The following is a 64864-nucleotide window of genomic DNA, read 5'->3' as shown; positions in this document are numbered from 1 at the left end:
TGCTCGTTCAAACGAATCTTAATAGGGCGAGCACTCCTGCCAATATATATCAAATCGCAGGGACATAGAATTGCATAAACCACATTACAACTATTGCAGTTAGTCATAGATGTACTTCTTATTATTTTCCCTTTCTGAGGTACTTGCCAGAAGTGGGCAGGGAATAGGCATGGAAGCATTATCCAGCTAGCGTGTTGATATTAGCGTGTGCTAACCTCCTGATTCCATAAAGGTCACCAAACATTGTGTGCGCAAATTTAGGTGTGCGCCCGATTTGCGTGTGCAATTTAATAGAATAACGAGCTAATTAGTGCCAATAATTGGCTTTTTAAGAAGCAATTATTGGCACTAATTAGATTTAATTGGGACTTACGTGTGTAAAGTTAGGTGCAGGATACGTGCCTGAAATTTACATGTGGCCCAAAAAAGGTGTGGAAATGGGAGGTCATGGGTGTTTTGAGACAGATCGGGGTTGTGGTTTTGAATTATACTTGTAGTTCTAGAAAAGCAGTGCTCTAAGTGTAAATTTAGGTGTGGGCATTTGCATCACATTTTCGCTGGTACAAATCAGGGGCGTAGCTACTATGGGGCCACGGGGGCCTGGGCCCCCGTAAATTTGGCCTTGGACCCCCCTGTCGACGACCCTCTCAAACCCCCCTCCCGCCGCCAACCCGCCGTCTGCTACCTTTGCTGGCGGGGGACCACAACCTCCGCCAGCCGAAGTCTTCGTCCTTCGTTTGGTTTCTGAGTCTGACGTCCTGCACGTTGTACGTGCAGGACGTCAGACTCAGAAACCAAACGAAGGAAGAAGACCGGCTGGCGGGGGTTGGGGGTCCCTCGCCAGCAAAGGTAGGTGACGGCGATAGCGGGGGTGGCCGGGGGGGGGGGGGGGGTCGACCCGGTCGAGAGGGTCGTCGGCGGGGGGGAGGGTCAAAGTTGGTGGTGGTGGTGCTGGCGGCGGCGGGAGGGTGTCGGCAATGGCCGGGGGGGGGGTCCTAAAATGTGCCCCTCACTTCGGGCTCTGGATCCCCCTCCCGCCGAAGTCTGGCTATGCCCCTGGTACAAATAGTAGCACCTAACTTTATGCATGACCTCTCCGCTTAAGCATTAATTCTATAAACCGTGCTAAACTTTTGGCCCAGCTTATAGAATACCGCTTAAGAATTTTTTTTCGGTGCTGATTCATTAAGTTCCAGATATAGAATCTAGCCCTAACTGGATAGTGCTGATATAACGTCAGAGCTCTTTTGTTAATATTTTTTTTTTTGCAGATCTCGCAGGCTAATGAAAAAAATTAGGGTGGGATCTGCAAAAAGAAATAAAAAGCCCTATTTTATGGGTGCTCTAGAAACGGGCTTAGGGACAAATTCTATATATTGCGCCTGAAAAATTAGCACCATTAAAGGCACATGATTCTATAAAGAGTGCGCACAACTTAATTGAACAAGCTAATCAGCACTGGTAATTGGGTGATAACAATCAATTATCAGCACTAAGTGGCAATAATTAGAATTCAGGCACATATCCGATTCTATAACATATTGCATCTAAATCCTATCACACATAACAATTTGGGGACGTGGTTAGGGGGTGTTCCTGGATATTATGCGTGTTAAAGAAAACAACAGGGCAGGCAATCTGCAAGCTCCAAGATTGAAAAACAACAAAGCAGATCAGTACAAAATAAACGTGAGTGGAGGAGTGGTCTAATGGTTAGGGTGGTGGACTTTGGTCCTGGGGAACTGAGGAACTGAGTTCCATTCCTACTTCAGGCACAGGCAGCTCCTTGTGACTCTGGGCAAGTCACTTAACCCTCCATTGCCGTACAAATAAGTACCTGTATATAATATGTAAGCCACATTGAACCTGCTATGAGTGGGAAAGCGCGGGGTACAAATGTAACAAAAATAAAATAGATACTATTGGAGATTCTACATGGAATGTTGCTACTATTGGAGATTCTACATGGAATGTTGCTATTCCACTAGCAACATTCCATGTAGAAGGCTGCGCAGGCTTCTGTTTCTGTGAGTCTGACGTCCTGCACGTGCAGGACGTCAGACTCACAGAAGCAGAAGCCTGCGCGGCCACATTGGTGATCTGCAAGGGCCGACTTCTACATGGAATGTTGCTAGTGGAATAGCAACATTCCATGTAGAATCTCAAATAGTAGCAACAGTGGAGGAGTGGCCTAGTGGTTAGGGTGGTGGACTTTGGTCCTGAGGAACTGAGTTTGATTCCCGGCACAGGCAGCTCTTTGTGACTCTGGGCAAGTCACTTAACCCTCCATTGCCCCAGGTACAAATAAGTACCTGTATATGTAAGCCGCATTGAGCCTGCCACGAGTGGGAAAGCGCAGGGTACAAATGTAAATTAAAAAAATATATATTCAGATCAGCCCGACACAGGCCGTGTTTCACCCAGCAGGTCTGCGTCAGGGGCTACAAAGTTTTCCTTTATGTCAAATGTATGGTAGTCTTCTAAAATATAACAACAACAAAAAAAACCCAGCACAACCGAATAATCAGAAGGGGTGACATGAGATCCGTTGGACACCCTCGTAACAGAGTTTTCATTAAATAAATTTATGTTTATTTTGTACTGATCTGCTTTGTTGTTTTTTCCATATTATGCGTGTTAATACAGAATCACTCCCAAGTGTACTTAACGGTAGGCACCAGTATTTAAGCAGGCCTAATTGCAGGTGCCTATCATTAAGTGCAGCTTAGTGCTAAGAGCGATTCTATATAAAGGTTGCGTACTCTTTATAGAATCGCACTAAGCGTGACTCGTTATCAGCACTGATTTTTAGGCACTACTTCTAGAATTTACCCCTTAGTGCGCGGGGAAAGTCCTGCGTTAAAACACACTTAATATATCTTGCTAAAAGGACCCCTATTTTACACAACTCTCTGCACAGTGTCAGGGGCCTGTGAATAACACTGGTACAGCTCTCACTGCTAAAAATCATACGTTAACTGAAGTTCTCTTCTTGCTCTTTCCCTGTGTCTCTCCGTTTCTGCTAAATTTGATTTGTGCAGACTATCCTTGTGGGAGACAGTGGCGTTGGGAAGACCTCACTTCTGGTTCAGTTTGACCAGGGCAAGTTCATCCCTGGTTCCTTCTCTGCTACAGTGGGCATCGGCTTCACGGTAAGGGGCTCATGCTTGTGTTTTAATGCCGTGTGTATGACTTTTCTAATTTGCTTATTTATGAATGCACTGAGTTCAATTCTCGGCACAGGCAGCTCCTTGTGACTCTGGGCAAGTCACTTAACCCTCCATTGCCCCGTGTAAGCCGCATTGAGCCTGCCATGAGTGGGAAAGCGCAGGGTACAAATGTAACAAAAATAAAATAGATACTATTGGAGATTCTACATGGAATGTTGCTACTATTGGAGATTCCACATGGAATGTTGCTATTCCACTAGCAACATTCCATGTAGAAGGCTGCGCAGGCTTCTGTTTCTGTGAGTCTGACGGCCTGCACGTACGTGCAGGACGTCAGACTCACAGAAGCAGAAGCCTGCACGGCCACATTGGTGATCTGCAAGGGCCGACTTCTACATGGAATGTTGGAATAGCAACATTCCATGTAGAATCTCAAATAGTAGCAACAGTGGAGGAGTGGCCTAGTGGTTAGGGTGGTGGACTTTGGTCCTGGGGAACTGAAGAACTGAGTTTGATTCCCACTTCAGGCACAGGCAGCTCCTTGTGACTCTGGGCAAGTCACTTAACCCTCCATTGTCCCATGTAAGCCGCATTGAGCCTGCCATGAGTGGGAAAGCGCAGGGTACAAATGTAACAAAAATAAAATAGCTACTATTGGAGATTCTACATGGAATGTTGCTACTATTGGAGATTCTACATGGAATGTTGCTATTCCACTAACAACATTCCATGTAGAGGACTGCGCAGGCTTCTGTTTCTGTGAGTCTGACGACATCAGACTCACAGAAGCAGAAGCCTGCACGGCCACATTGGTGATCTGCAAGGGCCGACTTCTACATGGAATGTTGGAATAGCAACATTCCATGTAGAATCTCAAATAGTAGCAACAGTGGAGGAGTGGCCTAGTGGTTAGGGTGGTGGACTTTGATCCTGGGGAACTGAGGAACTGAGTTTGATTCCCACTTCAGGCACAGGCAGCTCCTTGTGACTCTGGGCAAGTCACTTAACTCTCCATTGCCCCATGTAAGCCGCATTGAGTCTGCCATGAGTGGGAAAGCGCGGGGTACAAATGTAACAAAAACAAAACAAAACAAAAAAAAAAATAAGGCAGCCCGTGCACTAAGAAGAAACACTATACCAGCTCTGCCTCGCCACTGCAGTATTCACAGTGTTGAAGGCATGTGCCCTGTACACCTATAGCACTCTCATCCCTTCCAGTGTCTGTAGGTGTTTCCACTGCGGTAGGCTATCCTACAGTGCTGCCTCTCTTCCTAAGTAGTGGTACTTTATTAGATAAAGATCCATGACATTGTAATACACAACAGTTATGGAGAATAAAAGTAGATTACCAATAACCAATTCTGACCCACTGTAATGGCAAAAAATATGTGAAGATAAAGCACATTACACTATGAGGAAGGGAAAAGCCTAAAAAAGCTCCAGACCACCAGGAATAGCAGGCAAATAAATCTGCATAGAATGCTCAGAGGGCTTTAGCACAGGAAACAACGTGCATGGTAAAGATGGCCGCGAATTGTATTTAAATGTAGTCAAACATATGCTAATGACATCATTTGCTATACCTTCCCAATGCTCAGAGAACAGCACACAAACAAACCCTGCTCTTATCGCTGGATAAATAACACCAGCTTGCAGCTGGCAGTGGAAGGTTTGAAGACAGGATTTCTTTTGATTTCTAGTTTTGATTTCCTTTGTAGAGGAGTGTGGTAGCCGTGTTAGTCCACTCTTAAGTTTATCAATAGAAATCAAACAAAATAAAACATGGAAAAGAAAATAAGATGATACCTTTTTTTATTGGACATAACAATACATTTCTTGTTTAGCTTTCGAAGGTTGAAGGGCAACCTTCGAAAGCTAATCAAGAAATGTATTAAGTTATGTCCAATAAAAAAGGTATTACCTTATTTTCTTTTCCATGTTTTATTTTGTTTGATTTCTATTGATTTCCTTTGAAAACGGAAGAAAGCCCTTGGAAGCCTGTAGGCAGTGGTATTCTGGAGCCGGCTCACACGAGCCGGTTGTTAAAAGTTTTGGCATCTTGTGAGCTGGTTGTTCTGGGAGTGCAAGCTGGCTTGCCTTTCCTCCCCCCCCCCCCCCCACTCCCGAGCTGCAGGGTCATAGACTCCCAGCGCATACCTGAAGGCAGCGTCCCTGGTGGTCTGGTGGAGTCTTATGGGCAGGAAAGATCCCCAGTCTTTCCTGCCCACTACCGGCGCTGACCCTCCTGTACCGCATCGCTCTTTAAAAATGGCTGCCGAGACTTCGAGGGGCAGCCTCGCGAGACTTTCGCTGAAGTCTCACGAGGCCGCCCTTGTAAGTCTTGGCGTCCATTTTCAAGAAGATGCGGCTGCAGAAGGGAAGCGCAGGCAGCGGGCAGGAAAGACTGGGGATTTTTCCTGTCCCAAAGAATCCACTATACCACCAAGGACGCTGCCTTCAGGTATGCGCTGGGAGTGGGACCCTTCATCTCGGGGGAGAGGGGAGGAGGTCTATAATAGGTAGGTGGGGTGAGGTGAGGTGGGGACTGTAAAAAAGAAAAAGTTAAATTTTTAAAATGCCGTTGGCTTGTGCATAGGGATGTACACAGAGGAAGTATAATAACGGCATAACTTTTCATAGGTACAGTAGTAATTTGTTTATTATTTCGTAATCATTGTGTCATTTGGAGGGGCTGGTTATAGGGACACCTAACCCTGTTAATGTAAAAAGATTTTTTTTTTCTCCTGGTAAAGGGCTTCTAAAACAGACATCATGTTATGGGAATCAGGTGCTCAAACGTTCAGCGTTTCTATCTATTTATGGCATTTTTAAAAATCCCACATTAAACATGAATTAGATTGGAACCTGGAAGCATTTACATTTTTTTTCCCGGAGACAGTAATGCATTGCCCCCCCTCTGCTCTTTTCCCGGGTATAGCCAGCTCTGCAATTTTGGGGGGTGGGGCGCAGAGGTGGACGGGGGAAAGAGCCTGTTAAAAATTTACCAGCATACCACTGCTTGTAGGCGGCGGTACTGAGAAAGAACTGTGCATGAGTCCAGGCAAATTTGAAAGTAAAAGCACACACTGGCCCCTGTTTTCTGTGCTTAAATATAAGCCTTCCAAGTAAAAAAAAAAAATTGAAAAGCTTATATTTAAGGCGTAGAAGAGCGGCACCGATGTGCGCTGCACAGTTGGGTTTGCCTGGCGCATACGCACAAGAATTGCTCTTACCATGAAACTCTTCTGCACAAATGCCAAGCATGTTCCTCCCCCTTGCTTTCGCTTTTCCACAGCACATACAATTTGAATATCATTTCCTTTGAGCATTGGAGAGCTACTTTTTTGCGCTGTTTCAGCGGTATGGGGTGTGCACTGTTGGCTCTACCATGGGAGTTTTGACAATCGGTCTGCTGGTGTCTTAGTTTCTGCCACCCCCTCCTGTTCCTACCCCCGTTATAATCAACAGTCAGAAGAGGCTGAAGCCAGGTGCAACTCCGCGTTGGAAGCTCAGGTGTGGAGAATAAGCGTCACCCAGGGAAACTCAGGATCGGGTTTACCCTTCCCAAGGGTTCTCCAGTCTTTTTTTTCCAGATCACATTTCATTGCCGTGCACATACTTAATTCTTGAGCACTGATCATGGGCATTGGCTGCATGATTCATTTGAAGAATGGTTTTTCATATTTTTACTGTTTTAATGGAGCTCATTCCTGGTGTGAAACCCTTCTAGGCAGACAGTATTTCTCTGTCTTCCCGCATTATCTGATGACATGGATTTCAACAGCATTGTTTTCTGACAGATGAAAACCTGCCTTCTTGTCAGCACTGAATGTCATGAGAGATGTGCTTTAAATAACTTTAAGGGTTAGTAAGAAGTGTTATTTCTGCCTTTCTGTACTGCTGACAGTACATTAATGCCCTTCTGTGGCAGCAACTGGAAATACAATGCTTAAGAGCCACTCCCTGTCTCCCCTTCTCTCTTTTCTATGTCCTCCTTCCGCCTTCGTCTCTTGTTTTCCCTTCATTTCTCCCTCTCCCCTTCTGTCCTGACTGTTCCTACCTCTCATTTCACTGGCTTTCTTTTCCTCTTCCTGAAATTCTAATCGTTTTTCTTGCACTAAGACCAGGCTTTGGGGATTCTGATAAAGATGGCACGGTTGCTATACACCAATTGTCAAATCACACCCAGACCATCTCACCTGTAAACAAGTACATAAGTACATAAGTACATAAGTAGTGCCATACTGGGAAAGACCAAAGGTCCATCTAGCCCAGCATCCTGTCACCGACAGTGGCCAATCCAGGTCAAGGGCACCTGGCACGCTCCCCAAACGTAAAAACATTCCAGACAAGTTATACCTAAAAATGCGGAATTTTTCCAAGTCCATTTAATAGCGGTCTATGGACTTGTCCTTTAGGAATCTATCTAACCCCTTTTTAAACTCCGTCAAGCTAACCGCCCGTACCACGTTCTCCGGCAATGAATTCCAGAGTCTAATTACACGTTGGGTGAAGAAAAATTTTCTCCGATTCGTTTTAAATTTACCACACTGTAGCTTCAACTCATGCCCTCTAGTCCTAGTATTTTTGGATAGCGTGAACAGTCGCTTCACATCCACCCGATCCATTCCACTCATTATTTTATTACTTCTATCATATCTCCCCTCAGCCGTCTCTTCTCCAAGCTGAAAAGCCCTAGCCTTCTCAGCCTCTCTTCATAGGAAAGTCGTCCCATCCCCACTATCATTTTCGTCGCCCTTCGCTGTACCTTTTCCAATTCTACTATATCTTTTTTGAGATACGGAGACCAGTACTGAACACAATACTCCAGGTGCGGTCGCACCATGGAGCGATACAACGGCATTATAACATCCGCACACCTGGACTCCATACCCTTCCTAATAACACCCAACATTCTATTCGCTTTCCTAGCCGCAGCAGCACACTGAGCAGAAGGTTTCAGCGTATCATCGACGACGACACCCAGATCCCTTTCTTGATCCGTAACTCCTAACGCGAACCTTGCAAGACGTAGCTATAATTCGGGTTCCTCTTACCCACATGCATCACTTTGCACTTGTCAACATTGAACTTCATCTGCCACTTGCACGCCCATTCTCCCAGTCTCGCAAGGTCCTCCTGTAATCGTTCACATTCCTCCTGCGACTTGACGACCCTGAATAATTTTGTGTCATCGGCGAATTTAATTACCTCACTAGTTATTCCCATCTCTAGGTCATTTATAAATACATTAAAAAGCAACGGACCCAGCACAGACCCCTGCGGGACCCCACTAACTACCCTCCTCCACTGAGAATACTGGCCACGCAATCCTACTCTCTGCTTCCTATCTTTCAACCAGTTCTTAATCCATAATAATACCCTACCTCCGATTCCATGACTCTGCAATTTCTTCAGGAGTCTTTCGTGCGGCACTTTGTCAAACGCCTTCTGAAAATCCAGATATACAATATCAACCGGCTCCCCATTGTCCACATGTTTGCTTACCCCCTCAAAAAAATGCATTAGATTGGTGAGGCAAGACTTCCCTTCACTAAATCCGTGCTGACTTTGTCTCATCAGTCCATGTTTTTGTATATGCTCTGCAATTTTATTCTTAATAATAGCCTCCACCATCTTGCCCGGCACCGACGTCAGACTCACCGGTCTATAATTTCCCGGATCTCCTCTGGAACCCTTCTTAAAAATCGGAGTAACATTGGCTACCCTCCAGTCTTCCGGTACTACACTCGATTTTAGGGACAGATTGCATATTTCTAACAGTAGCTCCGCAAGTTCATTTTTTAGTTCTATTAATACTCTGGGATGAATACCATCAGGTCCCGGTGATTTACTACTCTTCAGCTTGCTGAACTGACCCATTACATCCTCCAAGGTTACAGAGAATTTGTTTAGTTTCTCCGACTCCCCCGCTTCAAATATTCTTTCCGGCACCGGTGTCCCCCCCAAATCCTCCTCGGTGAAGACCGAAGCAAAGAATTCATTTAATTTCTCCGCTACGGCTTTGTCCTCCTTGATCGCCCCTTTAACACCATTTTCGTCCAGCGGCCCAACCGACTCTTTGGCTGGTTTCCTGCTTTTAATGTATCTAAAAAAATTTTTACTATGTATTTTTGCTTCCAACGCTAATTTCTTCTCAAAGTCCTTTTTTGCCCTCCTTATCTCCGCTTTGCATTTGGCTTGGCATTCCTTATGATCTATCCTCAGTATTTCAGACACAGGATGTTCAGGCTGGAATTGCCCTGGTTTTGATCACTTAGAAGTACATAGTTTACAATCTCTCGGCCTCGTGCTTACAGCTGATCATGTAAGCAAGGTTGTTGTGCATAATTTGGAGGAGTGGCCTAGTGGTTAGGGTGGTGGACTTTGGTCCTGGGGAACTGAGGAACTGAGTTCGATTCCCGGCACAGGCAGCTCCTTGTGACTCTGGGCAAGTCACTTAACCCTCCATTGCCCCATGTAAGCCGCATTGAGCCTGCCATGAGTGGGAAAGCGCAGGGTACAAATGTAACAAAAATAAAATAGATACTATTGGAGATTCTACATGGAATGTTGCTACTATTGGAGATTCTACATGGAATGTTGCTATTCCACTAGCAACATTCCATGTAGAAGCCTGCGCGGCCACATTGGTGATCTGCAAGGGCCGACTTCTACATGGAATGTTGCTAGTGGAATAGCAACATTTCATGTAGAATCTCAAACAGTAGCAACAGTGGAGGAGTGGCCTAGTGGTTAGGGTGGTGGACTCTGGTCCTGGGGAACTGAGGAACTGAGTTCGATTCCCAGCACAGGCAGCTCCTTGTGATTCTGGGCAAGTCACTTAACCCTCCATTGCCCCATGTAAGCCGCATTGAGCCTGCCATGAGTGGGAAAAAGTGCGGGGTACAAATGTAACAAAAAAAAATAAAAATAAATAATCGCATATCTGTGCAAAAGGAAGGGGACGATAAGCTGTGTTAAAAGGGGTTTACTCAGATTTAGGCCCCATGAAAAAGGGAGTCTCTCCATTAATAAAGAAGCTGGTAGCCATCTTGGAGACTAATCAATTTATTGAAGTACTAGTAAAAAAAAAGGCCCGTTTCTGTTACAAATGAAACAGGCGCTAGCAAGGTTTCACCCCCCCCCCTTTGCCCATCACCTGACCCCCCCTACCCCGGCGCATCACCAAGCTCCTCCCCCCGTGCCTTCATGGACCCCCTCGCCACCCGCAACCGCGAACCCTAACGGTGGCCGGCCCCTGCTGCTTCTCCTTTTGAGCAGCAGGAGCCGGTAGATAAAGAGAAGAAGAAAAAAAACTGTCGCAAAACGCACCTCCGTAGAGAACCATCTCAGACTGGCAGACGTCTCTGCAGGTGCTCCTCCTCCTCTCCCCTCTGATGTCTCTGCATTCCTCCGGGGTCTCCCTGCAGGGGCAGTGATGTTGAGGGTAGGAGAGGAGGAGCGGCAGCAGAGACGTCTGCCAATCTGAGATGGTTCTCTATGGAGGTGCGTTGTAGGAGATTTTGTTGTTGTTGTCTTTATGTACTGGCTGCTGCTGCTGAATAGGAGAAGCAGCAGCGGCAAGACAGAGTTTCTATTAGCGGTTGCGGGTGGCGAGGCGGTCGATTGGGGGGGAGGGGCTTGGTGATGCGGCGGGGGGAGGGTGATGCGCGAGGAGAGAAGGGGGTAGGGGCAGGGCTTCGTGATGTTGCGTCGTGCGGGGGTTGTTCAGGTGAAGGGGGGGCAGTTAGAGGTCTCTCGCAGGCACCCCCCCCCCGCCCTTCATTAGGGAAGGTTTTTTTTTTAAATGTTTGTTACACTTGTACCCCGCGGTGTCCCACTCATGGCAGGCTGGTACTTATTTTTACCTGGGGCAATGGAGGGTGTGTAGCGATTCCTAGTCAGGGTTCGTTGTTTGTTGGAGGGGGTTGCAGTCCCTTCACTCTCTGTGGTCCGCCCTCGACGTCATGACGTTTGAAGCGAGGGCGGGGCATAGAGACGGTGATTTGGAAGGCTTCACCACCATGAACTAACGAACTGTTTAGGGATGACTTTAGCAGGTTGTCTTCAGAACGTTGAGGTAGCGTTTTATGTCCAGACGGGGCGTGGCTGAGGGCGGGTCTATGAGTTAGGGTGAGTGGTCCTGATAGCCTAGCCTAAGAAGACTACAGGAGTTCAGTGCTTCACTGCCTTGCAGTGAGCTTCAGAATGTTCAAGGTGGGATTTATTTATATTGATTAGCTTTCAAGAACTGGAATCTGCTTTGTCAGATGCCAGAAACAGGGCCCTTTTTGCTGCTACAGATTAGGAGGGCTACCTCAGGGTTGGCTCTTCCATTACGTAACCAAGGCAGTTGCTCAGGGCACCAGAATTTAAGGGTGGAGTGGGGGTGGCAATACAGCCAGTGGAGCTGGCAGGGTGCAGCAGCATGACTGGAAAGGTTCCCTGTGCTCCCGCCACAAGGAGATTCGAGTTCACTAGGCAATGAATTTGGAACCTCTGTGCTGTATCTCCTCACCACATTCTCAGTGTCTCTTGTGGAAAAGGAGGATGAATAGCAAGTAGGTTGGCACTGGTGGGTGGGCACAAGGCAGATTTGCCTAGAGTGCCCAGCACCCTTACAACGCCTCTAGGCTTCCCCCTGGAAGTTTTCACTTAAGTCTGTTGGTCCGTACCAGGATGGCAATACTTATGTACATTATTAAAATGCACTTGGGGAAAATCCACTGGTTATTTCTACGATAAGCAGCAGCATAAAATGTATTATACTGTTTTGGGATCTTGCCAGGTACTTGTAACCTGGTTTGGCCACTGTTGGAAACAGGATGCTGGGCTTGATGGACCTTCAGTCTGTCCCAGTATGGCAATACTTATGTACTTATGTCTATCATACTTCCCCTGATGCTGTTCCTCCCCAGAACACAGCAGCTTCCTCCCAAGACTAAGGACAGGAACAGGAGCAAGGACTGTGTGCCTTGCCAGAAAGCTAAACAGTAGAATCAGTGCTGCTTATTACGTCCACAAGTCAGATCGTACTGTAAATGTTCTTCAGCTGAGAGCTGTTCCAGGTTACATAATAGAAATGGAGAATAACATTAAATAAAGACTGTACCAGCCTATCCAGCCTGCCAGTCCATACCAAGTACTAAGCTCTACTACCCCTGCTCTTCCTCTGAGACTCTCTGGATTCAGATACAGTCCTCATCACTACCTCTGCTGGGAGGCCATTCCATGCACCCAACCACCTTCATCCTCTATGCTCTTTCATTCCCCAGCCTCTTTCATTTCAACCGAGAAACCTGCCATCTTTACATTTGTACCATAAGGTATTTAAATGTCTATCATATCTGCCCTCTCCCATCTTTCTTTCAAATCGTACTTATTACGATATTTAAATCTGTCCTCATATGCTTTATGATGAAGACCACCAACCATTTCAGTAGCCATCCTCTGGACTGACTCTATCATCTACAGCGTTGTCCCAGGATATATGACAGACCAAATCGATCTACCAATTAGAAACAGACTCAGATCAGCACGATCATACCTAAACCTACATTACCCAAACTGCAAAGGGCTAAAATACAAAACAACTTAAGCATCTAGCTTCTCCCACATAAGCGCACAACTATGGAATGGACTCCTGTATGCTGTGAAAACAATGCATGACCACCTACATTTCAGGAAGTCATTAAAAACCCACCTCCTCAAAAAAGCTTATCCCAACGATCCAACATAAATCCACACACCCTGCAACACAACATAATCAAAGATCGTACTGGACAATCCCTTGACCCTTTCCCTTGACTCATGACACCTGATTCACCTCTATCTCATCTGACCTCAACACAATCTTGTATTTGTTATCAACCAAAATGGCAAACGCCTTTACGGTACTTTGTAAGCCACATTGAGCCTGCAAATAGGTGGGAAAATGTGGGGTATAAATGTAACAAATAAATAAATAAATAAATAAATGTTTATATATTTTTGAATGTACAGTTCTCCAAGGGGTCCTTTTATTAAACATGCTAATGGATTTAGTGTGCAAAGTGCCTTTCAGCCAATAGGTATACAATGGTCTGTGCGGCATTTAGCACAGGCTAATGGACTTGGCATGTGCTAATTACCACACAGTTCATTGTATACCTATCGGCTGCCTGGCACTTAATGCACAATGATTCGTTAGCGCGCCTTAGTAAAAGGACCCCGAAATGAAGCCTCACCAGAGACTTATACAGAGGCACTAATCACCTCCTTCTTCCTGCTGCCAATTCCTCTCCCTATGCACCCGAGCATCCTTCTGGCAATGTAGGAACAACTGTTCCCTCTAAATTAAGCGAGAGTCCTCCACCTACAATCCTGCCAGTGGAAGGCGCTGTTTCACTGACGCATTTTCAATAGTGAAGGACTGGCAAGTTCTGCAGACTCCAGGGAACCTGCCTGTCCCTAGTGCCTGAAAACACAACACTGAAGCACCACCCCCTACTGGTAGCAATGCATTTGGAGGACTCCCACAGCTTAGAGGGAACAGTGGTCTAGGAACAGGTGAAGGCTTTTGCCTTGGACTCTGGGAAGCCGAGCGCTCCTTGAACGCTCAGTAGCCACTGGAGTTTTTTAAACACTGTGATGGTATTTGTGCCAATCTGGAGAGTCGATCATCCAGGCAACATGGCATTACTGAACTGCTTTATGATTTTTTTTTTACACGCTGCTAGTGTGAAGTTTTAAACATTTTCAGTTACTGTAGTGAATATTTTTATTGAGTTTATTTAAGCAAATAGAAAACATGAACATGAAATTGCTACCAATTACAGAATCTCTCCTCTTCTCTCTTCCCCACCAGCCCTCCTACCAATCCTCTTCCTTTCCTAACAGCATACTATAAAAATAAGTATAGTAATCTGAAAACAGAAATGCATGTGAGTGCTACCAAAAGAGCAGAACTTGGCATAGCCTACTTCCATTTATGATACTAAACTATTGAGTATATTGCTTTGAAGTCTAGGTGTTAATGAGTTCAAAAATGGGGACCATAATTTGATGCACTGGGATATCGTCTTCTCTCTTTTATCAATCATTGACATCCTTTCCATAGGCAACATGACATGCATATAATTTCACCACTGCATTAGAGCGGGTGCTTGTTGTTTGATCCAATGGGACAATATCAGGCTTATTTTCGAAAGAGAAGGGCGCCCCTCTTTCGACACAAATCGGAAGATGGGCGTCCTTCTCTCAGGGTCGTCCAAATCAGCATAATCGAAAGCTGATTTTGGGTGTCCCCAACTGCTTCCCGTCGCGGGGACGATCAAAGTTCCGGGGGCGTTTCGGAGGCGATGCGAAGGTAGGACTGGGGCGTGCCTAACCAAAACATCCACATTTTGGACATTCTCAACTGCCCATCACAGGGATGGAGGCAGAGCAAAGGACGTCCTTCACCCATACTCAAAAAAAAAAAAAAGACATCCCTGACAAGCACTTGGATGTTTTCACCTGGACTTGTGTTTTTTTAAGGGTTGTAGATGGCAATTTATTTAAGGTTGTAGACGGCTATCATACACGCAGCTTGTCTGCATTTATGAAGCTGTCTTTGGCATGCGCAGAGCAGCCACGCATAACAATTGGCTGCTCTGCACTGGCTTTCCCTCCTTAGGAAGGAAATCGTGTGCAAATGAGCTAACAGTGAGCAGCTCATTTGCATGCGATTTCCTTCATGCATGCCCATTCCTTTCTGAATCGCTAAGGGATCGGTAAGGGAAGGGCTTTTTCCGTTCAGTTAGTGCATCAGTTAGTCCACTGCAGTGTCCCCTAGGGTGCCTGGTTGGTGTCCTGGCATGTCACAGGGACCAGTGCACTATGAATGCTGACTCCTCCCACGACCAAATGAGTTGGATTTGGTCGTTTTTGAGATGGGCGTCCTCGGTTTCCATTATCGCCGAAAACCGGAGACGACCATCTCTAAGGTCGACCATCTCAACATTTATGTCGACCATCTAAGGTCCACCTAAATGTTGAGATTTGGGCATCCCCGACTGTATTATTGAAACGAAAGATGGACGCCCATCTTGTTTCGATAATATGGGTTTCCCCGCCCCTTCGCGGGGACGTCCTGCGAGGACGCCCTCAGGAAAACTTGGGCGCCCCGTTCAATTATGCCCCTCTATGTCTCTCTTAGCTATTAAGCATGCTTTCCTAGTAAAGATACATTGCTCATCTGATTCTAGATCTAAATTGTCCTAAGTCCAGTAAGCACAATTTCATAATTCTTCACTTGTCTATTAGATTGTAAGCTCTTTGAGCAGGGACTGTCTCTCTTTGTTAAATTGTACAGCGCTGCGTAACCCTAGTAGCGCTCTAGAAATATTAAGTAGTGATAGTAGTAGTAGTAATATGAGGGATGGAATCTTCATTGGTTATTCCAAATGCCTCCATAATCTATTCCAAAATTGTGCAATAATAGCTTGGCAATTCCACCAACAATGATAATACATTTCCAATATCTCTACAGTTACTTTACAAGCAAAGTAACCAAGGCCAGGTTCTGACCCACCTAAAAACAACAAGCCAGATATGTGAAAGGTGGGTAAGAGCAGTGCTTTTTTTGTGCCGGTACGCAACGGTACGGCGTACCGGCACCTTTTTCTCCTCCTCCCCTCCCCTCCCATTATTTCCAGCGATTCTCCGCCTCTCTCCTGCCCTCCCATCGACGTGCAGCGATTTTTCCGTCCCTCCCCTGCCCTCACCTCTCCCATATCCAGCGATTCTTCGTCCCCCAGCGTCCTCCTTCACTGCCTGCCAGCCAGCGTCGGAGTCAGAAGCGAACGGTGCAGGCAGCGATTGGCTGGCAGCATCGTAGCTTCCCTCTGCAAGTCCCGCCTATGCGTAAACAGGAAGTTGTAGGCGGGACTTGCAGAGGGAAGCTACGATGCTGCCAGCCAATCGCTGCCTGCACCGTTCACTTCTGCATCCGATGCTGGCTGGCAGGCAGTGAAGGAGGACGCTGGGGGACGAAGAATCGCTGGATATGGGAGAGGTGAGGGCAGGGGAGGGACGGAAAAATCGCACATTGATGGGAGGGCAGGGGAGAGGCAGAGAATCGCTGGAAATAATGGGAGGGAAGGGCAGGGGAGAGAGAATTGCTGGACATGGGATGAGAGGGAAGGGCAAGGGAGAGAGAATTGCTGGACATGGGATGGGATGGGAGGGAAGGGCAAGGGAGAGAGAATTGCTGGACATGGGAAGGGCAGGGGAGAGAGAATTGCTGGACATGGGAGGGAAGGGCAGGGGAGAGAGAATTGCTGGACATGGGAAGGGCAGGGGAGAGAGAATTGCTGGACATGGGAAGGGCAGGGGAGAGAGAATTGCTGGACATGGGATGGGAGGGAAGGGCAAGGGAGAGAGAATTGCTGGACATGGGAAGGAAGGGCAGGGGAGAGGAGAAATGCTAGAAATGGATGGAGAGGAGAGCAGGAGATAGAGGAGAATTGCTGGACATGGATGGATGGAGGAGTTGGCTAGGAGAGAGGAGAAATGCTGACTTGGATGGAGGAGAGGGGAGAGAGAATTATTGCTTTATATGGATACAGAGGAGGGAAGAGAGATGAGAAATGCTGGACATGGATAGAGGGGAGGAGAGAGGAGAAGTGCTGGACATGAATGGAGGGGAGGAAAGAAAAAAGAAGATGCACATGGATGGAGCTGAGGGAAAGGGAAGAGGAGAAAAACTGCACATGGATGGAGAAAATAGGCAAAAGCTGGATCCATGTTATACCTCCTCCAGTCAATTCCATGGAGGAGGACCCAGCTTTTACTTATGGATGCAGGGCAACAAAAGAAGAAGAAAGGAAGAAAGTAAAGAAATAAATGGAAAGGAAGCCCTGGAAATGGAGTTAAGAGAACAGATAGGAGCAGAATCAGAGACTGGGACTAATATGGATAGAAAAACAAAGTCACCAGACAACAAAGGTAGAAAAAATAATTTTATTTTCATTTTAGTGTTTGGAATTTGTCTTATTTTGCACTGGGTATACTGGAGCTGTAACAGCTTACAGAAATTATTTATAATGAAAAGAAATCACATTATTTTTTCTCCTATACTAGTTTTATATTTTCAATGATGTCTGTTTATATGCGCCATGGCTGGTATAAGGGGTGTGACTAATGTGGGTGTGGCTATAATAGGGGCGGTGCCATGTGTGGTGACCCCGCCCACAATGAGTACCGGCACCTTTTTTTCTACAAAAAAAGCACTGGGTAAGAGGAACCCGAATTATAGCTACGTCTTGCAAGGTTCCGCGTTAGGAGTTACGGATCAAGAAAGGGATCTGGGTGTCGTCGTCGATGATACGCTGAAACCTTCTGCTCAGTGTGCTGCTGCGGCTAGGAAAGCGAATAGAATGTTGGGTGTTATTAGGAAGGGTATGGAGTCCAGGTGTGCGGATGTTATAATGCCGTTGTATCGCTCCATGGTGCGACCGCACCTGGAGTATTGTGTTCAGTACTGGTCTCCGTATCTCAAAAAAGATATAGTAGAATTGGAAAAGGTACAGCGAAGGGCGACGAAAATGATAGTGGGGATGGGACGACTTTCCTATGAAGAGAGGCTGAGAAGGCTAGGGCTTTTCAGCTTGGAGAAGAGACGGCTGAGGGGAGATATGATAGAAGTGTATAAAATAATGAGTGGAATGGATCGGGTGGATGTGAAGCGACTGTTCACGCTATCCAAAAATACTAGGACTAGAGGGCATGAGTTGAAGCTACAGTGTGGTAAATTTAAAACGAATCGGAGAAAATTTTTCTTCACCCAACGTGTAATTAGACTCTGGAATTCGTTGCCGGAGAACGTGGTACGGGCGGTTAGCTTGACGGAGTTTAAAAAGGGGTTAGATAGATTCCTAAAGGACAAGTCCATAGACCGCTATTAAATGGACTTGGAAAAATTCCGCATTTTTAGGTATAACTTGTCTGGAATGTTTTTACGTTTGGGGAGCGTGCCAGGTGCCCTTGACCTGGATTGGCCACTGTCGGTGACAGGATGCTGGGCTAGATGGACCTTTGGTCTTTCCCAGTATGGCACTACTTATGTACTTATGTACTTATGTTTATACATTAGCAGCAGATGCTAAACAGATAAATCTTGTATCTGTGAATTTTCAGTAGCACTATACAAATAAGGCTGGTGAAAATTCTTACAGACTGTCCAAGCACTATATGGATAGTGCCAGAGTAGAGCAAGGAAGGAGCACGGGTGCTCTGCCCAGCTACAGGGATAGCTGGCCATCTTCAGCTACTAGGAGAGTCCGCTGGAGGCGCAGAACTCGAACGCCCCACAGATAATCACAGGAGTGTGAAGAGGAAAAAGTGGGAGGTCGACCACAGATACCAAAGACTGGAAAGACGAAAACATTTAATCAACCGTTTATTGATAAACAGACTCGACACAAACATTGTGTTTCAGCCGCTAGGCCTGCATCAGGAGTCTACAACAAAAATAATATACAAATGTATATATATATATATATATATATATAAAACAAAACAAATACATATGTGATAAAATTAAATAAACAAACAAACAAACAAACAGAAAAAGGATAATGGCTGATAAAGGCAAGTAAAATGTGTATTAAGACAAATAAAATATATATAACAGAATATCAAGAATATATATACATCATACCCTCATTTCAGTACGTTAAGGAAAATGGTAATTGCAGTTAAAAACAAAAATATACATAATGACATTAAAGAAGTGAAGAAATGAAAAAATAAATTGCATATATGTATAAAAGGTAAACAAAAAATTAAATAAAAATGTACATTAAAACAATTTAGATCATCACATTATTTAAAGACATTATTAAGAATGATGAAATGTAAAAAAATTCAATATGTCTTAGCAAAGTATGCATGGATAAACAACAGAAAGCAGAATATTGATGATAACACCAATCTTAAAGACGAAATAATATTTGTAACAATGTAATGAGCGAATGTCACCCACAAGCCCATTTGTTTTTAAATTTATAGGTCCTCTGTTGTTCCAAGACAGGAGGACAGACGTGCCAGAGAGAGATGCGGGACTCCTAGGAGCGCGATGCCCTATGTGACCGCCCCTGTTGCCCCTAAGACTGGCCCTGGGTAGGAAGATAGGTGATGCTTCTCTTGGCTGTTGAGGGGGGGGGTGGATTGTGGCACTTTGGATTAGGTGGGTAATACTGGTTTAGAAGGAAGTGCTTCCCTGTGGTAAAGCTTACATGGGACAGCGTAGTGCAACTTTTTATCACTGACCTAGAACTTTTGTGAACTTGCTTTCTTTTCTGTATTGCAGCTGGAGTGGAAGATAAAGCTGCCACTGGCCAGGATGTAGTACTTTTTGTTTGAGAAATTACCACTGGCCCAGAGCTGCTCTTGGGATACCTTTTGGGCCAAGGCAGAGGCTATTCTGGAGGTAGGGCCAGTCAGTTTGGCAGCCTGCATATGTCCTAGGCGGGATGCTGTGGTGGGGTCTCTCGAAGGCACTGCCAGATAGGGCTGAGAATAAAGAAAGCAGTGCTAGGCTGACTGAGAGGGAGAGGGGGGCAGTGGAAAGTATAAGGCGCACAATTCTGCAGCTGAGGGTTTAAAGCGGCACGTGGTTTGGAGGCGGGGTCTGGGCGTGGGCGTGGCCTCGCTGGGAAAGGGGCGGGGGAGGAGGAGGAGCGCTCTCCGTCTTGGCCGATCGCTGGTCGCAGACTCGCAGGTGGTTGAGAGTCTCGATCCGGTGGTGGCGGTAACGGGGCTTCGTCCCAGAAAGATGAGCCGGAGGGAACCGTCGGCAGCCCCTAACGGGGTATGTCCGGCCGAAGAAGGCAGACCCCAGGGTCCAAACCGCTCCCAGAGCACCTGCTGCAGCCACGACATCACTTGCAAGGTCGGAATCCTTCCAGTTACTCTCCTAATATGACTGTGAATCCGCTCTCGGGGGATGGAGGTTACCGTGCTTGACGAGACAAAGTTAAGGCTCGGCCACATCGGGGCAGACAGGCTCAGATTAACCCTTCAGCCTCCGGTTGGCCAGGAGAGGGGGTGGCGGCTGATTGCCAGTAGATACCTGTAATCTGGCGGTTTAAAATGGTTGAGAGACAATAATAAATCCGACTAGGGTAAAAGGGGCGTGGTAGGCATTGGGGAGGAAGTTAGGTGGGGTAGAAGATGAGGCAGAGCCAGAGGGTCGGTTCTGTGCACGTGCATCCCTGGGCTCGTTTGGGCTTCTTGCACTGCCAAGTGAAAACGGATGCCTAGTCTGAGCCCTTACTCGGAATCGATAGCTCTTCCGTGTTCCTTTTTGTTTTGGGGGTGGGGGGGATGACACTGCCAGAAAACCTGTAAAAACTTGAGGGGCTTTAAGACAAAAGACGCTTTGCCATGCTTGAGGTAAATCCCTGGATTCCAAAATTGAACCGATCCCTCTCAATTCAATTTCTCCTACACCCCTTCCCCGAAACACACCCATCCACCCAGAAAAACAGTTGCTTGGGGGTGGGGGGTGCGGACGATGACACTGCCAGAAAACCTGTAAAAACTTGAGGGGCTTTAAGACAAAAGACGCTTTGCCATGCTTGAGGTAAATCCCTGGATTCCAAAATTGAACCGATCCCTCTCAATTCAATTTCTCCTACACCCCTTCCCCGAAACACACCCATCCACCCAGAAAAACAGTTGCTTGGGGTGGGGGGTGCGGACGATGACACTGCCAGAAAACCTGTAAAAACTTGAGGGGCTTTAAGACAAAAGACGCTTTGCCATGCTTGAGGTAAATCCCTGGATTCCAAAATTGAACCGATCCCTCTCAATTCAATTTCTCCTACACCCCTTCCCCGAAACACACCCATCCACCCAGAAAAACAGTTGCTTGGGGGTGGGGGGTGCGGACGATGACACTGCCAGAAAACCTGTAAAAACTTGAGGGGCTTTAAGACAAAAGACGCTTTGCCATGCTTGAGGTAAATCCCTGGATTCCAAAATTGAACCGATCCCTCTCAATTCAATTTCTCCCTACACCTCTTCCCCGAAACACACCCGTCCACCCAGAAAATCAGTTGCTTGGGGGTGGGGGGTGCGGACGATGACACTGCCAGAAAACCTGTAAAAACTTGAGGGGCTTTAAGACAAAAGACGCTTTGCCATGCTTGAGGTAAATCCCTGGATTCCAAAATTGAACTAATCCCTCTTAATTCAGTTTCTCCCTACACCCCTTCCCCGAAACACACCCACCCACCCAGAAAACCAGTTGCTTGCATGCAAGATGTCGCAAGGAGACATCCCTCGTGGATCTGCAGAAGCTGAGGGAGCTTGTGTGCTAAGAAGACCAGGATATGGACCGGAGGCAGTCACAGCTGACAGATCTGGCCATAGACATGCAAGGAGAGGGGTTCTGTGGGTGCAACTTCAGCAGGAGTCCTCCTATGGACACCAGGTTGATTCAGTCTAGCAGAAGGCCTGTATCACAACAGTGGAAATCTAGATGGAAAGAGATGTTATTTGGGGATCTGATTTCTCCTCTTAGGTAGATGAGAGCCAGCATCCTAACCAATGGCTTCACCATACAGCAGAAACTTCCTTTAGCAGAACTATATCACGGAAGTGTGATTGTGACTTACCAAAAGCATCTCCAGGCACTATGAGCTAGAGATGCAATAAATGAGAAGGGTTTATTTCTGTATTTTGGAAGATTGGGAGGCTATAGGTCTTCATCAGTCCAGGATGGAACAAATTAAGCACATGTGAACTCAACTTGAAATGCAAGTGCTAGACAAGAGTAAGTAGTTAGATGCAAATTCAGCTGCTGCCATCCATTGCACAGTCTCCCTTGTCTCCCTCACCTTGAGTATTGCTTTTAATTCTGGTTGCCATACCTAAAAAAGATATATATAGCGGAATTAGAAAAGGCTCAAAGAAGAGCAACCAAAATGATAAAAGGGGATGTAACTCCTGTCATATGAGGAAAGGCTAAAGAGGTTAGGGCTCTTCAGCTTGGAAAACAGACGGCTAGGGGGGATATGATTGAGGTCTACAAAATCCTGAGTGGTGTAGAACGGGTAGAAGTGAATTGATTTTTCACTCTTTCAAAAAGTACAAAGACCAGGGGACACTCAATGAAGTTACATGGAAATACGTTTAAAACAAACAGGAAAAAATATGTTTTCCGTTAACAAATAGCCAAGCTTTAGAACGCGTTGCCGGAGGATGTGGTGACAATGTATCTGGGTCTTTAAAAGGTTTGGACAAGTTCCTGGAGGAAAAGTCCATACTCTGCTATTGAGATAGACATGGGGAAGCCACTGCTTGCCCTGGGATTGGTAGCATGGAATGTTGCTATTGTTTGGGTTTCTGCTTGTGACCTGGATTGGCCGCTGTTGGAAACAGGATACTGGGCTAGATGGACCATTGGTCTGACCCACTATGGCTATTCTTATGATCTCTGAGTAAATATTGACCGTGGCAGGTGTTTTCTTTCTCCCTCTGAAATGCCCAGGGCAGAAAACCCACAGGCCCCTCCAATTTGTTTTTTTCTGATGAGAAGGTTGTCATTGTGAAGAATACATATTTTTAAAAACGTTCTATTTTTTTGTTTTGCCACCGTTTTAAAGAGTCACGCTACAACGTGAATCTCCTTTGACATTACAGCCTCTTCCATCGATTCCTCCTCTGTCCCGCCCTTGCCTTCCCCTAGATGTATGAAGGGAGGCCAACCCAAGAAGGAGGGAATTACTCCTGTTTCTTGAAGAAGTTTAAGACCTATTCCAGGATTGACTACTCAATTACTTTTTACTGAGGAAAGATTCCAAAGCAGTGGTGGATAGAATAAAATTCAATCGCAGCAGTAATCTGGTAATGTCAGATCACGCTATGATTTTGAAGGCATATTTTCTGTTTCTGATCCAGTCTTAGCCAAACTCGGTGGATTATGGGCCAGTTTATTATTTCACCAGATCCCTAAAGCAGAAGAAAGTTGATTTAGGCCATAACCCAGAGGCATAGGAGCCAACTTTCAAAGCTATTTAGGAAAATGACTTTAACACACATTACCTCTCTCTCTGGACAAAGTGAAAGTTTGCTCAGTACTGGAGGTTTTCAAGCACTTGGTGCACTTTAGATCCGGCAGCTGTGGATGGGGAATTGAGAAGCCACAGACGAGAAGCTGGGGAAATGTATGCTGGCTGTGTGGCAGAACCCGGGATCGATTATGCTGCATTCACATGGCGTGAACTGGATGCATGCATAAAGGTAGCTAATGTGAATCTAATAGGCCTGTTCACTGTGTTATGAAGCAGGTCTCTAAAGTGGAGGAGTAGCCTAATAATTAGTGACCTGAGAACCAGGTGCACCCAGTTCAATTCTCACTTTAGCACCTAGTGACTCTGGGCAAATCACTTAACCCTCCATTGCCCCAGGTACAAACTAACTACCTGTATATAATATGTAAACCGCTTTGATTTGTAACCACAGTAAGGCTGTATATCAAATCCCGTTCTCTTTATCCCTTTAGATCAGTGATTCTCAACTTTTTATCTTCACGGCAGTGAAAACTCATTAAAATGTGTTCAGGTGTGGTTCGGCCCTGTGACAGAAGAGGTACCTACGGGGGGGCTTCTGCATTTTCTACTGTGGGCTTCACTGGGGGTTAGTGAATGCCCTGCCCCAGGTTGATGTCAGTTTGCTGCTTTGCCTGCTGTTTTCAGGAAGGGAGGGGTGTGGTGAAAGGTGGGGGGGTTCCCAGCTGAGGCCTGTTTGTTTAAGAGGAGGAACAGATGTGAGAAGTGCATTGCTGTTTGTTTTTAGCTCTTTATCAGAAATCGGATATGGCAGATTCAGAGAGAGTCCAACATGTAACCCTGAGGGCGCTGTAGAATATCCTAACAACTAGAAACATGTGTACATGAGAACTTTCCATGCCATTACCCTTTTAGAGGGAGTGGGGGAAAAGAGGACAGGCCTTCCTGCTCTCAGACATCTCTGAAAAATGAGTTTGGGGCTCTCCTAGCTGCTGTGTGTGTCCCTAAATACTGTTTTTTTTTTTTGACACTTGAATTAGTAGATAACAAATAGGAAGGGATATAGTTCAAGGGGAATTACATTCAGGTACAATAGGTATTTTCCTATCCCCAGAGGACTTACAATCAAAGGAGCCAATGAAGAAAGCTGCATGTTAGAGCCACTGGCTGCACAACTTCTAATGCAAAAGCTCCAGCAAAATGTTATCACCAGAATGCAGTAATTTAATGAGAATGCAGATTACTCCCACATTAAAATCATAGCAGTAATGTGCAGCTCATTACGGAATGTTCTCTTCCTGTCAGGGCATGAGTGGTGATTGGTGGTCTGCATCAGCCCCGCCCCCCTCAGTGGTCCCCATCTCTGGTAGTCTAGCAGCCTAACCCAGGGGTAGGCAACTCCGGTCCTCGAGAGCCGCAGGCAGGTCAGGTTTTCAGGATATCCACAATGAATTTGCAGGAGATAGATTTGCAAGCACTGCCTCCATGGTATGCAAATCTATCTCATGCATATTCATTGTGGATATCCTGAAAACCTGACCTGCCTGCGGCTCTCGAGGACCGGAGTGGCCTAACCCAACTTCCATGCTCCTGACAATAATAAAAAAAAAAAGCGCCCCCTTTTTCTGCCCCCCCCCCCAACTAAAATCTTTGGTGTGTAGTGGAGGGACCCCGCCCACCCCACCACTTTATACTTTCAAAGAGGCAGGAGCGATTGCTCACATACTCCTGCCTCTGTGTTGCTAGGCTTCTGCCTCTTTGAACGTACACAGTGGTTGGGGGGGGGGGGGTGTGGTAGACACTAGGGATATTTTTCTGATGGCAGGGTGGGGGGGTGCCACTAGATGCCAAGGATTTTTTTTTTTTTGTAAAGTCAGAGGAAGGAGGCGGTTAGTCGTAGTGGGGAGTTGTGTGCTCCTAGCCACCAGGGATGCTGGGCCAATGGAGAAAGCTATGTTTGGCTCAAGGGGTTCAGGTCAGGGTGCTTTCCCTAACCCTTCTACACCACCTCAGAAATAGCAGTAGCATTGCTGTGGATTAGCCAATAGCCATTTTAATATGGTACATACTAAAGCCCTTCCCACGTTCTATGGCCCTTAATGAGGGCGTAGACTATGCATTAACTGCAGGCTTCTTCCCACAGTAGCTTTCTGTGTTGTTTCTCAGAGTTTGAACCTGAGGCAATGGAGGGTTAAGTGAATTATCCAAGCTCGCAGGGTGTGGCAGCAAAAGTATAGCCCTGGCCTCCCAGTCTACTGCTCTAGCCATTAGGCTAGTCCTTCACTCCTGGCCACATTCTTCCTTTCCATTAGTGTTCGTTTCCACTGCTGAGCAAGTGTCAAAGGTAATATTTACCTATCAGGCGAAGACGCTGCAATCTGGAAGCTGTACAGCATATGTGAGCTTGCAGTTTCACCAAACTGCTTTCAGTGCCAGCAGAATGGGAAGCTCTTTAATAGTGAGGATGTGTCAAATAGAATCCACAAAGTTTGTTTTGTGTCTGCAAGAGTCGGAGCTGCCGGGGGACAGTGTTTGTTCCAAATGAAATCCAGACCTGTCTGAAATAGATAAGCGAGAGGGACTATATGAAAACAAGCTCACGTATTGCATAATACCCAGAGCCTAATCCAGGGGTTCTTTCTCAACCTAATCCTCAGGACACACCTAGCCAGTCAGGTTTTCAGGATACCCACAATGAATATGCATGAGAGAAATTTGCATACACTACCTCCATTCCATGCAGATCTATCTCATTTATTTATTTATTTGTTGCATTTGTACCCCACATTTTCCCCACCAATTTGCAGGCTCAATGTGGCTTACATAGTACCATCAAAGGCGTTTGCGTAGTCGGTTGATAACAGATACAAGGTTGTATAGTGATCGTATGAGGTATAAGTGGAGGGTCGGAAGGGATGAAGATTGCATGTTGTCCAGTACGATTATAGTCTTGCTATGTTGCTGGGTGAAGAGGTTTACGTGGGGTCGTTATGAAGGCGTTGGTAAAGTTGACTGGATCATCTTTGGTGTGCCTCTTGGGCTTACATAATGAGAGGGATTCTTGGGAGGAACGTAAATGGCTGTGCTGGGAGTTGGCAGCAGCTAAGTGCCTCATAGCACAGCGGACTCCCCAACATTGGGTGATTGGAAGTGCAAATTGGGTCAGTTAAAACAAATGGAGCGCCTAACGGCATACCGCAGGGAGGGGGTACTGCGACATAAAGGCATATTCATTTTGAGTATCCTGAAAACCTGACTGGCTAGGCGTGTCCCGAGGACTGGGTTGAGAACTCCAGGCCCAATCTGAGGACACTGTGGTTCAGTATGTGCCCTTTATGAAGGGGTGAGAGAAATGTGAGCCATGTATCCAGTGTCAAAGTAACAACACTGGGTGGGAGCCGTGTGCGTGCAGTGTCACCTATTCTTATAGAGTCCACGTGTTCCCTTTGAGAAGGCAGCTTGTGGTTACACTTCCCGTTAACCTGGGTCACTCTGAGGGCCTGGATGATGTGCATTAAAATGGTAGTGCAATGTCAAGGAATTATTTAGACTGCTTTCTTGTAGAATTTCTCTGGGGGTTCTTCACGGTGCTGGGTTTGCTCTGCCTGGCTCCCTTGCCTAACTGTCCTTACAGACTGAGGTGAATGGGTGACCTGGAGCCAAATCTAGTGCGCACACACACGATTTCTATGAGCGTTTGTACCTAATGGGGGTATATAGAATGTGGTGCTTTCAAAAAGGAAGCTGAAAGGAAAAGTAAACAAAGGGACAAAGTTGGTAAGAGGGGTAGTAGCGTAAATTACAACAAAATGCAAAAAGAACCTTGGCAAAGAAACCCACAGACTGCCATTATATTGCTCCTGAATGTTTCCAGCATCCTTAATAACAATCCACACCTCTTCCAGCAGTACTCGTCACACCAGCATGGGCACATGGAAAGCTGAAGGACTGGACCATTTAAAGACCTGCTTGGTAGCTGCTGCAGGATGAGATGGTAAAGTGCAGTCTGCCCAGCTGCCTCTTGGCCACCTTCCTATACCTGCCCTTCCGGAGAGTGAGGAACAACAGCTTAATTACCCAGAATTCAGGTGTGCCCGAGGTTGTACAAAAGGAGTCCTATCCCCGCAGGAAAACATGGACGTGCCCGATACAATTCTTTTTAAGTAGAATAATTGAGTGACTGAGTCTTGTCCGGTCTCTTCTTTTCCAGCACAAATGGGTGATTGTCCTTTACCCACTCTTACAGAAAATTTACTTCCAGCACTGAAGTCTTCCCGGTTTATGTAATTCACAATTCCCCCACACGGTACCCTCCCTTGACTAGAAGAAAAGACATCAGCGGAAGAAGATGCTCCATATGATTTAGCAAGTAGACCTTGGAATACAATCTTTCTCCAAGAGGGAACAGATGGGAGAGGCAAGACCTTCTCTCTGTAGACAGCAGCTAAACCAAATGAGTCCTCAAGCAAAATGGGTCCCTGAGCTTGGAGAGAAGAGGTCGAATCAGGGCAAGGGGAGGGACGATGGTGAGAGGGCTATTGAACAAAGGAAGGAGTGGAAAGACGTGACCCTTTAAGGGAATGGGAATGCCACAGTACTGTCCTCATATTTTGCAACAACAGAAAATAAAACCCCCTGTGTGTATCCGATGCTTCCAAGTGAGGTTTCCAAATAGTTACTCGGATGTATAATATATAATGTGGAAAGAGACCTTCAGTTGCAACCACTTGCATCAATAATGAATCAAATGGCACTGATTTTTCATCTCTGCTATTTTATGATATATGAAACTTATTATTATCACAGGTCTGTCAAAATCAGTCGTACTTCAACACCTCAAAACGTGAATAGAAACAGTCACTTAGAGACTTGTGAGCTAATACATCAGTCGCCAACACAAGTGCTCCGTGGCTGTCACTGTCAGGCCACCTATAAGTTCAGCAAGGCCCCGTTTCAGAAATTCAGCTTCAGGGACCAGCGTCCGTGGAAAAAAGTCTTGCTTGTCTACTATGTTCCCTCCTGTCGCTATGAAGAATCATAGGACCAGATTCTAAAAATGGTGCCTAAAATTTGGTGCTCAATGTTATTCTATAAAGGGGGCTTCGGGATGGGTACTCTTTTACAGACTAGCATTGAGCGCTGAATTCAGCACTCGACTGTGGGTGCGAGGACTTACACCAGCTGAAACCTGGTGTTAATCCTGGTGCAGAAACTGAGCATGGATCCCGCTATTCTGCAACACAGTTTGCATCTTTTGTGAATGCCCCTGACCCGCTTATGCCCCTACCATGGCCATACTCCCTTCTGAGTTACGTGCGATCCAATCTAAGTGCCCATTGTTACAGGATAGTGCATAGCCTCATCGGCGACCAAATCCAATTAAGTTCTCGTTAACTCCAATAACTAAATCATTGGATGACCTTTATAGAATCCAGGGGATAGTTACTTGGGTAGTATCAATGTCAGATCTTTGTTATATTTTCCCATCAATCTGAGTGCTTCCTTTACTAGGATGTCAACTAAGTCTATAGAACATAACCCTATTGCATACAATAAGTCTTTCACCCTAACTCGGTCATTTAAAACTCCAAGTATGATTGCATTTCTGTCCCACTCAATCAGTGGGATTAATGTGCTGTTTGTTGCCCTCTCTATTGATACTCTGATTTTGTTATTTGAGGATGGTACATCCTACACTTAAGATAGGGTTTGTAGCACACGCTATACTGGGGATGGGACGACTTCCCTATGAAGAAAGACTAAGGAGGCTAGGGCTTTTCAGCTTGGAGAAGAGACTGCTGAGGGGAGACATAATAGAGGTATATAAAATAATGAGTGGAGTGGAACAGGTGGATGTGAAGCGTCTGTTCACGCTTTCCAAAAATACTAGGACTAGGGGGCATGCGATGAAACTACAGTGTAGAACATTTAAAACAAATCAGAGAAAATGTTTCTTCACCCAACGCGTAATTAAACTCTGGAATTCGTTGCCGGAGAATGTGGTGAAGGTGGTTAGCTTGGCAGAGTTTAAAAGGGGGGGTTGGACGGTTTCCTAAAGGACAAGTCCATAAATTGGTACTAAATGGACTTGGGAAAAATCCACAATTCCAGGAATAACATGTATAGAATGTTTGTACATTTGGGAAGCTTGCCAGGTGCCCTTGGCCTGGATTGGCCGCTGTCGTGGACGGGATGCTGGGCTCGATGGACCCTTGGTCTTTTCCCAGTGTGGCATTACTTATGTACTTATGTTCTCCCTATAACATTAAAGATGGGTTTTCCAGTGTTATATTGCCCCACCATAAATACAAATTTCTTCATTATTCTTCTGTCACACTTATTCTTGAGATGTGCTGCACCATTCAGTGCCCATCTGCCCCACAAAATTAATGGGTTTTTACCCCCCATGTTGTAGGTGATGATGCTGGGAGATTCAGGCGTTGGGAAAACCAGTTTCCTGATCCAGTTTAAAGATGGGGCCTTCCTCTCGGGGACCTTCATAGCCACTGTCGGCATAGACTTCAGGGTGAGAACAATACAACCTTTTCCAAATAGAATCTCAACAGGAGGTTATGACCCAAAGGGGGTAATTTTATAAAGTCATTTTTGCGTGCATACAATTCTCTTATAAATTTAATCCACATGTAAAAGTACATCTAATGGCAAGATCATGTGTTCAGTATAGGCGTATTCTGGAGTGGAATGGTGATCTCTGCACGTGCTTTATAAAATATGCACATAAATTTACACCTATTCTTAAGTAGGTATAATGTTTGTATTAGAGAGTGACCAAAATCGTGATTCTCAGTTTTGAACGAAACCAAACCAGGAACTGAAATTTGCAGTTTGGTTTCAGCCGAAAAAGAAACCGAACCCACCTTCCCCCTCCGCCATCACTCTTGATGCCCCTGCCCTCCCGCTCCGCCTCGTGATCACTCTCAGTGCCCACCCATCACCCGAAGGCCCTCCCCTGGCCTACTTTTAAATCTCCTAGTGGTCTAATGGCTCTTCAGGGCATGAGTGATCCCCAGTTGCTCTTGCCCCCACCAGTTCCACAGCCAAAATGGCTGCCGGGACTTCCTGTGGCAGCCTTGGTCCCAGCATCCATTTTGAGATTGGAACCAGATCTCAAAATGGCTGCTGAGACCTCCCACATCAGTCTCGGCAGCCATTTTGGCTGCAGAACTGGTGGGGGGCAAGAGTGACTGGGAATTGCTCTTGCCCTGAAGAGCCACTAGATAACCAAGAGATTTAAAGGTAGACCCAGGAAAGGCCTTCAGGTGATATGTGGAGGGTGGTGGTGGTAGGTGGGTACGGAGAGTGATTGCAAGAGGGGATAGGCAGGGGGGCGTGAATAATTGTGGAGGTGGGGTATTGGTTTCAGCTGAAAATGTACTGGCATTTTTGGCCCAAACCAAAATTCAGTCGGCTTCTAGATTGCACCTTCAATCCAGGCACCATTTCTGCAGGATTTGTGGTACAGTTTTATAAGGCACTGCCTTTATAAAATATGGATGCAATTTTGCTCTCTTAATACAAGGGACATTGTGTTTTTTAAAGTCTTCTCCAGCTGCCTTGTAGGCAAAAGAGGAACCAAATCAGTCTGTAGTAGAACAAATGCTCTCTAAGGCAGAGGCTCACTGTGTCTGTGTGTAATTTCTTGTTTTGGATGCCATGTAAATGCCAAAATAAACATACGAAGCATGGTAAGAAGCCAGAAAAGGTGGCATGGGGATTGGCTTAAATGTTGATTTTGTAAGGTGCAAAGTTCAAGATGGCAGCATAGTGGCAAATGTTAGGCTGTCTTGAAACTGATGTGGAGAGCGGTTGAGAGGAAGGCAAAGGAGCGGGGGAGATTGGGTAGAGTTGCATATGGGAAATTATGGGGATCATTTTAAAAGGCATTTGTTTGGATACCAAATACCAATTTTAAGAAGGATATGGACGTCTAACATTGCAGTACATCCAAATGGCAAGGGTGTGTGTTTTGGGCGGTACTAGAGAGGGTCCAAAATATAGACATTCAACTCCAATCACAGACATCCAAGTCTAAAAATATGGACTGTTATTTAGACCTGGTACTCATGTCCAGGTTACAGAAAGGTTCTCTGATTGAGTAGCTGTCCAGTGGAATGATTAAGGCACAACACCTCCTTAATCCCACAGCGGTTGTTGCCTCCCTCCCTCTCCCTTGAATATGAAACCAGCTTCAGGTACCGTGGACATTCTTAACAGAGCAGCGTTGAGATCTAAGGAATTGCTGAATAGTTAGTGCAGTGGACTGGAAATCAAGGGTCTCGGGTTCAAATCCTTCTGCTTTTTTTTTTTTTTTTTTTTAAATTTTGAGCTCTCCACGGACAGAAAAATACCTACTGTACCCGAATATATGACATTTGCAAGCCTGAAGGCTATTGAAGTGGTGACCATAACACAACTGTTCCGCTGACTGTTCCACGTGAACTTCTTATTACCACAACATCACTTTGTATTTGTTCACACCGGAGTCTGCAAACGCACCTCCGGTACTATGTAAGCCACACTGAGCCTGCAAATAGGTGGGAAAATGTGGGATACAAATGTGACAAATAAATAAATACATTCAGGCAGTGGCGTCGTGAGGGCAGCTGACACCCGGGGCGGGTTGCCGCTGCGCACCCCCCCCCCCCCCCGAGAACATACCTGGAAGGCGGTGAGGGGCGGGCGGGAGAGCCCAATCCGCCGAGTGCACGCCGCTGGGGGGGGTGTCAGCGCCTCGCTGGTTCCCTGCTCTCTCTGTTCCGGGGCAGAGAGAGCAAGGAACCAGCAAGGCGCCGACACCCCCCAGCGGCGTGCACCCGGGGCGGACCGCCCCACCGCCCTCCCCCCCTTCCTACGCCACTGCATTCAGGTAGGTACAGTAGGTATTTTTCTGATCTGGAGGGTTCACAAGTTAAAAAAGAAAATAGCAAAAAGCTGAATGGAATTTGAACCTGGGTCCTCTGATCCTCAACCCACTGTTCTAACTTTTATAAGATGACATTCCTCTGCTACCATACAGACGTCCATGTCCCTTATTTTTCCCCGTTTATAATTTGGATGTCTTAGTTTGTAAAATGGATGCTCATGCTGGACGTTTCCAGCATACGGATGTCCATCTTGCATGTATTTTAGAACATGCTGTATCCTGTACGAAAATACATGCGAGATGGACACCTATTTGTGACATTCTGTCTAGTTTCCGAGTTGAATGTCTATTTCTAAAATACCGCTCTACATGTACGTAGATTTATCTGACCTGAATAGAGGTGTTCCCAGGGTCAGGGTTAGTGTTTATTTGCATACTTTGTAGAATAAGCTGGGAAACTTATGCATACTAAATGAGAAATATCAATGTTTGCTGGAACCTTCCATGAGACAGTTTTCAAAGAGAAAGTATGTGTATACTTTCCTTTGGAAAACTAGTGCAACTTATGTGCATTTTTGCCTCTCGGGTTAGGTGATCTGCTTAAAGATGACCCTTTGTGGGGTAATTCTGTAAGGAGCTACCTAGTTTTCGGTAGCAGGAAGTTGTGTAAATCCAAGTCCAAATCAGGACGCTCATTTATCCAACGTAATAAGTGAAAAGTTGGATAATATTGAAAACGCTTCATAAACCGCTCAAACAATGCATAAACGCAGAGCTCCCGATTTTCAAAAATTGTTCTAAAACAAAGGTTTTTAATAGAAATAGATGTGACGATGTCACTAGGAGGGGCAGGGAGGGGGTCTGTCAGATATGCCAGATGGTCAGATTAGCGAAGGTCGGATAATCGAGACCGTACTTGTATTCTAGTTGTTTACACTCATAATTGAACACTTAATAGCGCACTGACTAGTATAAAACTCTGCCATGATTTGATGGTGCTTACTGGGCCGGTGGGCATTTCACATGGGTGGAGTTTGGGCAGAGTGCACAGGTACTTAAGTGAATGTACTGACATCTAGGTGTAGGTAATTACACTGTTATAGGGCTGACATTTGCATTAGTAGTCTAACAGGGCTTTTTTTTGAGGGGGTACTGGCACCTTTTCCATTGTCTGCTAAAGTTGGCCCGTGGTCCCCAAGTTTTAATGAATGAGATCAGGCTATACACACCGATTCTGCCTTGTCATAGATTCTGTGACTAGTTTCAGGGGGCCTGGTTATTGTGGGGTAGGTCCCTCAGTGATCGTCCTACCCTTGAAGGGTGGCTTGGCATTTGAGTACCAGCACCTCTTTTGCTAGAAAAAATGCACTGGTCTATAAAGACAATAGGCACCTTGACCAGTGTACTTACCCCCTATAAACTTGGGCACATAGTTTTGCGATTAGGACACAAAATTGGGCATACAAGTTACAGAATAGTGCCTCTCTTAATTGGCTTTAACTTCCAGTGATGACCCTTAAGTGGTGTTAAAATGGCACTGCTTGTCATCAGTTTGCAGTTACAGGTGCTATTCCAAAAAACTTAGGCCCCCCGATGCTCAAAACTATGGCACTGTTCCGAATAGCACCATAAAAATACAGCCAGAACAGCGTAGAAGAACAACGTCCTAATGCTCAGCGCTAATGAGATGCAAATATAGGCTCGCTCAAAGCATTGAGCATTAGGGAGTTCGAAAGAATTGTGCTTTGCACAGGAGCAAAAATAAGCTTGGCTCCTGATAAAACCAGAACGTGAAGCACACATTGGCGTTTTATTTTTAGCTTGGACGCTTATATTTAGATGGAGGAAACAAGCGCCAATGTGTGCTTTAACTGGGCGTTTTTATGTTTTAGTGTGGACGCTTTAAATTTAGATGCAGGAAACAGACGCCAATATGTGCTTTCACTTTGGTTTTCTGTTTCTCACGACCAGTGCTTAAGGGCTTGTACGGGCTTCCTTCTGCTTCCAAAGCAATCAAAACTGGCAGGTTTTGCAGAAAGAAGCATGAGGATCATAAGAAAACCTCTCTTCACTCTAACAAGTGCTCTATCTAACCTGGCATTATTTTTTGCAGCGGTAAGGCAGTTTTGTTGCTGGTGTTCTCTTCTGAGCATTTGGGAGGAATACAAAATGACCTCCATTTACATGAGCTTGACTACATTAGCATGATATCTGCGCTAGTGCCTGGTGCTCTCATTGTTTCCTGCACTAGAACCCTCTGAACATTCTGCACAGGTAAATGCGGGCACTAATGGCCTCTAATGCCCGCGTTTACTTTTAATTCCCAAACATCCACTCTTTTCTATACATATATCAATTTTACTTGCAGATGTATGTAGAAGAACATTTTATGTGGATCATCAGAATCTTCAACAGCAATCCCTTTTGGGTACAGCGTCCCTCATTTTTAGGGCGCCATATAACTCCTCATAGATAAAATCAAAAGTAAAAACATATACTATTGGGTTCTTTAAATCTTCGTTTCATATTTCATTAAGCAATTAGCAATTAGCATTTAGCCATTTCAATAAAACATATACTATTGGGTTAATCTATGAGGAGTTATACGGCACCCTAAAAATGAGGGACGCTGTACCCGTAAGGGATTGCTGTTGAAGATTCTGATGATCCCCATAAAGAAATGTTCTTCTACATACATCTACAAGTAAAATTGATATATGTATAGAAAAGAGTGGATGTTTGGGAATTAATTGTGATACATATGTGATTATCCCCACATCGATTAAATCAAGGTTTCCTAAATCACGTTTACTTTTGAATATTGGGGCATTAAGTGGAGGAGTGGCCTAGTGGTTAGAGCACCGGTCTTGCAATCCAGAGGTGGCCGGTTCAAATCCCACTGCTGCTCCTTGTGATCTTGGGCAAGTCACTTAACCCTCCATTGCCTCAGGTACAAACTTAAATTGTGAGCCCTCCTGGGACAGAGAAATATCCAGTGTACCTGAATGTAACGCACCTTGAGCTACTACTGAAAAAGGTGTGAGCAAAATCTAAATAAATGAATAATAATAAATAATGTCTAAGTTCAATAGTGCATAACTGCAAAGGAGGCATTAACATGGGAAAGGCATGGGCAGGTCAGGGGTGTGTGAGGCACTTAAATGCTAAGTTTATAGAATGCTGTCAGTTATATGCACAACTAACAGTATTTAGGCATGAGCATTTACATCAGCCTTTGAGGTGGCATAAATGCTCACGTCTCTACTTAGATGCTCAAATATCGACTCAGCTAGTATTGTATAATGGCTTCTGCATCCAACTTTGCCATTTATAGAATACTTGCTTAGCACTCAATTTTTTTGTGGCTATGTTTTGATGCCCTTTCTTGAATCTATCCTACAGTGGGCCTCCTCATATAGAAGTACCCTTCACATCTGTATCTACTCAAACTGGAGGAGTCTCAGCAAGCAGACTGGACTGTACCATTTTGGTCTTTATTTGCTCTCGTTTCCTATAGTGGCATTTTAAATCATCTTTGGTATGTCCCAGTATAACTTCTTAAAGCTTCTAAAGAAGTAATGACATGGGACACCTAGCTATGCTTGTTTGATTGACGTACGTGTTATACCTAAGCCACGAAGCACCCAAAAGCAATATGTGCCAGGACTTTCCATCCTTAACTGAGGAAAATATATATACTCCAGAATGAAGCTACATTGCACAAACTTGTCCTCCTTTAACTTTATTTTAATTGTGCTTTTAACTCTTAATTTCCAGGAAACTCAGTCATGCCCATCCTCCACTGTAGCCCAGAAAGTGCATTGAGAGAGAGTGAAGTTTCCTGATGTTTTTTGGAGATGGGGAAGTGGTAGAACAAGAGATCATGAGTTGAGGTTACAGGGTGGTAGACTTAGGACTAGCGTCGAGAAATACTTTTTCACAGATAGGGTGGTGAGTGCCAGGAATACACTCCCGGTGGTGGTGACAAAAACAGTGACAGAAGTCAAAAGTGTGTGGGATAAACGCAGAGGATCCCTATATATGACCTTCACACTTTAAAAAGAGCATAGAGAGGGATCTAATCTGCATGGAATGGCAGGTAGACCTCTGGCTGTCTTGTGGGGCAGACTGGATGGACCATACTGGTCTTTACCTACCATCATTTACTATGTTCCCTGGTGTTATCCTCCTGGTTCCCATCTTCTCCTTACAATGGGTTCCCTTCTCTGAGTTTGGCTAGATGCCTGAGGTAATATGTGAGCCCATTGGGATTCTGTTTGTTCCTTTTCCTTTCTGTACTAGACTTTATCACACTTTTGTGACTCTTCCCGTAGCATCCACAAGCACTCAAGGTTCTTGATACTTTGAGACACACGTCTGTCAAACTTACCTCAGACACAGTAACTGTTGCCAGCAGAGGGCAGAACATGGGGGTGGTCATTAATTAGGATCCTACTACCAGGCAAACCTTGTTGCTCTTACTCCAGAATCATCAATTTGTCTCAAGGCCCGAGGCAGGTTAGACAGAGATTATCAGTAACTATCAGTAATGAATAGTTGTGGATCTCAACAACCTGAAACTGTTCCAATATGTATTCTGCTCATCTGGGTATAATGTACAGCTGTGTGTTTCAGCTAATGTGGTTCATCACTGTACTTGGAGATATTTCAAAATAAGGGACTGGTTGAAAAATGTACCCAGAAACTGTTTCTCCCCTACCTCTGTTCTCTCTATACCTTCTATACCTGTGCTTTCTATAACTTAGAGTGGAGGAGTAGCCTAGTGGTTAGTGCAGTGGACTTTGATCCTGGGGAAGTGAGTTCAATTCCCACTGCAGCTCCTTGTGACTCTGGGCAAGTCACTTAACCCTCCATTGCCCCTGGTACAAAATAAGTACCTGAATATATGTAAACCGCTTTGAATGTAGTTGCAAAAACCTCAGAAAGGCGATATATCAAGTCCCATTTCCCCATCTTTCCCCATCACAGAAAACCCTGTATCTCTGTTAACACGGTATCTTTCTGTTGCAGAATAAGATGGTAACCGTGGACGGTGTAAGGGTGAAACTACAGGTGAGTCCAGAAATCCGGTGAGATAAAGCATTGCTGATAACTAGCATTGGGGTCTCTGCAGAAGCAACAGCTTAACTATCAATTAAAATGTTCTGTTACGTATTGTGTTGACATTGTAAGTAGTATACTATGCCATACTTTATATTGTTTGAATATTTTTACTGCTGTAATTGCCTATTGTGCATGTTTGATCTATTCTTAATGTACACTACCTTGAGTGGAACCTTGAGTGAATTCCTTCAAAAAGGCGGTAAACAAATCCTAATAAATAAATAAATTAAATAAGAGGCTGCCATAGGTCCTCCCCTTACCCACCTCAACATACTTTGCTTGGAGGTTCCTGAGCCTCCCTGGAAGTCGAGATGCCAGGTTTCCCTCACAATCCAGACTCTGCCTTTTTTCTTTTGACCACCAATCGCTGCTCGGCAGGTTTCCTTCAAATCCTCCAACTGTTACTGTGAGGCAGTTTGTAGTTTAACTCATGTCTTTTTATTGGTAGTTTTGATGCACTACATTACAGGTACTGCAGGCAGTTCCCTGCAGTGGCGTTCCTGGCCTGGATGGCACCTGGGGCGGAGCGCCGATGCGCCCCCCACCCCGGGTGCAGTGCGCTCCCCTGCTAAATGACACCCCCCCGGGTGCACACCGCTGGGGGAGGTGCCACGGCGCGCGCCTGCTCCGAGTTCGCTAAACTTCGCTGGTTCGCTTCAGCTCCCTCTGCCCCGGAACAGGAAGTAACCTGTTCCGGGGCAGAGGGAGCTGCAGCGAACGAGCGAAGTTTAGTGAACTCGTAGCAGGCGCGCGCCGCGGCACCCCCCAGCGGCGTGCACCCGGGGCGGACCGCCCCCCCCCCCCTTGGTACGCCACTGGTTCCCTGTCCCCAGAGGGATTGTGATCAACCTTGTACCTGAAGCAACAGACAGTAAAGTGACTTACCCAGGGTTACAGGGAGTGTTGATAGGATTTGAACCCTGGTTCTTGGCTCACTACTAGACTGCTCCTCTGTTCTGATCCTTTACCCCTGATCTATCACCTCACTGCCAGAGAGGGTTTCCTTTCACTCCTAACATCCATTGGAACAGGTTTTATTTAAACTCCCTGATTGCTAATAGGACAAATTTGTTTTGGATGTTTGCTTTACCGTCTTACCTAGACGTGCAAGGTGCAGCCCCCTCATCGGCTCTCTCTTTCTGCAGATCTGGGACACAGCTGGACAGGAGAGATTCCGCAGTGTCACACATGCCTATTACAGGGATGCACAAGGTAGGTGCTGCCTTACCTGCAGGTTTCAGTGTGGGATGGATTAGCAGGCCACAGCGAATCCAGGAAATGTAAGTCCCCTGGAGCAGAGATCCATCTTCTCCTACATAGTAGAAATCTTTTTCTCCTCTTTTCTTCCAGCTTTACTTTTGCTGTATGACATCACTAGTAAATCATCCTTTGACAACATTCGGGTAAGTAGCTATTGGCTAACATGACTTTTTTTTTTGCTTGGTGATGTCATTAGACTTCGAGGATGCCACTAAGGTTCTGATGTCCCACGGTGACAAAACTCACGTGTACTTCTAATCTGGCCAGGTTTGGAGTAGGAGAGGCCTGAGCCGGAATCGCGCCTTGTGCAACATGCCCCCAAGCACCCCCGCCCCTACCCATTGTGCTGCAGCCACTTCAGGGGAGACGGTGAACAGGGGGCAGTTTTTGCGGCCACACCCCCTGTACAGCCCTGGCTTGGACAGCTCCTTTGTACTGGTCTCACACTGTTCTCCAATGCACCATTTACGAGCAAGTTAAACTGCTTTAACATTCACTAGGAGAAGATTTGTACTATTACATTCCAACTACTCTTTAATGCAAACAAACAAAACAGGGGCTTACTGCATAAAGGTGTAGTTGAATCACATGCGTTCTGCCCAGGGAGAATTAAGGCTGAATTGTTTGTTAAACTCCCTCAGACCTGTAGCTAACGGTGGTAAATGTTAATAAGTGGTGAAAAGACAATGTAATTGCAGGGGGATAGAGAGGAACAAGAAGCAGAGTTTGCTTGCAGGGATGATATTAAAATGGAAACTTTTTTATTTTTAACTTTTTTCCTGCACAGGGAGGGAGGGGGAGCAGGCATACTCAGAAAGCTAGAGGGCAAAAGGGACCAAATAGGTTCACCAAGGGCACAGAAGCAAGCATCTGCCAGGATGCCAGTGATTGGAGGTATTTATTTATTTGGATTTTGCTCACACCTTTTTCAGTAGTAGCTTAAGGTGAGTTACATTCAAGTACTCTGGATATTTCTCTGTCCCAGGAGGGCTCACAATCTAAGTTTGTACCTGAGGCAATGGAGGGTTAAGTGACTTTCCCAAGATACTACTACTATTTACTACTATTTGACATTTCTAAAGCGCTACTAGGGTTACGCAGCGCTGTACAATTTAACATAGAAGGACAGTCCCTGCTCAAAGAGCTTACAATCTAATGGACAAATGTACAAACAGTCAAGTAGGAGTCTGTCCCAGTATGGCATTTCCACACTGAAACATAGCTCTGTGTGGAGTCTTTTTCACTTGGTGCTCTAATAAATGTGTAATCCCATTAGGTTAGGTGTTACCTCTGGATTGCAAGACCAGTGCTCTAACCACTAGGCCACTCCTCCACTCCTATAATATAAATCCAACCCCTAGCCCCACTGCAAAATCTGGCCCACACTGTGCATAGGGTTGCCAACATTTTAACAGAGAAAAGTCCGCCCCAAGTCCCTTGCTACGCCTACTTTTTCTTTCACCCCTTTCAAGCATTGCTGCTCCCTGTGCCCCTCTCTCATTCACACCCCTTTTCATCATTGACTGGTCCCTAGACTGCCTCTGCCTAGCATCTCTTCTCTATGTCCCTGTCCCTCGTCTCCTCTTGCATCCCTTCCTCCCACACCCCCCACATTTATTTGCATCTGTCTTAGTTTATTTTTTACACTATTACTCCATTTCCCTGGTCCCTTACCCCTCAACATCCAACTTGCCTAATAAAGCAATTGCCAGGCCCAAGGTGCAGTCACTCGTGCATGGTGGCTGTGTTGTCAGGCTGTGCTTGTGGCCAATCTAGACTCTGGTAATGATTGGCATGCTGCCTCTGTTACTGAAGCCCACCAATGTGGAAACAAGAAGTTACATCAAGAGTCAGGCTGCAGCAGCAGAGCAGCCTTGAACATCAGTCATTGCCTGAGTCTGGAAGAGGAGGGAGGAACTTGGAAGTAGCGAGTGACTCATGTAAGTAATAAAAAATCTGACAGACCGTGGGGAGAGGGGTTGGGGGAGAAGGAGGAGGCCAGGCGGGAGGGTCTACTGGACGAGATGTGACTTGAGTCAGAGTGGACGATTTCTTCCTTGTCATTTGTAGCAAAGTAATTGAAAAGGTCGTTCATGAGCAACTAATTGAGTTTCTAGAACTTAATCAACTTTTAGAGAAATATCAGTTTGGATTTCAATCTAATCATGACATAGAGACTTTGCTCATTTCCATGCTAGATGTAATTCGAACCGCCTTTGTCAAAGGTATTTCTTTTTTGTTCGTATCTTTAGATATATAGGCTGCCTTTGGCTCTGTCAACCGTATTATATTGTTGCATCGACTTAGTTATTGGCTTAGAATTGGAACCGTACTGCAATGGTTCTCATCATTTCTGAGTTCTAGGCAATTTTGTGTTTCAAGTGGTCATGATTATTCTTATTTTCTAAATATAGATTGTGGAGTTTCACAAGGATCTTCTTTGTCTGCTACTTTATGTAATATTTTTCTACAACTTCTCTGTGTTCTATTAGGAAGTCTTGGTTAAAAGATAGAAAACAGAGTAGGGATAAATGGTCAGTATTCTCAATGGAGAAGGGTACGTAATTATTGCCATACTGGGACAGACCAAAGGTCCATCAAGCCCAGCATCCTGTTTCCAACAGTGGGCCAATCCAGGTCACATATACCTGGCAAGATCCCAAAAAGTACAAAACATTTTATGCTGCTTATCCCAGAATTAAGCAGTGGAGTTTCCCCAAGTCCATTTTAATAATGGTCTATGGACTTTTCCTTTAGGAAGTCATCCAAACCATTTTTTAAACCACGCTAAGCTAACCGCCTTTACCACATTCTCTGGCAATTAATGCCACAGTTTAATTACACGTTGAGTGAATAAGCATTTTCTCCGATTAGTTTTAAATTTACTACTTTGTAGCTTCATCGAATGCCCCCTAGTCCTAGTATTTTTGGAAAGAGCAAACAGATGCTTCGCTTAGAAATTGGGGTTTCCCAGGGGTCTGTGCTAGTTGGTAACCCTAACTGTGCAATATGCAAGGATCAATACAGAAGGTCGAACTACAGTGCATAGGCTGATATTAAGTCATTTTTGTATATTAATTGAATTATTCTTCACATGGGAAGACAAGAAAAAGGATTGAGCATTTTCCTAGAGGACACTCTTCCTGTGTTGTCCGAGATGGCTTGCGGATGTTCATTATGGAAGTACTGAGTAACTATTTTGCAGTTTAGCAAGCCCAGTGAGCATCATTGCCACACTTGTATAGCTGACTGTTTAGAGATCTTTTGCTGATACTGTAACTGCTGCCGTTTGTGCGGTTAATTGGATGTTGATAATGTGTTGTGTTGCTTGAAGTATGATGGGTCTTGCTTCTAATCAGCCACTACATTTAAGTTTGAAACTCCTGGAGGGCTGTGAGATATCTGTGGAGTACAGATTAAATGCGCATGTGACAAGCAGCTGCCCCTACTAGTTCACAAGTCAGGAACAAAAAAAAAACAATTGTGAAAAAAGATTTGTTATAAAGGAGTGTAAGCCCTATTACAAACATTTGTGCTTTTTTTTTTTTTAATTTAACCTCTTATTGGATTCACAGAGAAGCTAGAAACAGTTCATTAGAATCAGCTGTTACTCTCGGAAGTGCTTGGTACAACGTACTGCTGAAAGATCTATACGGTTCCAAAGGACGAATTGAGATATTTGTTTACCAAAAAGAACATTTTTCTTGACTACTACTACTACTATTTAGCATTTCTATAGCGCTACAAGGCGTACGCAGCGCTGCACAAACATAGAAGAAAGACAGTCCCTGCTCAAAGAGCTTACAATCTAATAGACAAAAAATAAAGTAATCAAATCAATTAATGTCTACAGGAAGGAGGAGAGGAGGGTAGGTGGAGGCAAATGGTTACAAGTGGTTACGAGTCAAAAGCAATGTTAAAGAGGTGGGCTTTCAGTCTAGATTTAAAGGTGGCCAAGGATGGGGCAAGACGTAGGGGCTCAGGAAGTTTATTCCAGGCGTAGGGTGCAGCGAGACAGAAGGCGCGAAGTCTGGAGTTGGCAGTAGTGGAGAAGGGAACAGATAAGAAGGATTTATCCATGGAGCGGAGTGCACGGGAAGGGGTGTAGGGAAGGACGAGACCCCAGAGGCAGGCGCATGTTGCGCTGAAACACAGCCCATGTCGGGTCATTTTCATTAAAGATTGTACCATTGCTCCAGCCTTGAAGACCCTATTGTGCTGCTGTTTCCTATTGGTTACACATAACACTCCTATTACCATACCTAGGAACTTTTTAGTTCTGGTTACCCTAAGCCCTGAAATTAGACAGGGAGGAAGGGAGCGGAAGCTGTGTGAATCTTATCCCTTGCCTCTCCTACCACTCCTCCCATTCCCCATTTTCTTGCAAACTTCTTCATTCCTCCTATACACGTTCACTTCTGTACACGCACGGTCTTTCTCTCATAATTCCCAAGATCTGGCCCCATCATTATCCTCTTTCCTACCTCCAGGTCCAACCCCTCTTTTTCAGCTGTCAGCCCTACTATCACCACCACCTACTGGTCCTCACAGATCAGTTCAGTAGGCACATGGAGATTTCTGGTGTTTTTGCCAGAGACCTATAAATTTATATAAAAACCTCCGCATCTCCTGGTGAAACCTAGAGAGTTGCAGATATATGCCTGTTACTGGTTAGACCTAAAGTAGCTGGACAGTGTTGCTATGCCTTTCCTATCTGGGGTGCTGGATGATAGGTGGAGGGCAGATCCTGATCATACTGGAATCTGCACCAGAGCTAGATTTCTTTTTTTTTTTGCTGAGACCGAAGGCTCATTGCATCCCCCAAGCCTTCTCTGAACCCAGGTGTGGAAACTGTTTTTGTGAGGATATGTTGACAGCCTTTTGCCATCGGTTGATAATTTTGGCTTTTTCGGCTTGAATGTACAAGGAGGAGGATCTATTCTGTAGCTGGACCTGTTGAATGGAACATGTTGCCAGCCCTCCTCAGGAAACAGAACTTTCCAGTGTTTAAAATTTAACTGAAGCAACATTTGTTAGAATAAGCAGCCTAGTGCTTTGGGTAACAATGACTATACACTCTCTGGCATGATTGAGTGTTGTTGAAATAAGATTGATTTTGTTTTGGGGTTTTTTTTTTTTGTTTGCCAATATGGCATTTATAGTTAGCTATTGTATAGTGTTTTTCTTTTTATCTGTTTTTATTATTTTGTTTGTTTGTACTCCGCTCTGGATAAGGGCAGAATATAAATTATGATAAATGAAATGAAGTAATTTTCCTCTCTTACAGGCCTGGCTCACCGAGATTCATGAATATGCACAAAAGGATGTGGTCATCATGTTGCTAGGCAACAAGGTGAGGAGCATTTCCTCTTGCACTATGGACTTCCTTCTTCAAACTGACTGCTACCATTATTTGCATTCTGGCCATATTTTTTAAAATCCTTACATTTTCTGTTTGTTGTTCCTTCTGCCCCAGCCTTGTAGGGTGAGGTGCTTGTGTCAGCCTGTGCCTGTACGTGTACCTGATGCAATATCCAGACTGCTTGGAAAGTGGGTCTTATGTTAGCTCCCCCACCCCCTCCAAGTGTTATGTTGTAAGATGTGGAAGTGGTCTGTGGCTTTCACAGCTCTGCTGAAGGCAGCCTGGAGGCTCTGTCACTTACTTAGCCTTGGCTCTAACTGTGTTTTTTGTCTCTGCAGGCTGACGTGAACAATGAGAGAGTTATCAAAGCAGAGGATGGAGAGACGCTGGCCAGGGTGGGCGATACTTTCCTTTAAATTCTCTGCCTTTCAGTGATGTCTGCTGTCTATCACCTCATCTCCTCACCCTGTTTCATTTCATCTCTCCTTTCCAACCTTTCCTCACATTTTTACCTTATTCTTTCTCTGGTTCTTCTTCCCCCCCCCCCCCCCCCCCCCCCCCCCATTCTCTCTTCACAAAATATCTCTGTAGCACCTTGCTTTTTATTCTGAGTGTGAGAGGTACTGATACAGGATCAGGAAAAGGTTATTAGACGCCCTAGGCCAAACTTCAGCTTTGTGTTCCCTCTCCCTTCTCCCACCCATCCTTAATTATCTATTATGCCTCAGGTCTTCCCTGGGATTTTTATAATTAAACTCAACAAATGTGATCATCTCAACATCACCTACCCCAGAGCAATCCCGGTTGACCTCACACTTTAAAATATTAAACTGTGATTGACCACTGCTGGAAGCAGGGTACTGGGCTAGATGGACCATTGGTCTGCCCCAGTATGACTGCTTTTACGTAATGAGGGCAGTTTCCAAAAGCTATTTACTTGGGTAAAGGTTATTTATTGAGGTAAATGAGCAGTTTGAAAACTGACCATTCTTCCTGAAAGTAAAAGTACATACTGATAGCTCTATGAATTTGTGTGGCCATCAGGACAGGGGCGGCCCAAGGCAATCTGTCTCCTGAGGTGAGGGATGAAATGGTGCTCTCCCCCCCTCCCCCATCTCTCTCTCTCTCTCTGTACTGCGGCCTGCTTCTGAGGAAACGGGAAGTTACGTAGGGAGGCAGGCCGCAGTGCACAGAAGTCTCTGCTGATGGCAGAGCAGCATATGGGAATCGCTGCTGATGACTTTTGGAAAACCAAAAACAGAAGGTAGACTTGGGGGAAGGTGGGGGGGGGGGGGGGAGTGGAGCCAGACTGCAGCCGGTGTGGGGTTGGCAAGGAGTGCTGCTGCTCTGTGAAGAGTTCTGCCTGAGGCCTCCACCTCAGTTGGCCTAATGATAGGGCTGCCACTGCATCAGCATCTATCATTTTTGCTTTATCTGCAACTGCTCTTTGCCACCCCCCGGAAGCTGTCGCCATGGGTGTCCGCCTAATTTTCCTAATAATTAAGCCGATCCTGTGTTGATATTTCTCCGTTTTCATTTTTATTGTCGCTACTTTGATACCATAGAAGATGATTTACAAACAGAATAAAAATAGCCAATTACAAAAAACCATAAATGAGACTCCAAAATATATTTTAAAATCTTAAAATATATAACAAACCACTGTATCAGAATAGCCTGTTGGATCTTCCTTATGTCTAACTCATTCTAGCTGCTATACAGTTGGAATACTTAAATAAACATAATAGTCTCCATTACTCTCAATTGAGTATTAGGAGTGGGTTTAGTGCAGAAACAGTAACGGCTACGTTGGTCTGTGAAATTAGAGGGGAAATTAGTTTGGATAAGCAAGTTTTGATATTACAGTTTGATAAGCCTAGTTCATTCAACTTGGTAGATCCTGATATACTGTTGAATCTAATGAGTTCTTATGGGCATAACAGGAACGGTGCCGCATTGGTTTAGATGTTTTTCTTACCAGAAGATCTTACCAAGTGAAAATGATGGGTGAATGAATACCTAAATGTGGAGTGCGCCAGGGCTCCCCAATGTCTCCGGTTCTTTTTAACGTATTTATGGCCCCTTTGGCAGTGGCATAGCCAGACTCAGAGCCAGATGCACTAAAAAAACGTTAGAGCCCTTCCCTTACCGATTCCTGGGTACCAATGAGAAACCTAACAAGAGACAAGCTTAGAAAGGGAGAAGAAGAAAAAACAAAATGAGCAGCCATAAGTAGAAGACAAAACCAAAGAAAGAAAGGCAATAGAGATATGCCCCGTGGGGATAGGATTTTCTTACCCCTACCCCCTTTTCCCCTCCCACTTAAGAAACACTGATTAGAAAGAGTTAAGGGCAGAAATAAAGAGAAGCAATTGAACTGCTGGCGATTAAATTTCCTTTGAAAGAAAAGGTAGTAGAGATTATTTTGAGACGGCAGAGGATTTGATTTAGGGCTTCTTAAAAATAGGTCAGATGGTAAAGAGGAATTAAAGATAGCCAGGTTGGCAAGGAGAATAGGCATAGAGATAAGATTAGGAGATGCCCTAGTTTATTCGCGGAACATATTTAATCGCACTTCAGTAGAAATTAGAAGCTAGAGAAGCAATGGCAGGTTTTTTTTGTTTTGTTACATTTGTACCCCGCGCTTTCCCACTCATGGCAGGCTCAATGTGGCTTACATATTATATACAGGTACTTATTCTTTTCAACCCCTCAGCATGTAAATGTATGTGCATAAGGGTGAGAGGAGGGGGACCAGGCCTACACATTTGTTTGTCTCTATACCCAAGTTTATTGTTGCTATACTGCCAATCAAGAACAGGGCCGCTGAGAGGAGGGGGCAGGGGGGATAAAATTCCCCAGGCCTGGGCCTCCGGGGTGGGTCCGGCGCCGGGGTCAGGCCACCGGCACTGCAGTTCCCGGTCCCAACCGCCCACCCCCCCCCCCCCCGGCTCCAGGCCCCCCGCACCCGAAGCGACAGCCACAGACCGCCTCCCCCCAGGCCCTCCCTTCCCGTGTCCCGCCCTTGCGGAAACCAGACGAGGGTGGGACACAGGGAGGGAAGGACAGAAGAGAAGCGACCCGCGACTGCCGCCCCGAATGCAGGGGGGCCCGGAGCCGCGGAGGCAGGCAGGTGAGACCGCGGACCGCAGCGGCGGGGGGAGCAACAGGGGCGGCAGCGGCAGGGGGAGTGATGGGGGGCGGCAGCGGAGGGGTGGCAGAGGCGGGGTGGCCTTGCTAAGCAAAAAGGGAGGGTGAACTGTGCAGAGAGAAGGTTGGAATTACCGTTCAGAAAGAAAAAGGGGGTAGAAGGAAGTACTGGTGAAGAAGACAAAGAGTAGATAACCCAGTGCCCTTCCCAAGCCTTGGAAATTAAATAGCCAGTGAAAGCAAGTGTGCTATTCAGGGGCTTAGCCAGATGAGCAATTTTGGGTGGGCCTGAGCCTAAGGTGGATGGGCATGGAATTTGCACCCCCTGGCCCCCCTCTGGTTTGCTCCTCTCCCCACCCCTCCTTGCCCAAAAATTAAATACTTGAGCTGGCGGGGATCCCCAAACCCTGCCAGCTGAAGATTTCCTCCTCCTCAACCAGCCAGCACTCTTCCAAACGGCAGCCGGCAGCACTTGCCTCAAACTGACGCTACTGACGCTGCTGCCAGCAGGCTGTGCATGCTGAGTGCTTTTGCATGTGCGAAAACTGAGCATGTGCAGAAAGGCCAGTCTCGGCGTCAGCTCAAGGAAAGTGCTGCTGGCTGCCCAGGAAGAGAAAATCTTCAGCTGGCAAGGTTTGGGGATCCCAACCAGCCATAGCAAGACTGTCACAATTTTGGATGGTCCTGAGTCCAAAGTGGGTGGGCCCTGGCCCACCCAGGCCCACCTGTGGCTACGCCACTGGTGCTATTTACTGTTTCCCCCTGAGTCCATAGGAATTGATCTCTGCTCCTGATTACAAAAAGGTTTCTGCTGTTTTCTGATGGAGGTTTTGTCCCTTTGCAGGAGTATGGAGTACCTTTCATGGAAACCAGTGCCAAGACGGGCATGAATGTGGAGCTGGCATTTCTGGCAATTGCCAAGTAAGTATTATGGGGACTGCGGGAGAAAAATCCTTGGTATGATAAACTGGTGGCTCCCTGAATTGAACGCACTACCATGGGGAAAAAAACCATCTTGTGATTGCCAGACACGGGATTCAGAACCTGTGACCCCATTGTCTATATCTCATTCTGTCTCATTCCCAATATATTTCAGATTAAACTATGGGAGGCCCTGGCCTGCTATTATACAGATCGAGCAGCAGAGGGAGCAAGATTACCATGAAACCAAATTTGCCCAAGTCCAGCGTTTCAATCCCTTGTTAAGACTTGTACCATGTCTCCAAACTCATTCTTTTTTTTTCACCCCATCCCCAAGCAAAAGTATCACATTTTATATTCAGCTGTTCTGAAGCTTAGACAGCTGTGGAGATAATTAGACACCACACCAACTCAGCTGCTGGATTTTTAGACTGATGTGAAAGCGTTATGGTGACTGTGGAAGTTTATTTAAATTAATGGCTGCGTTAAAGATCAGAAAACAAACATTTTTGTATTTCGGATTATCACTGTCCCCCTTGTGCTGTAATCTTGTGTGCAGAATTTTGTTCTGAGCGTTATAGAATTCCTGTGTAACTGCTGTTAACTTAATTGCTAAATTAGCTGCTAATTTGTATTATCGTTCACTAATTGGCTGTAATTGGTTCTAATTAGCACTAATTTGCAGTTAGGCACGTGACTGTCCTTGGTATTTTACAAAATGTATAGGGGCGTGCCCAGCACCTATACGCGCATGTTCTAGAATACTATCAGTTAAGGCCTATCCGATAGCAGTTAGGCACGAGCATTTGCACCAGCTATTGAGACAGAGTAAGTGATCACGCCTAAAGTTAGACGAATAACTTCAGACTTATGCTACTGTTCTAAAATTTCAATTAAGCACATAATTGCTAATATAGAATTCGCATGTACTGCGCACATACCAGCACCTAACTTCAGGCGACCTTTTGAGAATTCTCCTGTATTTGAGTCTCTCATTGTGAACACCCTTTCATAAACTAGTATTAAAAAAAACCCATGCAATTATGCACCAAACTTAAGGCGTCACTGCTTATGCCATGTCTATGGCTAGCATAAATGGTGGCACGTTAATGCAACTATTCTATAAAGTGCGCACAGGAATAGTCGGAAACACTCATTCCCCTCCCCCCCCCCCCACATTGACACCCCCTGTGGATTTGCACGTGAAAGAAGTTAGGTGCGCTGTTTATAGAATAGTCTGTTTTGTGCACAACTGCAAATTTAGTGCCGATTACTGCTTGTTATCACCAGTTATTGGTATTTATCACCAATTATTTACCAATTTCTTGCCAATTAGTTAATTATGTTGCGCATGTAATTTGCTCTCTTCTATAACTGTGCACCATTTATAGAACGTTGGGGGTTAGGTTTCTAGAGGCAGCCATAGTTAGTGGCTCCTGACCAAAGACTCTAGCAGTAAAGGGCTAGGTTAGATGTGGGATTAAAAAAAAAAACAGAAGCAAAACTCTGGGCGGTTGTAAATGAAGGTTCATGGCAGTGTGGGCCAATAGGTCAGTTTCAGTTCAGCTGGAAGAAAAGCTGAACCAAACAAAACATGATGAGATAACATTTCAGCAAAATGTCAAGGAAATAATTTCCAGGAAGTGACTGGGCTATGGAGAAGGCGTTTGGCATCGCCGGTAGGTGAAACACATTGGCTATATATTTCCCCTAGGCACGAGGAATTTTTATGAAAGTAAGTTATTTTTTCTTAAAAATGTAAAATTTAAAATGATTAAGTGTGTGTAAGTCCAGTTATTATCAGACCGATGAAGAAGTTGGGTTGTAAAGCTTAGGGCTATGAAGAGTTTGAGCCCTAAGTAGCACCCCTGAAGTCTGTGGAAAAGTTATTTACTACTACTACTATAAATCACTTCTATAGCGCTACCAGTCGTACGCAGCGCTTTACAATTGAACATGAAGAAGACAGTCCCTGCTCAAAAGAGCTTACAATCTATTACAAGTTATTTGAATGATTTATTCAATTTTGATTGTGTCTCAAGGTGATGATAGAGTTGAGGAAATAATTTGAAACGTCTACCAGGTAAGGCAGTGGTTCTCAATCCAGCCCACTCAGACCACAATATTTTTCAGGATATCTACAATAATAATTTTAAAAATGCATCTGAACATGATCATGCATTACCTCCAATGTGTGCACATACATCTCATGCATATGGGTAGCCTGGTTCAATGCTCTAACCACTAGGATCCAGCTTTTTCTACTAACCTATACATTTGTACCTGCATACTTAATCCCCTCCCTCCCAAATTTGCGTATTCCTAATTTAAACTGAGTAAAAGCTGGAATGAGTGTCAGGGGTCCATCCTGTGAGGAGCTGATGGTCTGGTTTCTTTCGTGCTATCTCACAGTTTGTTTATTAAAGGCTTGATGTACCGCCTTTCAAGGTAAAAAAAAAAAAATCAAAGCAGTTTACAATTTTTAAAATCCCAAAATAGAAAAATGGAAAGGAACTATATTCTCTATAAAATACCAATTGTATCTTTACTCTGGACTGGCGAAGGCCATGACGGAAAATTGTAAGCCACATTGAGCCTGGAAATAGGTGGGAAAATGTGGGATATAAATGCGACAAACAAATAAATAAACTTACAGATCCAACGGGAAAGAAAAATAAAAAGTGCACCTTGGGTGTGGTATGGAAATTACCTGCTGCCTTCAATACGGCAGGAGAGTTGTGAGATAATTGAGAAGTATGACACAATCCGTTCCAGGAGAATTTACAAAACTTTTCTTCCCCAAGTAATTGTCCACCTTGGGGAAATTCTTTAAAATACACATGTGCTTTTATGTGCATTGACAACGTCCTGCGAGGTCCTTGGGTAAAAACAATACCCACAAACTTTGCAGTTATATGGGTTCCTGGAAGTGCTCCCTTAATGGACAGCTGAGAGTGCATTACTGTGGTTCTAAAATATTCCCAAGGCTTACAAAAAATATTGAGTATGTGGTTGCTATAGTAACAGCTGTATATGTGCACTTTTTTTTTATTTAAAGAATAAGCCTAGGAACAACTGGAAAATTTTTTAAAACTGTTTTATGTCCATCATTAACTAACTAAAAAGGGGAACAGGTTTTGGTATATTTAGAAGATTGCTCCACTTAGAGGTGTAGTTCATATAACCAAATGCTGATATTTAGCCATTAAATGTTACATTAAATCACAGGTATAACCTGAAATGTCTAATCTGGATGTTCCAGTATGTATGTTATATTCAGTTACGTTGCTTAAATGGGATAGAAGTTCAGAATATCGGCACCATTTCAGATGGGGGTAGTGTTCTGCCCGTGGTGGTCTGTGGTTTTTAAGCCACTGACTGCCATGGGCTGAACTGAACCCCGATATTCAGTACTGGGCAATGTCCAGGCACTGGGATTGAATAGCCAAGTCACAGCAGTCACCCAGCAGCTAACTGTGTGTCAGTTGATATTCAGACCAATGCCCGGTTAGCTCATGGATAAAGTTAGGGCAGCCTTTTTGCTGTCCCATCTTTATTTGCTTATTTAACCACTTAACCAGTTAGCAGCAATGTTCAGTCTAAGTACCAGCTCTGCCCATGGACTTCCCTCAGTATTACCCAGAAAGTGCTGCAGCGGTCAAAGCTGATACTCAGTGGCACTGCCCAGTTAATTGCCACTGAATATCGGTGCCATTGTGCAAACCTATGTTTATACATGCTGTTAATTATTTTCATTTTAGAGAGGGAAATAAGCAAGGAAAATCCCTTAATCCCTCCTGTAAAGGGCTAGGTTGAGCGAAATAAGCAGTTAGTAAAAAAAAACACACAAGCAAAGGAGCAGCTGTCCATCCTAATGCTGAAATATCAGGACATAAACTCGCATTCCCTTTCTGAAATAGAGAAATACATGTGTAGATTTGGGTCCTGCCCAAACCACGCCCCCTTGCAATCTACAGCTTTTAAAATTTTTTTTATAATATCTTGTTTATTGGCAAACCAGTCTACACAGAGAAAAACGTAAACCTTTTACAGTCATCATTACTTGTGATCAACTTTACACTTAGTAAACTTGTGCCCTTTTCATCGATTAAACCCCTCCTCCCCCCTCCCACCCCTATCCTTAACAGTTCAAAATTCTACTACGTGCGACAGGTGTCAGAGTGTCCCAGAAAGGTAACCATGTCTTACAGAAGTGGTCTCCCTTCTTTGAAGCCAAATCTGTGACCCCCTTTTTCTCCAGCGAGCAACATTCCATCATAGCACCTCTCCACTGGGTAACGGTTGGTGCTTCCGGTTTCAACCACAATTGCAGAATAGCTCTTTTCCCCATCAATACCGTTCTTTTCAAGAATGCGGCCATGCCCTCCGGCACTTGACCCTGAATAGTGAATACATCAAACAGTTGTCCCGGAGCAGGTGTCCACTTTACTGACCACATTGAAGTGATCCGACTGCCCAGCTCCACCCAGAAGGAGCGCACCACTCTGCAGGACCAAAACATGTGGCCCAAAGTGGCCCCCTCGTTCCCACACTTTGGGCAGTCATCTGACTCTCTTAGTGTCGCTCTGTAGGCCCTGTGTGGGGATATATATAGTCTCGTAGTGAATTTATATTGCATTTCCCACCAAGTTGCATTGATGGTCGTGTCATAAATCGCTTTTATACACGCCGCAAATTACTCAGAGTCAAGGCTCCATTGCAGTTCTTGTTTCCATTGAGTCATCACTGCAGTGTAATCATTTTGCGCTAGTGAATCTCTTAAGTGGCGGTGGAAGTACCGCAGCGGGATTCTTAATTGTGCTTCCAAGCCTAACAGTTCATTCAAAATGTCCCATATTTTCTCTACAGCTTTTTAAAATTGGGTTTAACATACAATATACACATGTAAGTGCCAGTGTTTACACCTGTAAATTGCAAATAGGGCTTCTAAAATAAGGGATGAAGGGGGAAAGTCATCAAAGTGTGATAAAAGGCCGGTTTTTACCTTGAGAGTCAGCAGCCTGCAGTTTAACACAGTACAGATTGCTCACCACTATGGTAAATGAACACCACTCTTTGTAAGCCACCTTGGGCCAGAGCCTAAAGGGCTGGTGCTGTTCCCCACCCTCCCACAGATCCCTCGACATCCCTGTAGGCCCTGCCACCGTTTTCCCTGGTGGGCCACTGTTCTTTTGGGCAGGAGCAATACCCAGTCGCCCTTCTGTGCCGGCACTGTCTCCAGTAGTATCATCGTGCTGCTACCACTAAGGAGTCATGTTCCTTATAATGCAAATAATGTCATTTAAAGCCTTAACGTCGCTTGATAATTTCCCCTTAACGGGGGGGAGGCTTGGGAGCCTGGGATTTGGGCTCTCCAAAGTCTGCTGGTTTGGCTGGTGGGGTTCCCCAAACCCTGCCAACAGAAGCCTTCTTCCAGTGATGTTCGCTGCCGAGCTACCTGTCCTGTTCACCCCCCCACCCCCATGCGTATACTCAGTTTTAGCGAAATTGAGCATGCGCGAAGCCTCACGCATGTTCAATTTCATTAAAACCAAGTATGTGTGTGGGGGAGGGGAACAGGGCAGGCAGCGCAGCAGGGGAATATTGATGGAGGAAGGTTTCGGTCGGCGGAGCTCGGGGACCTACGCCAGTCCATGTATGTGGGGTTACGGCAGGGGTGGAGCGCAGTGGGGAGGTGGGGCAAAATGTGCCCCCCTTACTTTGGACTCAGCCCCCCCCCTCCAAATTGAGGTCTAGCTATGTGTCTTCAGCTTGGAAAAGAGACGGCTTAAGGGGGGGGGTGGCTATGATTGAGGTCTTTAAATTCCTGAGTGGTGTAGAAACGGGTAAAAGTGAATTGCAAATACAAAGACCAGGGGACACTCAATGAAATTTCATGGAAATACTTTTAAAACAAATAGGAGGAAATAAAAGAATTGTTAAGCTGTGGAACTCGTTGCCGGAGGATGTGGAGTGTATCTGGGTTTAAAAAAGGTTTGGACAAGTTCCTGGAGGAAAGTCCGTAGTCTGTTATTAAGATGGACATGGGGAGGGGGGCAATGCTTGCCCTGAGATTGGGAGCATGGAGTGTTGCTACTAATTGAGTTTCTGCCAGGTACTTGTGACCTGGCTTGGCCACTGTTGGAAGCAGGGTACTGGGCTAGACGGACCATTGGTCTGACCCAGTATGGCTATTCTTATGTATATTCTCCATTCTGCAGAATATTGACCTCATTGTGGGTATTTAAATGAAATCTTTTCTGACTATGGGGTAGATATTCAAAAGGGTTTAACTGGGCAGGAGAGGCTCAGTGAGCCAGCAGCTGATAGTCAGAAGCACTAACTGGCCATCCGCTGCCTAGATAGGTTAGTGGCAGGCCAGGGGACACAGGGAGGAGCATCAACTTAGCCATTTATCCCCAGATTCTATATAAGGGATGGTGAATAGTGCACGGCCAATTTACAGGCTCTACTCAATTGAGCCAATTAGTGATGATTGGCTGATAATTATCACTAATTGGCAATAATTGGAATTTATATGCACTTCTTTTTAGGTGTATTCTAAAAATAGGCGCAAGTAAATTCCAACGTGCATAGCTGAAAAGGGGGTGCAGCCATGGGAAGAGTGTAGGTGTGTCAGGGTGTTAATCACATTTTACACTCATTGTTATGGAATTCGGGGAAACACGTATACATTTAGGTACGGGTATTTACACCAGGTTTACAGTGGCGTAAATGGCTGTGCCGAGATGTACATGAGTTTCCCCGGCCTATGCTGTATTCTATAAACCATGTCTTACTGTAGACAAGGTTTGTAGAATAGCGCTACACATGTTATTCCAACGTGCCTCAATTTGGATGCCATATACAGAATTTATCCACTAACTGGCTAAAAAGGGGCGTAGCCAGACAGCAGACTTTGGGTGGGCCTAGGCAAGGTGGGCACCAAGTGGTCTCCCCCTCCCACCAAAAACATATCTCAGCTGGTGGGAAAATGCTTCTCTCCACTTTGGCAGTCTGCAGCAGGCATGTGCTGAAAACTGAGCATGCGCAGGTGCCAGTATCGTGGAGAGCAGTGTTTTTGTTACCATCAGGGGGAAGTTTTCAGCTGGTAGAGCTTGGGATCCCCACTAGCTACTGCTAAACATATGCTACTGTTGGGTGGGCCTGAGCCCTAAGTGGGTGGGCCCCAGCCCACCTAGGCCCACCTGTAGCTATGCCACTGTGGCTAAGTACCTGAATATATGTACAAAATAAGTACCTGAATAAATATAAACCGCTTTGAATGTAGTTACAAAAACCTCAGAAAGGCGGTATATCAAGTCCCATTTCCCTTTCCCTTCCCTAAGTAATCATATAAAATCAGGACATCAAAACAGCTGCCCTAATTTTATGCACCGAGTTAACTGGGCACCAGTCTGACTATCAGCCAGTGCCGGGTTAACATCCGAGTCAGCGAACATACTCAGATATTCAGTTCTGGAAGCTGTGCATGCCCCTGGCATTGAATATCCAGGATTAGTTCAACCCAAGGAGTCCTTATGATAGGAAATGGCATGAGCCTATCTGGCTCATTTCGTATGCTGAAGCCAGTGGGCGGAGCTTGCCGCCATATTGTGTGACCCCAAACATTCAAAGATGCTATTGAAAACAATAGTAAATTTGTGAGGTTTATGATGGCCTATGTGTTTTGTTTTTTAGTTACATTTGTACCTCATGCTTTCCCACTCATGGCAGGCTCAATGCGGCTTACATATACAGGTACTTATTTGTACCTGGGGCAATGGAGGGTTAAGTGACTTGCCCAGAGTCACAAGGAGCTGCCTGTGCCTGAAGTGGGAATCGAACTCATTTCCCCTGGACCAGAGTCCACCACCCTAACCACTAGGCCACTCCTCCACTTAGTTTGACAGATTTTTTTTATTTCAGCGCTTCCCATATGTAACCCAACGTGTTTTTTTTAACCTCGGGGGGAGGTGAGCCGCTGTCCCTCCACAGGTGTGGGCGCTCCAGCACAGCAGACTTGTTTTTGGAGCTGCAAGAGTCCCCACAACCCCGAGGCTCAAGCAGAGCTGGGGCCTTTCTTATAACAGCCCAAAAAAATAAGTTTGCTGTGCTGGAGCACCTGCACCCAGAGCAGGACCACAAGTCATGCCCCAGGACACCCTCCCCCCAGGTAAAACAAAACAAAAAAAATACCTCAGGTTACATATGGGAAGCTTTCAAATAAATACAAAAGCTGTCAAATAAGAAGAAAACAGACCTAGGCAGTCATAAACCTCAGAAGTTTGCTATTGTTTTCAATAGCGTCTGTGAATGTTTGGGGTGACACAATATAGTGGCTGTGAAAGAAAGACGCCACCAACCTTTTGATGTCATGCTTTCTCCTGTCCTAAGAACTCCTTGGCTCAACCCATGGCTTGAACTGGCTTACCAGCCGCTTACTGCCACAGGCTGAATATCAGACCCTACGTTTATTTCAGTAAACATTTCAGTGAAATGTGCTGTGATGTCACTGAGCTTTATTAAAGGTGTTTTAGCATGGATGAATGCTTTGCAAAGGTTTGATTTGTCAGATGGTATCATGTGACTGCACATCACCGCACTCCCTCATGTGTCTATGTGACTAGTGAAATGAGGACTCTGTTTTTCCTGAGAGGTGACTGCTGAAATGAAACCTTGTGCCTTCTGTTCTGTCCTGTCAGGGAGCTGAAGCATCGAGCTGTGCGGCAGCCAGATGAGCCAAAGTTCCAGATCCACGAATATATTGAATCACAGAAGAAGAGGGGCAGCTGTTGTGCCTTCATCTGAGAGCAGTACGGGCACAGCCAGAACAGGGGCAGAGTCCAGGAGGAAGGGGCTGGCAGAAAAGCAAGAAAGGCAGCTTTTTCCTGACTTAAAACACTGCTCAGGATCCTTCCCTCAGATTGCTTTTAAAATCCCTCAGTAATTCCAGCTGTTAGATGTCTTCAGAAAAAGTAAAGGATGGCACAGCGGGTAGAAAGAGGGATGCGGAAGTACACCAGCCACCTCTGTCAGTTCAGCTTGACTCGGCAAAGGCCATGCCCTGCCCTGCCCTATCTAGTTTGGGCTCTTGCTGTGACCATGCTGTCCTTAAAATGAAAAGGAACAAGAAATAGAGAAAACAGCTGGTTGCGTGAGGCTATGCAGAGTTCCTCCTGCTCCTTCCTACGGGGAGAATCTCGCACCCTAAGTCTGGGGTCCATTGCTATTTTGATTACAGAGGGTGAGATAATAGATCACGTTTTATTTAAAAGATTCTATTTATTGTCCTTTAGTTTCCAAGCACAAAGATGACCCTTTTTCTTTCTCTCCCCCCGGCCTACCTTTCCTTTAATCATTTGAATATTAGAAGAAGAAAAAGTATGGTGATGGGATCACTAAGGTATTCTTTCACTCTGGCTCCATCATCCTTTGGCTTCTTCATTTTAAACTGCCTTTTGCATTCAGCCTCCCACCGTTCCCGCTAGTTAATTTAAAATGGCTGAAACTGGCGGTCTCTTTGGTGAATAAATAATTATCCTCAGAGGAACACAGATTATAGCCATTTTTATTTATTCAGCTTATATAGCATCTTGAAACAAGAGTATCGTCAACCCTGCCAGTACCTCTGGTGGCGAGCTGCACCCCAGGGATGCCCTAGTATTGTTAAACTTGCTCGTGCCTGCTAGGGTGAGGTTCTCCCTAGAGTTGCCAAGCCATATCTCTTGACTCCTGTGGTGAGCTTTGCCTCAGAAGTGCCCTACTATTGGCAGCCATTTTCTGTGGTGAGCTCCCCATACCACACCCCCACAAGGTATCTTTCCTGTGCCATGTGGAATTTCCATGGGGGGGGGGGGGGTAGTTGTGCTGTGGCAGCACCGGATATGTGAAGTTCCTCCTAGCAGGACTCTGCTAGTACTTCATAGATTCTCAGAAGTGCAAATCACATCTTAGTATTACTATTACAGAATCAAAGGCGCTGAAAGCCAAATAATATTGTGCCAAAATTTTCCTTTGTGGGGAAATGATTGGAGGTGGAAGTGGTACTTGATGGACTGGTTTTGAAGACCCTCCTCCTCTTTCAATTTCTATTGCTTCCTGACCCCAATGTACATTTCAGATGTGTGTGCTACTTGTTCTGCACTTTTAAGTTGTTTTTCTTTGTGGGACTGCTGACATATGTGGTGATATGTGCTCACACTTAATTCCCCTTTCACTCCCACATTTAACTTTATGGGGACATCTCAGTTGCCTGTTTCTGTGTGGAGTTTTTATTCCATTCACATTTTTCTTGGTTTTCAGGAGTTTTTTTTTATTTTTTTTTTTCTTTAAATAGATTTGGACACATTCTTGTTGTCCTTTGGTCTCGATTCTTTTGTGGCTTGAAGATTTTTCTTTTTGTGTGGCCTATAAACATGTAAGACTGTATCAAATTTTTATTTTCTTGTAGGCTGTTGGCACAGCAGCTTGGGTGGCATTTTGATTGCTCGATCAGTTAAGTTAGTGGTTCTGAACACAGTTCTCGAGGAACCACAAGGTGTTTCAAGATACTCGAAAATAATAATAATTGAAAAAAAATGCGTCAGAGAAATTATGATGTACTTCCTTTGTTGAAGGCAAACTTAATTATATGGAGATCCTGAAAACCCTGGTGGTTCCCAAGAACTGGTATGAGAATGAGCGTCTGAAGTGGCGTATCTCCTTTTACTTAGACTGGTGGTTCCCAAACTTGTCTAAGGGATTCCCGCCAGTCAGGTTTTCAGGATATCTGCCATGAATATTCATGAGAGCAATTTGCATGTTCTACCCGCAATGCTTGCAGATTTCTTCCTCAAAACCTGACTAGCTGGATGTCCCTGGTACAGGTTTGGGAACTACTGAGTTTAGCCACTCCACAACGCAATCATCCCTGGCAGATCAGCGTTATAAGGAGACTCCCACCCACGAGTGCACCAAATCCAAGAGGAAGTCTTTCTACACATCTGCTTTGCTTTTCTCTGTGCTTAAGACTGTGACGTCAGTTCTTGCACAATCTCATCCTTGTCTCTGGCAAAAAGGGGGTACTGTCACCACTGCAGAGCAGCACTCAGAGTGATTTAAGAGGCCTATATTTTGTAAACATAAAGTGATGTGCTTGTGTGTAAGTTGGACACATCTTTCTTGAATAACGTAGGCACCCTCTTCTCCCTCCCCCCCCCCCCAGTAGTAATGCTTTGAATGGAAGGTGTTCTGTGCTTGCACAAGATTTATCCCTGCTATTGTGCAGTCATGCTGTGATCTGGATGCAGTCGGCACAATTCCATATTCGGTGCCAGAGCCTGCGGCAGGTTTCACTTTGCTGTGGTGGCTTCAAAGAACTTTTGTGGACTGTGTTTCAGTAATGTGGTATTGGAGGCAGTGAGTGTATATTTCTTTATGGTAGAGCCCCCTTTTACTACCTGCCAGCTACTTCTGGAGCCCTTCTTTGGTCATTTATACAGGTCAGTGCTGAGATCAGTGGTGGCAGTGAGTAACAGGGCCTTGACCTTCTTGGCAAAGGTGAAGGGAAAAAAAATACAGAAACTTGAAGTTTTTATTTTATTATTAAAGTGTTAAAACAGAAGAAAAATTCTTGCAGCTGGTTAATTGTTGAAGTTATTACTTTAAGAACGTGTGTGACAGTCACTTGGCAAAACTATTGGCGCTTTCCAGGGATGCTGGCTATGGCATTTTTGCAGTCCCCCAATTTTATTCATACCACATTCTCTGCAAGGTAACCCAATTAAACCAGAGTCTGTATTTTGGACAGTAAACCTGCCTGTTTTTTTTTTTTTGTTTGTGTGTAATATGCTCTGCTTAATACTCTTCTGAACGAATATTAATGCTGTTGCAGCTAGAAGCGGCTGTAAACAGCTCAGAAGCACACAGTTATGGTAGAAGTAACACAGAGGCTTGAAAACCACTTTTATTTCCCGTAGTGGTCAAGGCTGGTGCTAAAATAGTAACCATCCTCGTCAAACCTTCAGCTTTATGCTACTCCTCCCGCTGTTGCCTTCACAAATGAACCTTTAGGTCCCTTGTCCCCCCCCCCCCCCCCCCCCCCCCCAACACTCATGGTCACTCCAACACCAACCCTTCCAGAATAATCTGAGTAAATGGGCTATTTGCAAACCGAACACCTTCCCTGCTGATTAAAAAAAAAAAAAAAATACCACTTCCTGTTGATTCTTTGAGTTTGTGTGGTTCTTGAAAACTATTGCTTTGACTGCTGCTGCTTTCTGATACCCGTCCCCTCTCCCTCCCCCCCAAAAAAACTGATGCCTTAGGCAAATCTTTAGTCTTGCCTAATGGTTGGGCTGGCCTCTGATAGTGGTGTAACAGTGGGGATATGGAAATCAAAGCAACAGGACTGCCCTGTCCCATGCTGTCCTGTCCTGCTGAACAAGTTCTCATTGAGCTTTTGCTGAACCACTGCAGGGAGTCAACACCAGTCCTTGGCCCTAAAGCTAGGGATGGGCAAAGTAAGTTAGGATTTTAGATCCCAAATAGTGAACCCTAAACATCAGCCAGGTATTTGCTGTGAAACTAGCTGTTGGATCACAAGCAGCTCAGACTGCATGAAAATGACCCAGGAGGAGGCTTTAGGGGAAATAAATATTGGACCATTTTTAGCAAACAGCACCAAACTAATAGAGTCTTGGCCATTAACGTTCATCATTCCTCCCCTTTATCCCATTCGCCTCCCGCCCTCCTCCCTGATTAACTTTCCTTCTTCCGGTATTCCCTAACTAGTTCCCAACTGCGTTCAAATGTCTCCAGTTTATTAGGGTAGTGTGCAGTCAGCCTTTCCATTAAATGTATTACTGTCGGCCGCTCTCACCATTGTTTAGTTGATGGAATCTCTACCAGCCTCCAGTTTCACACCGTGCAGCCAGGGCTGTGGAGTCAGTTCACCAAACCTTCGACTCTGACTTCTCTATTTTTCTGCTGTCCCGACTCCCAACAGTGGCGCCTACTGATTTAGGCTTTAACTGATCGATATCCAAAATGATTTAACCAGCCAGAAACGGCCACTGACCGGTTCAGTCACCTGTTTGGGGCTCTCCGCTAACTTTCAGCTGTACTTTAACCGGTTGTTGCTGCTGAAGTTAGCAGCTAGCAGCTAAGTGAAAACCAGCTATTTGGGGGGGGGGGGGGTATTCCTGGGGTGGAGTCAGCAGTTGGCCAGTTAAGTGCCGAAATTAGCACTTAAACAGCCAGGGTAACTGTATAAATGAGACCACATAAAATACAGTCCTATTTTATGTGGCAAACTTTAGCCGCTTATTTTCTGAATATTGGCTTAACCGACTGTGCATTAGCTGGCTCCACGTAAACCAGATCTCCAGTGCCAAAGCCCGGATATGGCCCGGCATTGAATATCCAGAATAATGCCGGCAAAGGTCAGCAAACTGTTCACGACTGGTGGCTGAATATTTATCCCTAAAGTTTTGTTTTGCATCTAAAGTACTGACAAATATAACAAAAAAATATGTATAAGTATAAAATGGTAAATTTGTCATAAGTTCATAAGTAATGCCACACTGGGAAAAGACCAAGGGTCCATTGAGCCCAGCATCCTGTCCATGACAGTGGCCAATTCAGGCCAAGGGCATCTGCCAAGCTTCCCAAACGTACATACATTCTATATGTTATTCCTGGAATTGTGGATTTTTCCTGAGTCCATTTAGTAGTGGTTTATGGACTTGTCCTTTAGGAAACTGTCTAACCCCTTTTTAAACTCATTTGGATTTTGGATCACAAGTAGCAGCAGTGGGATTTGAACCAGCCACCTCTGGATTGCAAGACCAGTGCTCTAACCACTAGGCCAATACTCCACTCCATATATTATAATGGTGTTAGTTTTTCATTTTGAAGCTGGAGTCGGTACATTTTCACTGATTCCGAGTCCGCAGCCCTGCATGCAGCAATAATATACACTTTCAGTTGCTTGAGATCCAACCTGGATGGTGGTCAGCGTTTACCAGGATAGGTGGGGCTTGCAATAGAAATACAGAATTTTCATTTTTTAATGCTGATCTTGTCTTGGACTACTTGCAGGTTGTATTAGACCAACAAACAGCATGCAGTTCATCAATCCCATGAATTGTCTTCATCTGAAGAAGGGAGCTGTGTGCCCTCATAGGGGCCCTTTTACTAAGATGTGCTGAAAAATGGCCTGCGGTAGTGTAGACACGTGTTTTGGGCGCGTGCAGAATCATTTTTCAGTGCACTTGTAAAAAATGCGTTATTAAAAAAAAAAAATGTTGCCGAAAATGGACATGCGGCAAAATGAAAATTGTTTTGTGTCCATTTTGGGTTTTACACCTTACTGCTAGCCATTGACCTAGTGGTAAGGTCTCATGCAGTAACCGGGCGGTAATGGTCTACGTGCGTAAAATGCCGATTGCCGCCCAATTACCACCCGCGTGCCAGAAAATAAAAATATTTTCCGGTACGTTGTTAAAAAAAAATGAAATTACCGCCATTGGCCACACGGTAGCTGGGCGGTGATGTGGAATTGCTGTGCGTTGGGCGCGCATAGGCGCTTATGCAGCTTAGTAAAAGGGCCCCAGTAGCTCCTAAGTATCATCCTTTTATTATTTGTTTAGTAAAAGCATTACCTTTAAGTTTTCCAGTTTTTTTTCCTGGACAAAGAGACCTACCAGAAGTCTGCTCATTGCTGGACTTTCATTAAAAAGCACAGCAGGAAGGGGGCAAGATGCAGAGATCTGAACTGTCAAAAATATGGGTGAAATAAGATGCCACATTTTGGGATTTCTGTCCTCTATTTTGCTAACTTTGCTGCAGTGCTGCTCACTGACAGTCTTTGAGTGCTGCAAATGGACCGAGTTTTCAGTATGCCCCTAATGAATCCTAATGGCTGGGTGTAGGTGAGTAGGGAAATGTCTGGAGGGAAGGACTAGCATGGTTTACATCAGAGTGTTCAATGTTTAAGAGCTTCTAATGTTTTAAATTGGGTACTGTTATGTGATGTCACATCATGATGAGTACTGGTTCTGAGTGGCAACATAAAAGCTTGATAAATGTGTGTATGATGAGGCGGGGTAACAAATCTCTAATAAACTTGAAAACCTAACAGCTTTGCAAGCAAATACTCTCATGCATATTCATGACACTCGCTTATGGATTAGACATCTTTTCATTTGGAATGAGAAATAAGATAAGTCAATTGACTATATGTATGTTATACAAAGTCATGGGAAATGTGAATTGAAAAGAATCTTAGAGTGTCATAGTTGTTAAATACCGTGCACCAGTGGTTTGTTTAATCTCCACTAATTAGTAGGAATTTACGTTTAAATTGAATAAAGTTATGCTTTTGGTATAATATGATTGTATTAATTTGATTGTGTAAGTATAGGTTATAATAGAGGGATGCATATTCATTAGGGATATCCTGAAAACCCATTTGTGGCTGAATAACATTGCTCTGTTGTTCCTGAGGTCTACAGAACACAATGTTCTGGGGGACTGCATTTCCCATTGCATCGCATACATGCAATGAACAGGAGCAGATTAAAGGGAGAAAAATCGCTTAGGTACCTACCCTCACCTACTCAGAAACTACTGCGGGAGCCAGACCTAACAGTGAGCGGTAGGTAATTATTGCTGTTGTCCTTTGATTTTACTTATTCTGATTCAAGCAACAATGGTGGATGGGGACGAAGCAATCAGTCTCCCATCAAGCTAGCTACAACATTCCAATCGGATCTTGGGAAACCGCACAAACAAACTGGCTCCAGAATTCAGCCACTAGATCAGTGCTTCTCAATCCAGCCCTTGGGGCACACCACAGGGGCCACAGTGAATATGTATGAGCTAGATTTTCATGCACAATTTCCTTGGTATACAAATCTATTTCATGTATATTCATTGTGGATCTTCTGAAAAGCCAATAGGCTGTGGGATTTACGTTACAAGACGTATGAGGAGAGACTTGCTGACCTGGACTTGTATACCCTGGAGGAAAGGAGAAACGGGGGTGATATGATACAGACGTTCAAATATTTGAAAGGTATTAATCCGCAAATGAACCTTTTCCGGAGATGGAAAGGCGGTAGAACGAGAGGGCATGAAATGAGATTGAAGGGGGGCAGACTCAAGAAAAATGTCAGGAAGTATTTTTTCACGGAGAGGGTAGTGGATGCTTGGAATGCCCTCCCGCGGGAGGTGGTGGAGAGGAAAACGGTAACGGAATTCAAACATGCGTGGGATAAACATAAAGGAATCCTGTTCAGAAGGAAGGGATCCTCAGGAGCTTAGCCTTGAATGGGTGGCAGAGACGGTTGGGAGGCGGGGCTAGTGCTGGGCAGACTTATATGGTCTGTGCCAGGGTTGGTGGTTGGGAGGCGGGGATAGTGCTGGGTAACTTATACGGTCTGTACCAGAGCCGGTGGTGGGAGGCGGGGCTGGTGGTTGGGAGGCGGGGATAGTACTGGGCGGACTTATACGGTCTGTGCCCTGAAAAAGACAGGTACAAATAAAGGTAAGGTATACACAAAAAACTAGCACATATGAGTTTATCTTGTTGGGCAGACTGGATGGACCATGCAGGTCTTTTTCTGCCGTCATCTACTATGTTACTATGTGTGTGCCCTGAGAACAGGGTTGAGAAGTCCTACACTAGCCAAATGCATCTACCTAAATTGGATGAGCCTTTAACAGGCCCATTGGAGAGACAATTTTGGCCTTTATCTGCCACAATTTTCTGCCTGTATTTTGAAGCAATTGTCTTCTTTTAGCACAGTTGAGCATTCCCACCTAAGGAGCTGTAGTCAGCACAAGCGGATTTGCAGAATTATTTCCTGGACTTGTTTACAGTTCCTCTCTAAGGCAAGTGAACTTTCCTCCCATCGCTCCATTGTGCTTTTAATCATTGATCTTGAAGAGCAGTGACCTCCCACTG

At 45.1% G+C, this 64864-nt stretch overlaps 1 protein-coding gene across 2 annotated transcripts; it reads left to right on the top strand.

Annotated features, from left to right (window-relative positions):
- Positions 1-19897: 19897 nt before the first annotated feature.
- On the top strand, positions 19898-57786 carry RAB37 (RAB37, member RAS oncogene family). Of its 2 annotated transcripts, XM_030208336.1 has the most exons (9): positions 19898-20088; positions 29628-29738; positions 37128-37169; positions 38366-38432; positions 38571-38623; positions 43768-43833; positions 44181-44237; positions 47837-47913; positions 56619-57786. In XM_030208336.1, the coding sequence occupies exons 1-9, from the start codon at positions 19972-19974 to the stop codon at positions 56722-56724; spliced, it is 696 nt and encodes a 231-aa protein (XP_030064196.1). In that variant the 5' UTR covers positions 19898-19971; the 3' UTR covers positions 56725-57786. The 2 variants fall into 2 exon arrangements, with proteins under 2 accessions (XP_030064196.1, XP_030064197.1); XM_030208337.1 differs by lacking the exon at positions 29628-29738.
- The last annotated feature ends 7078 nt before the right edge of the window (positions 57787-64864 follow it).

The sequence above is a fragment of the Microcaecilia unicolor genome, chromosome 6 (assembly GCF_901765095.1).
Source record: "Microcaecilia unicolor chromosome 6, aMicUni1.1, whole genome shotgun sequence".
Taxonomy (NCBI): Eukaryota; Metazoa; Chordata; class Amphibia; order Gymnophiona; family Siphonopidae; genus Microcaecilia; species Microcaecilia unicolor.
This window is presented reverse-complemented; position numbering and strand designations above follow the sequence as displayed.

What these genes read in the sequence shown, in the direction of transcription:
- RAB37 (XM_030208336.1), top strand. Translation starts at nt 19,972, where the DNA reads ATGAGCCGGAGGGAACCGTCGGCAGCCCCTAACGGGGTATGTCCGGCC. An exon ending in GTGTAAGGGTGAAACTACAG is followed by an intron (nt 37,170 to 38,365) that starts GTGAGTCCAGAA and finishes CTCTTTCTGCAG; the next exon opens with ATCTGGGACACAGCTGGACA. An exon ending in CATCCTTTGACAACATTCGG is followed by an intron (nt 38,624 to 43,767) that starts GTAAGTAGCTAT and finishes CCTCTCTTACAG; the next exon opens with GCCTGGCTCACCGAGATTCA.